Here is a 53,522-nt window from a genome sequence, read left to right on the forward strand (position 1 = left end):
AATACTTTATTCTTATTATTTTATTTGTTCTGTCTTCAAGCCGAATACAAGCACAAAGTCAGTAAATTGAAAAAATTAATACAATATTGCTTATTACTAGATGGAATTTTGAGAAAAAAAAAGAGTGAAAGTGAACTTTTTATATAGCCCATTATTATCATCACCAATTTCAAGTAGATAATATTTAGTATGCCATTTCTTTAGTAGTTATGTATTATTTTGGATTAGAAAATCGTTTTTGGAACAAAGACATATATTGTGTTGGTAGGTTTTTCATTTAAGAAAATCATTATATTTCTTATTGAAAATTAATATGCGAAATAATTGATTTAATAGAATGGTATCCTATTAGAGAACAGCAAAATGAAAATTACATTATATAGTCAAATATATTTAAATTTCAACTTATATCTTTCTAAAACTAATTAAAATAATTTCAATTTTTACACATATATCTTTCACTTTAAATCCTTATAATAGTTACAACTTTTTATAATCAATAAGTGTACTTAGTTTTTAATAATTGTTTAGATAGACAATAATTTTTTTTTATTTTTTTTATATTGTGCAGTAGTAATGGACATAGTATCGGATGAGTAGTTATTTTATTTTACAATCAAATCCAAATTTTATATCTTGAAATAATTTTATTTTTTATAATTTATTGTCTTTTAATTTTTACGAAGATTTTATTTTTTATTTTTGTAAAAATAAATCAAATAGATTTCATTTAAGAAGTATGTTAAGATAATGTGTGATATTCTAATCTTTTAACATATGATGTGGGTGGGAATTAAGTACTAAAAGAGGGATTATAATATAAAAATGATTGTATGCTACTAAGTACCAAGAAATTTTACTTTTAACATGAAAGGATCATTCAATTAATAATTTATTTAAGTTGTATAGAGTATTGAATTGTAGGAGATAATTTATTTTTTGAGTATGATGTTATGTTTTAAATACGAATTTAAATTTTATTATTCTTCTATTGCTAACCTTCAATTTGGATTTATGAACTTTATTGTCTGTTTTAATTAGAAATAAAAGTATAGAAAAAAGGAATTTAATTACTTTTATATTTTCAAATATATTATTCTTTATGTAGATATATTAGTGATTATAAAATTTTTTATTTAGTATTTATTTATGATACGAATTTTATTCAAAAATTGAAATTAATTTTTTTTAATTTTGTAATTATTGAATATATATATATATATATATATATATATATATATATATATATATATTCATTTTTAAAGGCAATTTAGTTTAGCACTGAAAGTTAGGTGTAGTAGTAGATTGGAGTGGTAAAAATTAAAAATTAAGAGGGTCTTTATTATTATTTTCTAAGGGTGAACGCGGATCGAGTTGGATCGGATATGGCCAAAATCTCGATTCGATCCGCACTAAAATCATCGGATCGGATCCAATATCCGCAGTTTTTTAGCTTGGATCTGACCGATTTGCACATTTGCAGATCGGATCAGATATCGGATATATTCACAAAACATAAAAACACTTTTTAAAATCTTATTTTATTTTAAAAAATCAATAAAATCTCTTTTTTTACTCTTTTAAACATATTTACTTTTAAAATAATATTAAACATATTTTTCTTAAATAATAAAATAAAATAATGTGACATATATGATAACTATTAGTTGAAATAAAATATAAAAATAACATTTACTTATTTATTTATTATTTTTGCAGATAAGCGGATATGCGGATGCCTACATAAAATCTGCAATCCGATCCTATTAGTATGTGGGTCTGATCCGATAGCCTTGCGCATCGGATCCATATCCGTAATTTTCAGATCAGATTCGGATAAATGCCGCAGATATGCAGATCGGATCCGATCCATGAACACCCCTACAGTATTTTCTATGAAAATAAAAACAATATAAAAGCACAATCAAATATAAAGATATTTCATCATATTTTTAGACCATTATACTATACATTCTATTATTTTAATTTTAGGATTTTATTTATCAATGTTTTTATAATTTAAATTTTGGAGTATTTATTTGTGATCTTAGACTCTTAGTATAAATTATGATCACTTTTTGCAAATAATATCTATTTTAATAGTTTGCTTACTTTGTAAAGTATAATATTACCCTTAAAGCTAAGTTGAAGAGAAGGTTAATTATTTAGAAAGTTTAGTTGATACATTTAAAGATCTAAAATTTTATATTGATGATAGTTATATTATTGTATTGTCTCTAAAATTTATACAAACCGAATGCTTATATATTCAATAATTACTATTTTAAAAAAATTTATAGATGCTACAAATTTTAAAAAGTTATCTTTCAAAAGTATTTCTAACTTTTAAAAGTCACAAGTATAAGCACATGACCTTTTGATTTATCAAACGTAAAACGAGGTGCTTATACTTTTGAAAATCAGAAGCATCTCTTCGAAAAGTTATACCAAACTAAGCCTAACTCCATTCAAAATGATATCTTCAAAAATTTCACAAATACAAAATCAAATTATTAAAATAAGTATTACGTTACATTATCATATGTTCAAATTCTTTCCGTGATAACAAATGGATCTAGACAAGAGATTGTTAATGCATCAATTGATTTCTTTTATCTATGGTATAAATATAAGTTATTAACTTTAATTCAGAATATGAGATTAAGGTATTCAATATAAGATGAAAGAGTGATAGAACAAAAAAATGTGTATAATGAATTCTTGATTTGGAAGATAGAAAACTTGCACATTTAAAAATGAATATAATGTAGTACCTATATTACCTGAACTCTCAATTACAAATTTTGATGACTCAATTCATACAATTGTTGAATTAAGCATGTTTAATCAATACATGATTTAGAATTATTAGTTACATCATTGTGATCATATTTCTAAACTCAATAAATATATACAAAAAAAAATATATCATTATCCAATTTCTATGTATTCTTTTTATATTTTTGTTATTAATTTTACAAACTCAATCACCCACCCGCGCGTATGCGCGGGCCTCGTGCTAGTATAAAATAATGAGTGACAAGTTATATAAAAATAATTTTGAAAATAAGAGACTAAGAAACTTACAATTTACACCATAAACAAATAAGATTAACTTGTCTAATTTCTCTTAAGTGAATGCATATGAATAGTGATATGTAATTAATTATGCCTTTATATGTGATTTATATGACTTGAATATTTGAGTTTGATGTGCTAGAATATTACTTGACGATTGATGATCTTTATTGCTTGTTAGAGATTAGGCTGTAAACTCATATCTCACTTAGGGTAATATAAAAACAGTAAATTGCGTAGTCAATTTCTCATTCTATACATTACCTTTTTAAGTAGGGTAAGATTTGGGTGAAAACTTTGATAAGTCTAGTTTGTTGCCTCTAAAATTTAGGACTATTCAAGATCTTTAAAAAATGTATAATTTTTGGAAGTAAGGATACCTAAAAGCTTTTAAAATAGGAAGATTTCATCATAGAGTAGTCAGTTTCGGAACCAAATAATCTATTTAACAAAGTTTAGATCAGTGTAGTGTAAAACTCCGATAAATGATAAATAATTAATTAATAAATTAGTTATAAGAAAAAAGGTTTATGAATTTAATATTTATAATTTGAAAAATTGCTGGTGAGAATTTAATTTAGAACATAAGCTCGAGCACTTATCTTAAAGGTTTTGACCCTAAGTTGGGCTAACGGACCAAAAAAAATACCAAACTGGCCTATTTTGAACCCAAGCCTAAACATATATAAGCTCATAACTTAGTGAATTCAGCTCATTTTTCTCACTCCAAGAGAGGGGCAAGGTTGGGAAGAGAAGAGAGAAAGGGGAAGAAGGAAACCCTAACTTCTTCAACTTCAAATCACCATAACTTTTGCTACGGAGCTCCGATCGTCGCCCCGTTTACGGCCACGTGAAACTTATCTCATCCTCTTCAATTTTATCCAATTAATTTGGTAAGTAACTTGAAATTCCAGCTCCATTTTCTCATTCAAAGCTAATTTTGTGTTTTGAACTTGTGTATTGAAGATTTTTGGCGATTTTGATGTTATAGGAGTTCTCTAACTTGTGTTCTTAGTGGTTTTCATCACTAAATTTAGTGAGTTAAGGTAAGAAAGCCTAATCTCTTCATTATTCCTAATTATGTATGAAACCTTAGCTTGAAAAACATGTAATGTTGGTTTAATTATATTTGGGTAGAGTTGCTCGGTAATTTTGGTGCAAGTTGGATTGCTTGATTTGAGTTGCTGTAGAATTTTGAGTTGGGCTTGTCCTTGGAGCACTCGATGGTGTCGATTAAGGCTTCGGTCCATTCCTTTTTTGGTGAGGAAAGTCAAGTGTTGAGAAGCCGCCGTCATTAAGGTACTTGTCTTAATTTCGGATAGACATTGTGTAACTCTATGTGAAAACTTAGGTTAATTGTCCTAGGATAGTGTTAAATGTTGTGTGTTGATGATGAAGTATGATTTAGTATGATTATATGAATTGGGTGTTTGGTGAGTGCTATATGATGGTAAGATTGAAATTGGATATGAATATTGTGGTATAGTTGTTATTATATTGATTAGTGTGAATTTGGGCTGGAGGCTTAATATGGTGAGGATCCCCTATTTGGTAAGTTGCGGTAAGTTAGAAAATTTGGAATGTTGAGAATGATTATGAATGATGTGGTTTGGTTGAGTGATTAACATGTTGTGATTGATTTGTTGATAAAAGTTTGGGAAGTTGGATTGTCATGTTAAAACTTGTTTAATTGGGTGTTGAATGGATAAAGATTGATGAATGAATGTTAAAATGCTTAGAAATAGCTTTGGAATGGTTTGAGATTGAATTGGGTTGAGAATTGGTAAAAATTTACAATTTAGTAATTTTGGTAAAAATAAAATTTTGACCAATTTCGACGGATCATAACTTGGTATTTGGAGCTTGGATTTGTATGAACTTTATCTTAAATTGTAGCTAGTGATGAGAGCTTTAAATCAGATTAAGAATGAAGGAAAACAAAAGTCTTTTAGAGAAAATTATGAATGATTGAAAGCTGGGTTCTAAATCTAAAATATGAGAGTTTGCAGAAAAATAAAAAATTCTTGTATGTGTGCGCACGCACATGGTTGTGCGCATGCACAAGTCAAAACAGGTGAAGGGACTCATGTGTCTGCACAAGGATTGTGCACACGCATGAGAAGAATTTTACAAGTTGTGCGTACATACAACTGGTCACGCGTACACACAAGCTGGGGAACGCTTCTGATTTGTGCGTATGCACAAGTCCTATTTTCTCAATTAAACTCTGTTTTTGACTGTTTGACTTTCTCGGCAAACTTGTAACCTTCCGTAACCCCCAATTAAGGTCCGATACTTAGTTTTTGGGCTCTGAAATGAGTGTGAGTATATGGAATGAATTAAATTGATTATTCTCGGATAAACGCTTGGTTAAACCGGATGACATGACTGTTGGAATGGTGGTTCATTTTGCCCGTGGTTAGGACGGTGGTATTATCCCGCTCACCAGAGTATAGAATGGATAAACTGACAGAGAGTTTGGGTTGATGAGTCTAAACTTGAGAAATTGAACAAAAGGTTAAGATTGATGAATCTATTGGTTATGAATTTGAGTTAAAGACATTAATGTTGACTGATTGTGGTCCGAATGATCGAAATGGCAAGGACGGTGGTGAATCCCACTTGCATATTGATGTGGCACTGCCTCCAGGGGAAGGTGGTAGGCACTCTCCCTCAAAATTATTCCACCTGGTGATGCGGTTGCGATATGAGAGTGGGAAAGGTGGTAGGGCACTCTCCATCAGAATGTTTTCCCCCACATCTTCCTTTAATTGTGTATGTTGAAGGTGGAGAAGGTGGTAGGGCACTCTTCCTCGAAATTTTTCCTCCACGTCTCTCTTTAGTTGCAAGGTGATAGGGCACTATCCCACAAAATTGTACAGCATCTAGGAAAAGGTGGTAAGGCACTTTTTCTAGGAATATTTTCCTCTGAGTATACCTCCAAGAGAAGGTGGTAGGGCACTCTCTCTTAGAATATTTTTCTACTGGAGATGTGCAACAGAGAGACTGATTCGGGAGATGCCAACTGGACTTGTGTCTGGTTTGGCAGAATAACCGACACGTGAGCTCATGGCCAATAAGACAGACATGCATCATTTGTATTTGTGTGTATTGATTGGGTGTGCATCTTGTTTTTGGCTTGCCTTGTTGAATAATTGTATCTATATACTAATTGAGCTAATTGCCTTATCTATTTTCTCTATTTGTATATTCTTTGTATTGTTTTGTATGTGTTTGAACAACTGAGAGATCCCTTATGCTGACGTTGGTGACGCTGAGAGTTGTTCTTGATGCGATATATTGATATAATTGGATGATGGAAATAAATTTCATTGATATTTGAGCTCCCTAGGTAGATGTAAGTGTGGTTTATCCCACTTGCTCCGAGTTGAGATTGGAACTCCCTTGGATAGATGCAAGGGTTGTGGTTTGTCCCACTTGCTCCGGGTTGAGATTTGAGATCACTAGTATAACTTATGACTTTTATTGAGTAGAGTTGAGAATCTAAAATCACTAGTTTTGCTTAGATTTTGTTTGATTACTCTTTTTGGATTTATGAAGGACCCTAGGCTTGAATTTAGTGCATTTTGGAGTTTAGGATTGCTTAGCGGGTTCATATCTTTTTACATAGTCTCTATTTGGAATTATTACCTATTGGAACCTTCGGATTCTCATCCACTATCGAATTTTGTTATTTTCAAATGCAGGACGTGACATACCTCGTTGAACGTGCCAGACTCTCTATGAAAAGTGAAGACTCCTTTACATTTTGTATTTTGTGCTTAGTGTTGTTTATTTCTCCACTTTTGTATATGTATATGTATATCCCTTTTAGAGGTTGATCTTTAGAGAAACATGATTATGTTTCGTTTAACTTCTGGTTTGTATTATACATTCTAATCGGCCTCGTCTTCGTAGGTCGAGACTAGTATTTGCTATGTATTTCCTTTGAACTCTGATATATATATATTTCTATCACTATATATATATTTCTATCGTTTCTATATACCGACACTTTATATCTTTGGCATTTCGAGTGCGATGCAATTTTCGTTCTGTCATCTTTTCTTCACAGGCTCCTAGATATATCATTATTCTTTAATTACTATGTATGTACTTTTAAGTTTTAGAGGTCGTAATATCTCACCACCTTTAATTTATGACTATAGCATAAAGCTTTATGTGGTAGGGTGTTGCATGTAGGACCAAGATCAACTATCTTATATATATATACCCCAGTAAAATTTCAAAAATTACTTAGTAGTTCTTAGTGAAATGTCTTAATTGCCCCCACTATATAATTAATTTTGACCCCACCCCAAATCAAATCCCGAACCCTTCTTTTTCTCCCCTAATCTTCTTTATCTGCTCGACTACTCTAGCCTCCGCAGTCCGCCCTCCTGTCTCTAGAGACCAAAGCCATTGCTGGCTTGTTGCTGCATGCTGCCACTCTGCATTTTAGCCAGTGTCATCTCCGCCCTCCTATCTCCAGAGTCACTGTCGCGTCTCCGCCAGTGTCACTGGCTCACTGGCTCTGTCGATATCTCCTTGCATCGCCGCGTGGCTCTGTCGATTTCTCCTTGTAACGCCGCCGCGCCGTGTCTGGTGGAGTGGTGGTTCTGCCTTCTTCTGCGTAAGCGTAACTGCGTCTGCATTCCCTGATGAGCCACTATTTTATGGTTTATTTTGTACTAAATTGAGTGGATTTTGTCAACTATTCTCACACTTATTCATATAAATCGCATATTTTACATTATCCTTCCTAATTTTGTGCTATGATTGAAAACATGCTTCTTTGGCCTTAAATTTGCAAATTTTAATTCTCTCTCTCTTATTACCATTGGATGTCGTGATATGTTTGTTAAGTATTTTCAGGGTTTATATGGCAGGAATGGCTTAGAGGATGGAAAAGAAGCATGCAAAAGTGGAATGAACACAAGAAATTGAAGTTTTGAGAATCTGGTAGCGACGCGCATACGTGGACGACGCGTACGCGTGACTGAGCCAATGTCCAAATGACGCGCACGCGTGGCTGACGCCTACGCGTGGCCAGCGAAAAGTCCAGCGACGTGTACGCGTGACGAGCGTCACGTGCTGCAATTTACAAAAAATGCTGGGGGCGATTTCTGGGCTGCTTTTGACCCAGTTTCAGGCCCGAAAACACAGATTAGAGGCTGCAGAGTGGAGCTGGAACCTGGAAAGGAGAATGATTCGACTAACTTTCATTCACACAATTTTAGGTTTTAGATGTAGTTTTCTAGAGGGAGAGGCTTTCTCCTCTCTCTAGGTTTTAGGGTTTTTAGTTTTGCTTCTTCTCAAATTCAGATTTCTACCTTGCTTTAATTTAGTTTTCTTCTACTTTTATTTGTTCTAGTACTTTAGTTATCTACTTCTATAATTGATTTCTTTATGTTGCCAATTTAGTTTATGAATTCTTCTTATTCCCTTTAATCCATATTAATTCAAGTTATGTTTTCATGTCTATGATTGCTTCTCTCTTCATTTGTTATTATTGATCCCTTGCAATTGTTGGTCTTAGATTTTACATTGTCTTATTACTTTTCTATGCTTTTATTTTGTGCCTTCCAAGTGTTTGATAAAATGCTTGGGTGGATTTTAATTTAGATTTTTGTGTTCTTGACTTGGATTGATTATTTAGAGACTCTTGAGTTATCAAAAGTCTTTTGTTGATTGGTGATTGAAGATTGCCGGTTAGCTTGAACTTCACCAAAGCTAGTCTCTCACTATAAGTTGACTAGGACTTGTGAACTCAAGTTAATTGTATGCACTTGACCTTCCTCCATTGGTTAGAGGTTAACTAAGTGAAGGCAATTCACATTTACCATTACAATTGATGATGATAATAAGGATATGACTTCTAATTCTCAATCCTTGCTAAGAGCTTTCTTAGTTATTAGTTTATTTTTCATGCAATCTATATTTTCTTGTTCCTCATTTCAAAAACCCAAAAAATATACTTTCCCATAACCAATATTAACTACACTTCCCTGCAATTCCTTGAGAGACGACACGTGGTTTAAATACTTCGGTTAAATTTATTGGGTTTGCTTAAGTGACAAACAATCTAAACGTTGACCAAGGATAATTTGTTAGTTTAGAACTATACTTGCAATGCGACATTTTTGTAAAAATCTTTACCGACATTTTTCCTCCGTCAAATTTTTTGCGCCGTTGTTGGGGAATTGCAAATTTGTGCCTTATTATTGGTTATTGTGAATATGTTTGCCTTTTGTTTCTTTGTTAGTTTTTGCTAGTTTTAGGAGTTTATTTTCATTAGTTTTTATTAATAGTTGTTTTTATTTTCTCTTGCTATCATGAATTCTCACCCCTTTGGTTATGAGTGTGATTACAACTATGTTGCAGGAAATAGAAGCTATAATGAGGATATGCAACAAGGATGGAACAATCAAAGGTGGGAGGAGCGTCAAGCTTATGGACAGCCTCCATGGCAACAACCTCCTCCAATGTACTACGAGCAACAACCATTCCATGATGCATACCAAGACAATGGATATGGTGGACCTCCTTGTGACTACAAACAACCACCAACATATGCCTATGAACCCCCTCTTCAACATAGCTTTGAACCACCATACTCACAAGCCCCCTACCACCAAACACTTCCATATGACCCTAATCCATATCCACCATACCAACCACCATATGAACCATACGAATCATACATAGAACCACCCCAATTCCAACACAATTACCCCCAAGAACCACCACTTCAATATACACCATCTCCATACCCTTATCAAGAAGAACTACCTTCATATTATGAGCCCTTTCTCCCAACCAATGAACCCTCCTATCCACCCCAAACTCCCATAGATGATACCTTTAGTGTTATTCTTCAAGGGCAAAGAGAGCTTCAAACTACACTTACCTCTACTCTTACTGGTCCCACCTCTACTCTCCAAGCTCTTATATTCCGTGTGGATCCACCTCCTACCTCCAATACTCAATCCTCAAGCTCTAGTGCACCACCACCCTCCATGGAAGAACACCCATATCCATCAATCCAATAGCAACATGATCCCAATTATGCTATTGACATGGAACAAGAGAGAATGGATCATCTCAGGGACTTAATAGATCGGATCCACGCATCCATACTTCAAGAGAAGCAAGAGGAGACTTGAAAGGTGGAGGAAGTAGAGCCCCTGGAAGATGAAAGAATAGTTGAAGACTTTGAGGAGGTTGAACAAGAGGGACGTTCCATCATTAAAGACAACTCTACACTAAGTGACATTCATGATCTTGTTGAAACTTTTTCCATCGGATGTGAAACCAATGTTGAGGAGGAATGTACACACCCTCCAACACATGACTTGATCAATGAGGAAGAGTTGAAAGAAGTTAACAAGAAAGTGGGAACTGAAGAAAGTTGTCAAGAGGTGGAAGTCATCAAGGAGGAGTTGGATTTTGTACTCGAACGAGTGCATAAAGCCGAAGTTAATGAAGAAGAAGAAGTGGTTGAAGTTGAAGAAGCTTGCCAAGAGGTGGAAGTAGTAAAGGAAGAGCATAAGGGAGTGGATCTTGCAAGATCATTAAAAACACCTCTCCCCAAGCTATTACCATCCAGCACAACATTCAAGTGGGTAAAATTCTTCTCCTTAAACTTTACTTTCCCACTTGAATATGGTTTGCTTGAGACAGATGGTCAACTTAGAGCTCTTTGTGGCTTTAAGAGCAAAAGGGAGATGGTTAGTGGTTGGAGTTGTCATGCAAGGTTCCATATGGTTTCATGCTCAAAGTTGAAGTGGAAGGATTGGAGTAGAGCTCGATTGAATGGGTCTAAGAAGTTGTTTGGATGCCTCAGAGAGAATTTGGATTACTTGCCACCCAGTTAGAATGATGATGATCAACATAAAGACGGGTGTAGCAACAAGATTTGGGATTCTGGCATACAAGAGGATCAACTTTGGGAGCTCAAAGCTTGTGAAGAACTTCATCAAGGCTTGGTGAATTCACTTGGAAATGTTGGAGCTTATTGGAAGTCCAAGCGTTGGTGGAAGTTTCAAGATGAGTTCAAACACAAGCCACCATGACAAGGAGCTCACCAAATGTCCAACTTAAGGATTTTAACTAAAAGTACTAGGTGGGAGACACCCCATCATGGTAAATTCTTCCTATTTTTCCATTTATTTATATTGGTCATAAGTTGAATTTTCAATTTTAGTTAGATTTATTTATTTTAAGTTATAGTTTTTCTTGTTTAATAATCTTTGACATTACTTTGGTAGCTTGTTAGCTTCTCACCCAGCTTAAAAAAAAAGAGCTGTCACGCGTACATGTGCGCGTCGATGCCAATTTTGCTCTCTGGTACAAAAACCCGAGAGTTGTGTTGGAACCATGCGGGTGGGATTCTAGGCGCACAACCCAACCCACGCATGCGCGTCATTTGCGCTTTTTACCACCCACACGTAGGCGTGGACGACGCGTGCGCGTCGACGTCAGAGTTTTGGTGGTCCAATACTAGAACCAGAGACTTACGCGGGAACTGTGCGTGTGTTGTGCGAGAAGCACAATTCACACCCATGCATACGCGTGACTGATGCGTACGTGCCACCTTCCCTTTTCTGCTTTTCACGTGTACATGTGACTGACGCGTACGCGTCACCTCCTCATCCTGCAACCCACGCGTACACGTGGGCGACACTTACGCGTCGCTTCTTCTTTTACTTTCTTCATCTTTCTTCTCTCCTTTCTTCTTCTTTCTTTCTACCTTTCTTCTTCTTTATTCCTTTCCCTTCTCATCTTTATTCTCCCTCATTTATTGCATTATAACTTTGTCACTTGTTCTTATTTTCTTTTCTAAATTTGATATTATACTATTGGTGTTGAATGTTCTTACTCAACTATTGTATATTCCTTGCATTGTTTTTGGTGCTTCTTGACTTGTTTGCTATTTAGTTGATATGCCCTTTTGCTTCTATTGTTTTCTCACTCACATGTTGTAGCTACCATGTAGTTGAGAACCTCATTACTACTTGGCATTAGCCACCCATATTTTATTTGTTTTCATATCTTTGGTTGTGGGTTATTCTTCTTCCTTTTTCTCTTCTTTCAGGATGGCCACCAAGAAGGAAAACGGAAAAGCTTTTAAATGGGGCAACAAACAAGCCCCTCTGCACAATCTTTTGAAGGAGTTCATCAGTTGTAGCAACCCGTCCACTTGCACATCTTTGCATGCACCGAGGACGGTGCAATCTTTAAGTGTGGGGAGGTCGAGACCGATTTTCGTGGGTAACTACCTCCTTTTTCAACACCAACACTTTAACTTGCATGTGTAGTTAGTTGCTTGCATATATGTACTACTTAGTTGAAGTGATGAATTCTCTTCCAAGAAACTATTTTAAATATTTCACTAATTTGAATTAAATTTTTGTTGAACTTGTTTGAAGAAATTTATTTTGGAATATGGTTTAGAGCTCGAACACACAAAACCAGTGAGATTTTGAACCTATTTGATTGGTTGCATCTTATCAACCAATATATTTTGTTTTGGTGTGTGTCGTTCTCTCTAAAATTGTGATCTTTATCTTGCTTGATTCTATATTTCCAATGTTTGATGTATGCATACATGTATATGATTGAGGCCTTTGTTTCACTACAGCTCACATACCCATATGGCCTTACCCTTTCATTATCCTTTGCAAACCAATGTTGAATCTTTTTAACCCCTTTTATTCTTTATTTTAGCTCATCACTAACTCTAAGTAGAAAACAATAATGTCCTTAATTTGAATCCTTTGTTAGCTTAGACTAGTGAGAGTGCTCATAATTTAAGTGTGGAAAAATTGGGTTTAGAAATATTTGGTTTGAAAATTGAGTATGTTAGACTTTTTGTGAAAATGTGAAAAGATAGTTGAGCACATATTCTTACGTTCAATACCTTAATCATATGCATTGAGAAAAACAAAAAGAAAAGAAAAATAAAAAGAAAAAAAAGAGAAAAAGAAAAGAAAAAGAGCAAATAATAAAAAGGGGACAAAATGCCCCAAAATAAATGGTGTTAGCAATGCATATGAGTTATACTCAAATTTGGGATGCATGAATATGTGGAAAACATAGTTAATGGGCAGTTAGGTTTTGTATTTTGATTACATAGATTGTCTTAAGTTAGGTGGAAAGTTTAGGTTAATCAAGGATTCAGATTTTAGTCCACTTAACTAAATATATTCATACCTTGACCCTAACCCCATTACAACCCTTGAAAAGACCTCTTGATTTGTGTACTCATGCATTAATTTTTTGTTGATTAGTAGAAGAAGAGCAAGTCTTAGAAAGCAAGATTAGTAGAGAATTGAGAGAATCAAACCTTAAACACCTGAGCGATTAGAGTGTATACACTTCTAGTGAGGGTTCGATGCTCGATTCTTTGTTCCTAACTTTCACGAGCTTTCTTCTTGCAGGTCTATTTATACTTCATTTTATGATTTGAATTAGTGGAACCCCGTTCATATTTGTTCTTGGAGAATTTGATTTACTTTTAACCAAGTAGGTAGAAGCATTTAGCATGTAGTTGCATTCATATAGATAGGTTGCATTGCATAAGTCATACCATCCCTCTTCACTCTTTTAGTTCTCTTGAGTTTAGCATGAGGACATGCTAATGTTTAAGTGTGGAGAGATTTGATGAGCCACTATTTTATGGTTTATTTTGTACTAAATTGAGTGGATTTTGTCAACTATTTTCACACTTATTCATATAAATCGCATGTTTTACATTTTCCTTCCTAATTTTGTGCTATGATTGAAAACATATTTTTTTGGCCTTAAATTTGCTAATTTTAATTCTCTCTTATTACCATTCGATGCCGTGATATGTTTGTTAAGTGTTTTCAGGGTTTATAGGGCAGGAATGGCTTAGAGGATGGAAAAGAAGCATGCAAAAGTGGAAGGAACACAAGAAATTGAAGTTTTGAGAATCTGGTAGCGATGTGCACGCATGGACGACGCGTACGTGTGACTGAGCCAATGTCCAAATGACGCGCACGCGTGGCTGATGCCTACGCGCGGCCAGCGAAAAGTCCAGCGACGCGAACGCGTGACGAGCGTCACATGCTGCAATTTACAGAAAACGCTAAGGGCAATTTCTGAGCTGCTTTTGACCCAGTTTCAGGCCCGAAAACACAGATTAAAGACTGCAGAGTGGAGCTAGAAGGGGGAATGATTCAACTAACTTTCATTCGCACAATTTTAGGTTTTAGATGTAGTTTTCTAGAGGGAGAGGCTCTCTCCTCTCTCTAGGTTTTAGGGTTTTTAGTTTTTCTTCTTCTCAAATTCAAATTTCTACCTTGCTTTAATTTAGGTTTCTTCTACTTTTATTTGTTCTAGTACTTTAGTTATCTACTTCTATAATTGATTTCTTTATGTTGCCAATTTAGTTTATGAATTCTTCTTGTTCCCTTTAATCCATATTAATGCAAGTTATGTTTTTATGTTTATGATTGCTTCTCTCTTCATTTGTTATTATTGATTCATTGCAATTGTTGGTCTTAGATTTTACATTCTCTTATTACTTTTCTATGCTTTTATTTTGTGCCTTCTAAATGTTTGATAAAATGATTGGGTGGATTTTAATTTAGATTTTTATGTTCTTGACTTGGATTGATTATTTAGAGACTCTTGAGTTATCAAAAGTCTTTTGTTGATTGGTGATTGAAAATTGCCGGTTAGCTTGAACTTCACCAAAGCTAGTCTCTCACTATGAGTTGACTAGAACTTGTGAACTCAAATTAATTGTATGCACTTGACCTTACTCCATTGGTTAGAGGTTAACTAAGTGAAGGCAATTCACATTTACCATCACAATTGATGATGATAATAAAGATAGGACTTCTAATTCTCAATTCTTGCTAAGAGCTTTCTTAGTTATTAGTATATTTTTTTTGCAATCTATATTTTCTTGTTCCTCATTTCAAAAACCCAAAAATATACTTTTTCATAACCAATATTAACTACACTTCTCTGCAATTCCTTGAGAGACGACACGAGGTTTAAATACTTCGGTTAATTTTATTGGGTTTGCTTAAGTGACAAACAATCTAAACGTTGACCAAGGATAATTTGTTGGTTTAGAACTATACTTGCAACACGACATTTTTGTGAAAATCTGTACCGATATTTTTCCTCCCTCATTCCCCTTTTACCTTCTTCTTCAGTGATCGGTTCTTCCTTCTTCTTCTTCTTCTTCGAAGACTTCGAATCTGCGATCCTCCTCTATCTTCGGTCTTCACTCTTCAGGCTTCAACAGAGAACGCATGCCCTTCGTCCTGCTGCCTGCTGCCGCTGGGCGCTGCACCGCTACTGCCTACTGGGTTCTGCACTTCTGCTTTCTAGTTCCTAGAGTTCAGCTGTTCAGATTCAATCTTGGATTATTCTCGGTACATTCATGAATCATGATTCACTGAAACCGATATCTGCTTGCTTCATTGCTTATTCACTTATTTGCTTTATTGTTGTTTGATAATTGATATAGTTGGTTTGTTAATTGTGATTGAATTTGTTCTGATAATGTAATTACAAATTTAGTTTTATTAATTTGTTTGTTGGTTGTTTTTGTGTATTGACTTATTTTGAATTAGGAATTTGGGATATTATTAGTTGTTGTTGTTGTTGGAAATTTATTTGAATGGCATATGTTTATCAATTTTGTATTTATAATTTTATATTGTGATTTTTGAATTGTGAATTTTTTTATTAATTAATTAACTTAGATTTATAATTTTATCCTAGCTATTAGTAAGGGAGAAATATTTCAAAAGCACCTCATCATTGGAGATTGGATACCAAAACAATTCATCGACCTCTTCTAATAAAAGGAGGTTTTTAGAATTCGTAGTAGAGAGTCTTATAGCAGATCCAGGACAACGATCAAAGATTCCAAGTTATCACTCGAATGACAGAGATAAAGTTAGATGTGCATATTTGTAAAAAGGTCTTTGTCAACCAAGAACTCATGATTTTTCGCAAACTGCTTGTGATTCTTCTTTTCGAAAATTTAATCCTAATTGGTTTGATGACTATGGCAACTAGTTAGAGTATAGTATATCAAAAGATGCTATTTTTTTTGTCTTTGTTGTTATCTTATGAAACCCGAGACAAGGTGGTGATGCTTTTGTAACTATTGGCTTTTTAAATTGAAAAAAAAAGGAGAGACTACAAATTTATGTTGGAATTTATTGGGATTCATGATAGCGCTCATAATAAAGCTTGGAGAAAATGTGAAGCATTTATGAGACAAAAACAACACATCACTGCTGCTATTGAAAAACAATCTGAACAAGTTAAAAAGAATTATTTTAAATAATTGTTTAGTGACATACATATAAAAAGAGACATTTGATTGTATTGATAATGAAAAGATTATTCAATCTTTTCAAAATATGAAACCTAGAAGAATAAAATTTTAAATTATTTGTTATTATTTTGAATTATTATTTTACTATTTTAATTTATTGATTAAATAATTTAAAAAATAATCATATTTTATAACATCATAGTATAATTATAAAAATTATTATTATATTATATATATTTTTCTTCTACTGATAAATTTTTTTGGATCCATCACTTTCTCTATATATATAACTAGAGAATGATATCTCATATAGGATCCTATTGTCATATTAGCTTTTTTTTCAAGTTGTAATATATTTTTGAATTTTTCTCTTTTACTTCTCTTTGTCTGATAACTTTTTTCAGTATCAGCTCTTAATTAATAATAAATTTAATATCATTATTAAGCTATCTTAAAAAAAATTCTATTATTTAATTGTCATTAACTCTATTTTCATTAATTCTATTTATTAAGATATTATTCAATTTTTATATATCATATTTTGATAGATTTTGAATTTTTGAGATGGAATTAAAATCTGTGAAATCAATTGGTATTCAATGATATTAACGTAAATTATTGTAAAAATATTTAAATTTATGTTAATTCTTTATAAATTTATTTTTTTAATTTATTTAAATGATTGTAGAATTTTATTTGACAATAATAAATATTTTCAATCAAGTAAAAATTTATGAGTCAAGATTTATTTGAGTGTCAATAAATATACCATTTTTTTATTAATTAGTAGTTTAAATGTAATTCATTTATCAAAATTAAATAATAATAATTTTTTTTAACAAAATTAGTTTTATTATACTATTAATATTATATTGTACTATTGAATTTATTATAATATAATTATTTCTTTTTACAGTTATATAGATGTTTTATAACTAACTATAAAACCAAAAAAAAAATTTCTATTAGTTTTCTAAAGGACTATGTACAAAATGTTTTCATGCAGTGCGCATATCTTAATCTAGTTAAACTTAATAAAAAAAAAAATATTGCTATGTAATTTATTTTCAAAAATTTTAACTCAATTATTAGGCCTATAGAATTTACATTTAATTTTTAGATGGTTGAAACTGATCTTTTTAAAAATATTATAAATATGCGACTAATTTTTAAATTTATAATTAATTCCATAGCATTCAAAATGACGTATGACAAAAACCAAAATGAAGTTAAGTGATTCTAAAATATTCCTATCAAAAAACAAGTTAATGTAGAGTCACAAAAAAGTAAGACATGGGATTGTTGTGAGAACAGTAACTCTTGATTTTTTTTTTATTTTATGGAGTAGATATACTCAAAAAACTATTATTTACAAATCATAAAAAATTTCATTTTGAAACAGGAATCATGTGGTACAAAGTTTGCAACTTGAGGTTATTAAGAGATAAAATTCTAAATATCTAACTTGTCTAGTGACAAATTTAGAAAATTGGGTTAGAATGTAAACTAAAATTATTCTTAGACATAAAAGACGGAACTTAAAAGAAATATTTGGATAAAATTAAATTGATATTGGAATTTAATATCTATAAAATATTTAATTATTAAGTTAAGAGACCTAGATGAAAGACACACTATAGACTAATTGAAAAGTTAGAATAAAGTGAGAATGCATTAGGTATGAGGCATTGAGAAGTAAAGGTTTAAATATGATTGGCTATAAGATGTTTTTTAAGCTATCTTATTATGTTTTACTGCTTATTTAAATTATTATGTTATATTTTGTGATTTATATCTAATACACGGAGACTAATAACGCAAGATAAAAGAAATGAATGATATTATTTATTATGTGAATCTATCTTATATAATTATATTAATACTTGAATGTCCAAGTCATATTTAATGTACTTAGTTCATGATGGGAATAAAATTGTTTTGTAATTTTACTTATTTTACTTGAATATGTGGATTGATTGAACTTATTTATGTTAGAACTATCATATATTTTTATAAAAAAAAATGTAGACAAAATCTACTAGGGTACGATGAGGTTGAATTAGTATCTTTTAAAAGATACAAATTTTGAGGACAAAATTTTTTAAGTGAGTGAGAATATAACATCTCAATTTTTTTAATCATATTCATTATTCAATAGTTAATTAATTAATTAAAATTGTAATGATTTAAAATTTGAATTCATAATAAAGAATTAGAAAATAATACATTTAAAAAACTAACATATCTAATTTAAAATTTGAAAATATAAAACACTACCTATAGTAAATTTTTAACCGGCAATAAACCACCTTTCAAGATATAGTCATAACAAATTTCATGCTTATTGAATTTGAATGATCTTAAGTTACATAAAACTAGTTTTATTCTTTAATAAGTTTAGTGCAAAAATTCAAATTAAATTATGTAGATAAATTTGTTACAAGTTTATAGTAAAAAATTACGCTCTAACCAACCAGCCTAATATATTAATAGTATTTCGTGAATATCTCAAGCTGAGAGAATTTTAAAATTTATATAACCATAATCACATATATAACATAAATTTAGGTAAAAATTTAAATATGATATAATATTATTAATCAATTTACTAATTATTTGACATATATTACATATATCATATATATTATATATTAAAATTATATATATTATATATATATTGGAGCGGGTATTACCTAAACTGACTTCGACCAAAATTTGCTTCGCAGAAAATTTGTCCTGTATTGGAACGAGCAATTACCCACTCTAAACGGAGCGGAGTAAATATCTATGAATTTGAGTAGTGTTACTACCTCTACTCGTTGGAATAAGAGATATCGTAGACAATAAAAGAAATATAGAATATAGTTTTAATAATCCTAGATTAATAAAAACTTATGTCCCTGTCCCAAAATAAAACTTATGTTAACAAAGAAAAAATTAATAAAAATCCATAAATTATGATATTTGTATGAAGTTTTAATTTTCTCAAACAAGCAAAATCATTTCTATAGTCAGGTTGTATATTAAAAGTACATTTGAATAAAGTATTTAAAATGTTTATTTGAGAATTTTAAGCGCAAGAAAATTTAAATATTGTTTTTCAATTTAAAATATTTGTTTAAATAAGGTAATTATGTTGGTTGCACCTCTAAAATATTTTATTTGAATAAAATAATTAATTATTCTAACATATTATTTTACTAAAAATTATTTTAAATATTTTTATAAATTATATTTTCTCTTTAAAACACTACTCTAAACATATTTTGAAAATACTATAAATTTAGTTTGTATTTTTATTTTTTATTTTTTGAATTTTATAAAAAAAGTAAAAATAATACATTTTTTTGTTTTTAACTTTTATTTTCCTCAAATCTGAGAAATTATTTTTCTGATATTTTCTTTTGGGATTATTTTCTAAAAATAAAAAATTATAAAAAACAATAACCGCAAAAGTTGTAAATACGTGTAAGTTAAAGGACGGCAAAGCAAAAAAGAGGAAATGTTGTGTGAAAGATGATTGTATAGTAGTGGTGTGTGTTACTCTCTCGTCATCCTTAGCTGAAATTCTTCACCGCAATAATAAATTAATAATAGAATCAGAAGTAAACCTAAATCCGTTCTGATTTCTGAACACCGCACAAAGCCTCCGCGCCTTTTCTTTTTCTCTCTTCTCTCCGAAGCTTCTCGAACAACGTAACTCTCAAACCCTAACTCCTCCTCGTTCTTCTTCTTCTCTCTCTAGGGTTTCTACATTCTCTTTTTAGCTCTTACTTCATCGTTGTTATTCACTTTGTTATCACTCTTTTAAATTTTTCAGTTACTTGTTCTTCATTGAAGTATCGCATTTACTTTCTTCACGCCTCTTTCAATTTTTTAATCTTTGTTTTTCTTTTCTTCTTCTTCTGCCTTCGGAGTAGGCAGTTTCGAGAATTCGGTTGGTGACTGTTACTTTTTTTTTTTTTTTTCATTTTTTCTTTCTCTCTCGTTTCTTAAATATGTATGTATGTATGTTTGTATTTGGTGGGTTTGTATGACTGTATACATGCTATATTTTATGTTTTTATATACATGCTCATTGTTTTAATCTTTTTCTGTATGTTTATTTTGTTGAAACTTTAGGAGTTTTGTAGTTCAGTTTTTTAAGGCTCTAGATGTTTATTATACCATGCAGTTAATTGATTTTGGAGCTTGTTTTAGTGTACACTTGAAATTTTTCTTGTTTTCTTTTTGGCATGTGAGGTATTGTTTGTTTGTTTGTTTGTTCATTTTAGTTGTTGAAAATGGTGTTGACGAGTTGTTTCAATTGGTTTTTCCTCCTTCAGATATTGTGATGTCTGGGGAAGAATATGATGCACAAGATGCAGGCTATGTGCCTGAAAACCCTGAATTTCCGCAAAACCATTCCGATGAACATGATGAAGGAAATGTGATTGATGATGCGGGGTTTCCTCAACTGCAGCCTGATGAACATGACGATGCCAATTTGGATGAGGGAGCTAATCCTCCTGAAAATCAGTTTGATGGCCACGAAATTGAAGGTTTGCCCGAAGATACCGATGCTCCTCCACAAGAGAATGCTGAGGAGGAGGAGGAACATCATGATATTGGGGATGTTACTGGGAATTTCAATTCTCAGGAGAAACAGGGAGCACAGGATAATTCGAAAGGAAATGAAATAAAGAAGTGGCCTGGTTGGCCTGGAGAGAATGTTTTCCGGATGTTGATTCCTGTACAAAAGGTTGGCAGTATCATCGGCCGCAAGGGAGAGTTTATTAAGAAAATGACGGAAGAGACCAAAGCTCGCATTAAAATTCTTGATGGTCCGCCAGGAACCATGGAAAGAGCAGTGAGTTTACTTTTCGTGTTCTTGTTAGTTATGCCTTGTGGGATAATCCTGCATATTTTGTTTGAAATATCATATACTTTTATATTGTATAAAATTTTGAAATTACAAAACATTTGGTGTTTCTGGACGGGCTATTCCATTAATCCATTGCTGTTTGTTTGAATACTCTTGTTTGTTTCTTGCATTATTATATCTTCTACATTCCAATGGCAGTATATAGTGCATTTCATATTTTTCAATTATTACATACATAGGTAATATGTAAAATTACAAACATTTGTGCTGTGGGGCATGACATTTGTGAATACTTGCTTACTTGGCAATGAAATTGCAACAGCCGCCACTATATCTTGATCTATTTCAATTGTGTGAATATCATTGTTGCACTATTATGTTTGTTACATTCTGGATTCTGATGGCAGTTTATATTGAATTTAATATTTATGTATGTATTATTGTATCGACCGTTGAATTGTGAATCAGCTTTCTGCTGTTTTAATAGCTGGTCATGTTTTCAAAAAAATGTTATTACCTATACTACAAATTGATAATCAATTGTGTGACTTGGTTGGTATTATTATCTATTAATTTAGTGTGTTATGTGGATTTCTGCCTCATTTCATTATTGTATATTAATGAAATTCTATCATGGGGAGGGCGGGGAACATCTATAAGTCACATCCATGTACTTTAACTAACATCATAGTTATTAATGACTTAAAGTGCTATCATTTGGTAGCTACTATAGTCTTTTAAATAACTATCATTTAAATTGATAGTGGGTAGTGAAGTGAAATTAAAAATGTCTGAACACATGGCAAAATAGTATAATGGATAATATAAATTATGACCACAAAGCAGTTTATCTTGCCCAATACTCTTATTACATAACAATATTGCATTTAAATTGATAATCATTACTGATTAGTGAAGCGAAATTAAAAATGTTTGAACACATGTTAATAGTATAATGGATAATATAAATTATGACCACAAAACAGTTTTTCTTGCCCTATACTCTTATTACATAACAATATTGCATTTAAATTGATAATCATTACTGATTAGTGAAGCGAAAATAAAAATGTTTGAACACATGTTAATAGTTAAGGGTATAGCGGGTGTAATATAAATTGTAACGAAGAGATATCATTAATTTGAAAATGAAACTAAATCGTTTATTCGTGATAAAAACATGTTAACAATATTAACTCTGTTTGAAGAACAGTGTTGTTAAATTTAGGTGAACTGAAAGTATACATAATCTATCAGAGCACAACAATTACTAAATAAACAAACAGATTAATTATATAGATAAGAAGAGATTCTTTTGTCAGGATAACCAAATGGGTGTATGCAGGTTGTCAGCATATATGAATGACCAAAGTGGCTTCAAATTGAAGAGCCAAAGTTCCAGTTGGCAGGAAACAGCAATGAGCATATACAACTGCTGAAATGTTTGTCTTAAGAATCAGAAATAATTTGTGCAGACTTTGGTGGCAAGAAGCATTCATTTTACCTGGTAAATTCAGAACTTGGTCGGTTGGTGTCTTGCCACACTTCCTAAAACTCTCACCCAGAAAAGAATATAAAAGTTACTATGAAAATTAAAAAAATAATAAGCTTCTGAAATTTTATAAGCATCACAAATTTTTGATACGGTAAGTAGAACAATCCTGTAAAATTTAAATGTATCATGACCATTTAATTAAACCAGTGGCATATATCATTATTAAATTAAATTATTACCAAGCTATAAGAATTATTAATAAAGATTTAATTATTTATGCCCCCTAGAAATTTGACATAGTGGAACTAATTGCTAATTCATTGAAGAAACATAATGGAAATAAACATAAAACAAAAGTTAGTTTCACATGGAGAAATCAAATTGCTATCAACAAACATTGACCTAAAGTTAGCAACCAGATTTTATATATTTATGTCAGTGTTACATATTGATGAATAAGGCAACAATCATGTTTCTGGAACGTGCAGATTAATCAATGAGTCAAATTCATTAATTTGGCTTATTTTGAAGTTTGTGTTTTGAGGTTTATTATAAGATTCTGTTGTTTCTTGCGTGTTTCTGATTTCTTTTTGTTTGATGCTTAAAAAGGTAATGGTTTCTGCAAAAGAAGAGCCAGATCGCGCCATACCGCCTGCTGTGGAGGGTTTGTTAAGGGTTCATAAACAAGTTGTCAATGTGGACCACAATCCTCCAGATGCATCGGCCGCATCAAACCAAGTTGTTACGAGGCTTCTGGTGGCAGATACTCAAGCAGGAAGCTTGATCGGGAAGCAGGGTTCCACAGTAAAGTCCTTTCAAGATAACACTGGTTGCAATATACGTGTTCTTGGATCAGGTGTGCACACAGATATTGTTAATTTTGTTTGCATGTTTACCACTAGATCTATTATTTGGAACCCCAATCCATATCAACCAGATTTCTGAGACCTGTGCCTGAATAATGCATTATTTTTAGCTGAATACCTGCCTGTATTTGCTCTACGGGATGATAGTGTTGTTGAAATACAAGGGGAGTCTGCTGGGGTTCACAAGGCAGTTGAACTTATTGCACTTCATCTCCGTAAATTCCTGGTTGACCGCGGCATAGTTGGAGTGTTTGAAACACAGGTATGTCCATTTATATATTTTAGTAGTTTGTCAATCTGAAGGCTGGAATGGTCAGACTATGTATGCGGATGAGTTATGTCATGAGATACGACTTGTGAAGAAGAATCATCAAGCTGATATGAATATTCTTGGCCCTTTATCAATTACATCTTTTAAGTGTAAACTGTATTTCGGAATGATGAATTGGTGTTGCTACTGACAGCTTGGGGTGGAATGCATAATAAGCTATATCTTAATTATTGCACATTAGTGTGCCTGACTTCCATCATTCACAGTTAGCATGATGATTTTTTTCAATATGGTTTCCATTGAAACCTAGTGTTTATGAAAAGAATTAAGTTATATGGATCATCTTTGTGCATGTGGCTGATTATTCCTTTTGTTGTTCTTGATAAAAAATCATTATCCTTGATTTCATTTACTCTTCTTTGTCCCAAACTTCAGATGCAAAGGCCAGATGCTCGAGTTAACCAGAATGTGCCCCCACCTCAAGCTTGGGGTCCTCCACATCCACAAGGGTTCCCCACTCCTGGCAGCGGCGGACCTGCTTTTGCACCCAATCCTCAATATATGCCTCCTTCACATAACTACGATAATTACTACCCACCTCCTGATCTGCCTCCCGTAGATAAGCTCATTCCTCCACCTGCCTATGCAAGGGATACTTCTCAATCACAGCAGTCTGTTGCAAATAAGGTGTCTTCTTTTGCCCAACCTGAGGACTTCAGACTGCCATGCCAGTTTTAAATTATTTGTTGTCTTGATATGTGATTTCCTTTGTACCCTACAGGTCACACAGCACATGCAAATTCCTCTAACCTATGCAGATGCAGTTATTGGAGCATCAGGATCAAATATCAGCTACATTCGCCGTGCTAGTGGCGCAAGTATTACAATTCAGGAGACCAGGGGTATTCCAGGGGAAATGACTGTTGAGATAAGTGGCACCGCGTCACAAATACAGGCAGCTCAACAACTGGTGCAGGTAATTGATTTTGAAGGGATAGTGGATTCTTCAGCCTTGTTGAGAAATTCTTGAACCTGTATTGGAGCTCGTGTACTGCGTTCATAACTAATTAAAGAACTGTCTTTTCAAGAGTTTAAACTAGTGATGGGCTATATCTTAAAATGATATTCATTTTATTCTCTCATTGGATTGTGACCATAACCTCAGCGGTGCTCCATGAACTCCAAAGAATTTCTATGGGTTTCCCTGTACTTGGATTTTGTTGTTTTTGTGCATGCATCTGAATTGACAACAATAAATCTTATCTGATGCAGAATTTCATGGCTGAAGCGGCGAGTGCGGCACAAGATCATATGGGGGGGTCAATTAACCAAGGTTACAATTCCTATCCTACCAATGCTTCTGTTTATGCATCTCCACCTTCAAGTGCTGGAGCACATACAGGTCATGCACCTGCTGCTGATTATGGTTCGGTGTATGGAACCAATTATGGTTACTAAGAGTTAAAAATTCCCCAAAACACCCAAATCCCCCGCGCACGGGGCGGGGATAGAGGAAAAGAAAGAGGATTACATTCAATTTTAGTGGAGGAGCAGTGTTTCTGTAAACTTTATGTTCAATTCTAGCTAGTTCTCGTGGGTATTGTAACCAGGATTGTACCCTTTAGATTTTTACCTTGTTTTACATTGGATATAACTGGACATGGTTTAGTATACATTTTTCTGTCGAAGTGTTGCCTCGCTCATCTTTTATCTGTTTGGTCTTTTACCGAAGCATCTTTAGATTAGATTTTCAACAAAACAAATATGTTTGATAATTGTAACAAACTTATTTTTTAACTAGTTAGGGTGTGTTTGGCAAATGCGTTACAAGAGAAGAAGTACGTTTATACTTCTTGAAAAGTTTTAATTTTTGGTTTGGCAAATTTTTTATTAAGTATTAATTTTTGGTTTGGCAAATTTTTGATTCATGAATGCAGAAGTGATTTTGCTTTCAAAACCATGATTTTCAAGAAGCGTTTCATTAACGGGCTTCTAGACATCAATATTTCATTTTTATTTACCTTTCATTAACTTTATCCTTTATGTATGTTATTATATTATTTATGGAATTCTTATTATTTTTGTTTACATGAATTCTCTTTTTTTATTATTTATTATTTTTATTTTTTATTAATTATTTATTTGATATTATACACTTTTATAATTGTAATTTTGTATTATTTTTATTATTTTTTATAATATGATTTATTGATTCTATTAAGTAAAGTAAATTAAACAAAAAATTAATAATAATAATAATAAATTATAGCATACTAAAAAAGAGTACTAAGAATACTAAAAATATACTATATAAAAAATATCATAAAAATTTTTTTAATTTATTTTAATTACTACCAAGATAAATATTTAATTTTTTTATTATTCTTAGTACTCTCTAAAATTTATATTTTGTTAGTTTTAATTAAAAATATATTTTGCCAATTTTTATATATTATTTTTATTTTAGTGTATAAATATTAATTTTATTATAGAATTAATTAATAAAATCTATTCAATTATCTAAATTAAAATGATAAGATAATATACAAAAATTATTTAAGTTGGTGTCTATTTTAGTAATTTTTTATCTAAAAGTGATTTTGAGTAGTATAATCCAAACAACATTTATTTTACTATAATTTATTTTGATGCAAAGATTGCCAAACATAAATCACTTTAACATAAATTTACTTTTCATCAAAATCAAATTTACAAAATCAATTTTATTAAACTCCTGTTTGTAAACTGTAATCCAAACACACACTTAGTTAAAATTAGCTTCACCCCTAGTTAATTTCTTAACAGAAGACGGTTGGTTACACTTTCTGCAAGCAGTCAAGTGCGAACAAAGTTCTGACTTCTGAGTAATCGCAACATAGCAGTGTGTTATTCACAACGCTAATTTATCACCGTTGTCCTCTTTATTTGACACTGCAAAATGTAAAATTCTTCTACTCATATTTCTTGATTTTATGGGTGAACGCAGATCGGATCTTCTGCAGTTTTTAAGGTTGGATTTGCAAAACACAAATATTTTTAGAAGCTCATTTTTATTAAAAAAATATTAATAAAATTTATTTTTTTTATTCTTTTAAATATGTTTACTCTTAAATATTAAACATACTTTTCTTGAATAATAAATTAAAATAATACAACATATATGATAATTATTAGTTGAAATAAAACATAAAAAGAATATTTACCTATTTATTTTCTTTATTTTTGCGGATATACAGATACTAACACAAAATCCACAATCCAATCCGACTAGTGTGCAGATCCAATCCGATCCAAAAGCCTTGCAGATCAAATCCATATCCGCAATTTTCGGATCGGATTCGGATAAACACCGTAGAAATGCAGATCGTTCCGATCCATGAACACCCCTACTTAATTTCTTTGTATCTAACATTAATTTCTGTTGTTACTTTATACTTGTTATCAATTTCTGTTGTTACTTTATACTTGTTATCTAATGAAACCTCGTAGAATTGAAAACTTTAGGTTTTACTCATGAGAGTGTATTTGGAATTCGATTTGAGGGATTAGCTTTGCCCATTTTGATATTTTTCTTTCTAGAGATCAAAGTCAATTGCTAAATTTTGATTGGAAGCAGGGAACATGATAAACCAATGTCCATAATCCCCACTCAAAATCTAATAGTGAGTGATACAAAAACAAACTATGATCAGAGGATAAAAGCTACTGCCCTCTACCATCGATAAACTATCAATATAAACAATAACATATCACTGCTTAAGAAGCATTCATACAAAAATGAAGCCAAAAAATTGGTACCTATCAGGGGAAAAATAAAAAGCTCTGACTCACTGGTGCTTGGTGTATAGGTGCCTTTGACACCAAAGAAATATTGTTTGTGACAGGAATCGTAACAATTCAGTTAAAATGCTTTATGAGCAGCTACCTCTCACGTGGCCATGTACTTTGCTCAAACAAATGCATTTAGATTAGTTATTGCAGTGTAACTTGGAGATTTACTCTGCTATATGATTTAGAAGGATGATGGAAAAGAATTACTTCACTAGGATGGATACACCGTATGATGTAACATATTATCTGGAATTTATCATGCCGTCACATTATCGGGTATCTGTGGATGTTCAAGCTTAGGCAAGAGCTCGGAGGCGACCTTGTCATATGGGACATGGTTGAGATTGTCTGGATTGCCGATACCGTTCATCATGTGTGACAAACATGTTATTTCCTGAGCTATCGCATTCTTCCCAAGTACATTGGTCCAGAATTTGGTATCTTTGCTGATGTTTGATGATTTTAATAAATCTTTCACATTTTCCAGTTTTGCTACATTCCTACCAGCACCACACCCCATGGCTGTGGCAGCACCCACTGCGTTTGCAATTGTTAATGTATTAACCAACGGCATATTATGTATATAACCATATGCAACAGCAGCAACAAAACTGTCTCCGCACCCAACAGTATCAATGACATCCACCTGATAAGAATTACGAATCTAGTCTGTTTGAATCAAGAGTAAGATGGAGAATAATAACAAATTATCACAAAACTTAAAATGCAAGACTGACAAACATTATAACTTGATAACAGAAGATGTAATAACAAACTAAATAGCAATGATGGAAGAAATCATGATTTCCCAAAATGCTAGAATTTGAACAAAACAATTGAACACAAAATCAGAAGCTAATACCTTGAATGCAGGAGCACATGCTATATTTGATGCAGTTATTAGAATTGAACCATGAGAACCCATTTTTATAATCACCCATTTTGTGCGGATCCCTCTTTTGAGAAACTCCTGTCCTGCTAATATTGGATCTCCTAGGCCAGTTAAAGACTCGGCCTGTTGGGCAAACCAATCACGTGGAGACATTAGCAAATTATATTTTTAAACAGAAGTTTGAAAAATAATTAAACAAGTTCTCAAGGAGATATCCACTTATTGAAATTATCTTCAATTTAGAATGCAATGCAAAAATGATATCACAATAACTTGCAAAGTTGCAATTGATAATTATACAAGCATTGCAAATTGCAATAGACTTGAATGAAGTAAACTATAACAAGGCAAAACTAGACAACACTTTTTAAGATTACAGAATGACACTTTGGCATGCACAACAGAAAATTGAGCTGTCAATGAGGGAACAAAGGAATCCATCAATATATAAGTAGCGATACACAAGATGTACCCAAAAATAGGAGGGAAAAGAAAAAGATATTAGATATACAAACAACGCAGGCCCATGTTAACAAGGAATGGATTTGGTAGAACATTTGCATAATGTAAAGCAGTTCCTGATTAACATAATATGAATATTAATTTTTTTAATTTCAGAATAAGAAACTGAAGATAATGATAATATGGAGTCTTTGTCAGCATCCAAAAGAAAAGTGTAAAACATGATATAGCTCAGAAGATAGATATACAAGCAGAAGTAGAGTTCCCACAATTTATAAAGCAAAGAAAATAATGTTATACAACATCATACCCAAAACTGCAGAGCACGAGCTAAAGGCAATAACTAGAGTCAATCATAACAATATTAAGGATATATGTTTTCTATATATGAGGAAAGTTATAATTGAAACCTCATCAGAAGTTAGAAGAAGAACATCACTCATTCTGAGAAACTGGTCAAGAGCTCTTTGTTCTTCTGAAGTCCCAGTGGAGAGACTCTTTCCACGTGGTCCAGGATCAAAGAATATCGATGTGCCGACATCAACAGCATAGTCCACTGCTGAGAGCAGTAAACTAGGAGAGAGCTCATCAAAGCCATATCCATTACAGAACAAAACCTTTGAATTTCTGATAGCTAGTTTTACTTCTCTGCTCAGTGTGCTCATCCAATGAAATGCAGGTTCCTTGCTAAAATCTGCTCGACTAATAGATAAAAGATATTGACTTAGGCCCTTTGAAAACGAATGTTTAAGAAAAAATAAAAGCATTAGAAGTAATTAAAGTTTACCTGCAAAAACCATGTCTTTGTAACGGATCAACAAGAACCCAGCATAGAAGTGTTTCGATAGATGCACTGGAGCTGTTCACAACATCAGTACTATTACTCATCTCAACCATACCAATGCCCTCATCATGAAGCACATCTAACAGAAACTTCCCATAGATTTCATTACCCACATGACCAATTGATACACAACTAAGTCCTAGCCTTGCAGCTGCTATTGCCATATTGCAGTTCCCACCAGCTTCCCAATATTTCTACACAAAAATCCATAGGAAATATGTTAAATGAATGACAAAAACCAATTCCAGGAATGAAACATATGCATTCCTTGTTCAGATTATTAATTGATACTTGAGTCTTCAGAATTAGATGTGCATATTCTTGTACTACGATGGCTAGATAAAGGAATTCAAATCAAAATCAAAACAAAACCCTCTTTCTCTTCTTGGGGTTCATTGATCAGCTACCTGTGCAAATCCAAATAAGTTGCAGTGGTTATGTAAATCCCATAATGTTGACTCTAGCATTCTTGACATTACAAGTGGAATATGCCAGCAAACAGTTACTGATATTTTAATACCAGAAAGGAAACCAGCAGCTAATGCAACAAGTTAAGCAATTTCGGCATGGTATGATGGTTAGGTAAATTCCTTCTCAAAGTCGTGAGTAAAAAAATCTACAATTCAGATATTACACGTTGCAGGTAAAAGGTTTGCCACAGTCGCAACCCACTTCTATTTTGTACAATTGATGTTTGTTTTGCTCTAAGACAAGAAGTTTGCAAGTTAACTATTCCAACATTAGGTCTTAGACTTTATTGCTTTACTTGTTTCTAAGAGGCATGCTGTTAGTTCCAACCAATGCGCTATCCTCAAAATTTCTTCTCCTTTTTATTATTTCACTTTCTTCTAAATTTTAATCGCAGCAACTCTATTTCTTTCACATAACAAAATCATGTACCTTCCCTAACCATAAAGCTACAAACTCCCCGCCCCCTCCCCCCCCCCCCCCTTCTTCTAAAATAAAAAAAGTTTCCCATGCATATAGAGCATAACAATTTGTGTCACAACACAGACCCAAAATTTCGACGGTGTAAAATTACATGGCATGGCAGATTTTTAAAAAATAAAATAAAATAACATCACATGCAGTTTAGTCCCTAAAGCATCAAAAGATTGAACAGAAAAGACATTAATACAGAAAAGCAGAGACTCTAGACGCACACACACATAAGAAATGAAATGAGAATCCACTGAAGTAAAGAAGAAATATTCTGAGGGACTAAAATGTAATTTTCCAGTAGTAAGAGATAGAGATAGAGAGAACCTTGTTGGGTGGAGAAGAGGCCAAGCGGTCCATGAAGGCCTTGCGTTCGTGAAAGGAAGGCGGGGGCAATTGGGGAACATTGAGAACTATATCAACGCAGAGGTTCCCAAGCGTGGAAACGTCGACGTTTTTGGCACTCCGAAACGTTCGGTAATCGTAGGATGGTGAAGGAGGAACGACAATAGGATGATTGTTTGCGACGGCGATTTGTACGGCACCCCTGTTTTTGGTGGCGAATAGCACGGAACGGCGTCGTTTTGCGGGAGAGAGAAGGTTTAGCGGTAGAGTCAACAACCCAGGGTTTGGGGTGGGATTGGAATTGAAGGAATGTGAAGGTCCATGAGAATGGTAGTTAGGGTTTGGGAAATTGAGGGCTTTGTGTGTGAGATGCATTCAGATTTTAGAGAGAGAGAGAGAGAGAGAGAGAGAGAGAGAGAGAGAAATGGTTTCTGGTGTGTTTCGTTTGGGGAAAGCTTTGCGAGTGTGTGAAGGGGTTCAACTGCTACTACAAAGTACATACAAGAATAACGATTCTATGTTTGAAATGGTGGGTTCTTAATTTCTTATGCCGGACAGAGTAATCTTGGTTTTTTTACTTTTTGTTAGATTTGGAGTTTTAAATTTTAAAATTTATTTTAAAAATAAAATATAATTTATTTTTTTTATTATTTATTTTATAATATGAACAAAAAAATATATAAAAGAATATTTAAAAATAAAAATTATATTTTATTTTTTAAATAAAAATTTAAAATTTAAAGAGATTCAAATTCTTATACTTGAGTAAATTAATGAAACAGCACAATATTTTTTTTTATGATTTTATTTTAAAATTTTATTTTGATGCAAAGACTTTTTAAGTGAATTATCAACTTCACTAATTCTAAATTCACTCTTATTTTATTTTTGTTATACTTTAAAAGTAAGTACTTAATTTTGTTATCAATAACAAAATACCACCTGAACTAAAATAATTATATTTATATTAACTATATAAATAATCATCTAAAAACTAAATGTATAAATTATTTTTTATAATCAATACATTAAAATTAAATTTTAAAATCATTAATATTGCAATATAGTTCTTATGAGATTAGTCAAGAATCAAGATAGTAAGGTCTTTGTTGTTCAAATATATATATAATTTACAATAATACTAAATGAGACTCAAGTAGTCAAGTGTTTTAATGCTAAGTTCAACTAATTTTTTAATTACGCAGTTTTTTTTTATACTCTCCAACTTCTTTCTTCTACTTTCTTCAAATCTTCTTTTCTTCGTCTTTCCTCTTCTTTTACATCATCATTGCTATCATTTTCTTTCTTTTTTTTTTTTTTTTGGTAATTCTCGACCTCTAAAAAAAGAACAAGAAGATGAAAAACAAAAAAAATTGCATAACAAAAAGATGTAAAAAAAAATAAAAAAATAATAAAAAAATTACTGCATTAAAAAAGACATTTCTATATTTTTAAAACAGAATTTGTGTATTTTTCAATTTTTTTTTTAGTTTTATACATAACTTAGAGATTTTTTATTTCATTTTTTAGTTTATCTTTTTTAACAATAAATACAAATTTTTTTTTAAAAAAAATACATAACTTTATAAATAATAAAAAAATTTTGCCTGAAAAAACAAAAAAAAGAATAATAAGGGGGAAAAATGGTAACATTAATGAAGATATTTTTGTATTTTTATTACAAAATTTTTGTATTTTTAGTTTTATTCATAATTTTATAACTTTTGTTTTTATTTTTTATTTATTTCTTTTGACATTAAATGCAAAAAATTTCGTAAAAATATGTAATTTTATAAACAATAAGAAAGAAGAAATAAGAAGAATAAAAAGCCAAATAATTTTTAATTGTTAAAAAATTTCATTGGAACGGTTAAGAAATTTAGATGCTATTTATTTTTAATAACTTTTAATTAGTTATGAAATTTTTGTGTCACAATTAAAAAAATTTATGTTACAGTTAAAAAAATTTGGTATTATTTCTTTGATAAATTCTACACAATTTAAAAATCTCGCTCTTTTTCTCTTTCTCGTTCTACTTTCTCATAATTCTTCTTATTTCACCCTCCTAAAAAAAGACAAAAAAAAAAAAAGAGGAGAAAAAATCAAATGAAGAAAAAGAAATAAAAAAGGGTGCAACAATTTTGTTAGATTTTACATTTTTTTTGCAATGATTTTAATATTTCTTTCAGTTAGATTTTGAATGTTCCATTTTATTATGTATTTTATATTTTTTTTGCAATAATTTTAGATAATCCTTTTTGTTATATTTTGAATTTTTTGTTGTTATTTGTATTTTTTTTTTCAATAAAGGACGCTATTGTGGTAGCTGCCACGAAATCCACCTCTATCAGAAGGAGGGACGGTGATCGGGAGGCACACAATGCTGCAGAATTAATGGTGATAGGAAAGACGCATAAAATATTACAGAAATGACTATGGCAAGAGGTGCATGACGCTGCAAAATTGATGATCAGTGGCGCACAATGGCGTAATGCAGTAGAATTTACGGCGACAAGAAAAGTGCACAAAATACTATAGAATTGACAACAACAAAGAGGTGCACGACACTGTAGAATTGATGGTCAGTGAAAAAACATAACATGGAAGAAGAGTAGCGCATTAAATCAGCGTTGTGTTAATATAAATAAAAAGATTTTGTTATAAATTAGTTGATTTGTTAAATTGTTAACAAGAAGACATGTTGGTTACCTAAATTTTTTCATATTATATATATATATATATATATATATATATATATATATATATATAATTTAATTTTTATATATTAGCGATATAAAATAATTTTTTACAAATATTTAATCTCACATCATCAAATCTAACTAATTTTTAGATCTAGTACATAAAATATTTTTAAAAAATGAATGTAAATACTAAATAGACGATTATATCAAGCGATCTTTACATTATAATACATTAAAATTAATAAAAAATACTTGGGAGATAAGAAACAATAAGCTAAAAAAGCAACCCAAAGTTACATTGTTTTGTATTCCTTAATTATTGTTTAATAATTGAATAATATTAGATGTAATAAATGTGTAATTTTGAATAAATATTACATGCATAAAATTAGAGTTAAGCTTCAAAGTGGTACCTGAAGTTACACACGTGCTTCATAGTAGTTCCTGAATTTAATAGTTACCCATATTGGTCCTTGAAGTTGCACTCCGAGACTCAGTGTCGTCCTTCCGGCACATTTCCTCCAGCTGGCGTGATCGGAAAGCTGATTTGGATAACTTGCTGACACGCTGGCGACGCTAAAACGACGTAGTATTGTTGGTGGCGCGTAAATGCCCAAAAACGACATCGTTTCACTCCAAAATTGCTTTTGAAGAATCCCCCATCAAACGTTAACATAACGTATTGTCTCCCCCCTCTCAAAATACAATACAAACAGAGTCTTTCCTCCTCCCTTATACTCATCAATGGCGGTGGTGTGATTGCTGTAACTGTTGCGATTTCGTTGAAACACGACTGCTTTAGAGGATCGGATTTCGTCATCTGCATCAAATGAAGACAGTACTGAAGGCTGGTTTCTCTGAAAGAGGTAACGAAAAAAAAATAATGTGATAATAGGAGTGCTCTATTTTTTGTTATTGTTGTTAGTTTAATGTCTTCAGTAGTTAGAAATAATTTTTTGGAGTGTAATGTGTGGGTATGCATGTTTGTGTTTCACAATGTTTGCTAGGGTTTGATCGTAACTAGCTTTTTGAGTGGTTAGGCTAATGAAATTGTTGACTGGATAAAGGTTGTTTGTCATGGTGAAAAGCTGTTTCTTATTTGTTAGGGTTTGCTACATTTACAGTTGATGTGGTTTCTAACTTGTTAATGTGGTTGAAGATGATGAGGTTGATCATGAAATTTTGTTTTTAAATTGTAGATGGGTGATTCTTTGATTACCATCATATTTCACTATGGAGGGTCATCTGTTACAGAGCGTGATGGAAGTGTGAATTACAGTTGTGGACAGATTTCTGAGTTGCTGAGAATTGACGTAGACACACTGGATGTATTTTTTGTCCGAGACTACTATAAGAGAATTGGGTATGATAATGTGACTCACTGTTGGTGGCTGGTGCCTAATAGGCCATTGCAAAGTAGTCTTAGAGCTGTGACACATGACAAAGAGCTCATGGAGATATGTTACCTTGCTCAGAAAAACAAAAAAATTGTCCATGTGTACTATGAACATGGAGTCTCTGAACTTGTGTTTGATGAGAAAACAGAACTAGCATCATCCAAAGGCAAGGAATTAATAGTGATACAAGACCCTATTCCACATTCATACCCCACCATCAATGCCACAGCCAATATAATTTTTACCACATCACTATCAACTCCAATTCCAGAGCCAACTCACACCACTAGCCCCAAAACAATTCCCACCACATCACCACCAATTCCAATTTTAGAATCAATACACACCACCATTCCTACTCCAACAACAATCTCCACAACTAAGCCTGCTGGTAAAGGTATTTCAGGACTAAAGCATAAGACTCAACCTACTGCAACTTCTATTAGTAATTCCAAATCACCACAAAAAAGAATGGCAGCACCCACTGCTGCTGCTCCCACTATTAAGCCCACCCCACCACCAAAAATAATGGCCCAATCCACTACTGCTCCTACTACCAAGCCCAACCCACCACCAAAATTAACAGCCCAGCCCACTTCAAAACCTCTAACAAGATCAGCATCACAAAAATAAAAAGGTCTGATATACCAAAGAAAGGCCCTCAAAAAGTCAAAAATGCAGCATCACATGCAAGGAGGCCCTTAACAAGATCAGCTGCAACTGGAACTTTTGAAAGAGCATCTATTAAGGAAAAGGAGCCTAAAACTGTGTTTGTGAGCTTGTCTAGTGAGGAAGAATCTTCAGACAGCCATGACAGTTATGACAGTGTAGAGAACGAACCGTATAGGCTTGCCGGTGATGATGTCTCTAGTGAGGAAGAAGAAGTGATTGTGGTTTCTGTTAAGGGAAAGGAGCCTGAAACTGTGTTTGTTATTGTTTATTGCTAGATATCTTAACTAATGGTAGTGATTCTTAGATATAACTGCTGAGTAGTAAATCCCTTTACTTTTATTTATTGTTAGATATCTTAGTTATTGTTGTTTAGTGTTTTATATGTGTGCTGAGTAGTAAATCTATTTACTGCTATTTAGAACAATTGAGTAGTTGTTGTATAAACTGGATGCTGCATAGTTGATGGTTGTTTTATAGGGGTAGTATCTGTTTACTCTGTTGAGGGGCTAATGTGATATCACTTACACAAATTTAGAGACCACTCTGAGTTCATTAATAGAACATTAGGGACCTTTTTTAGGCTTGATTTGAAATTTTTGTACTGACTTTTTGGTTATGCAGGGTCTTATCCATGCAGTTGAGGATGTGTTCTCAAATGTCCATCACAGATTCTGTGTATGGAATTTATGGAGGAACTTCAACAAACAGTGGAAGGATAATCAGCTTAGAGGTTTGCTTTGGGAGTGTGCAAGGTCTACGACTCAAGAAGGATTCGTCGAAGGGATGAAAAAATTGGAGAAGCTAAATAAGGATGCATGGACTTATCTATGCAAATGGCCAAATAACTCATGGAGCAGGGCATTCTTCAGCAGTGCACCTAAAATAGACAATATCTACAATAATGCATGTGAGATTTTCAACTCACAGATCAAAGAACCTAGAGCCAAGCCTATTATCACACTGTTGGAGGAGGTTAGGATGTATGCCATGAGATCTATAGCCAGAAACAATGTGAAGTTGAGGAATAACGTCGGGATCCTACCTCCAATACAGCGAAGCAAGTAGGAAAAGATAAGAAAACAATAAAAAAATTAGGTTCCCATGTGGTCTGGTGATGCAGATTATGAAATATTTAAAGTTCATGAATGGCCTACCAATATGGCTGTGGACTTGGACAAGAGATCATGCACATGTGATTTTTGGCAACTAAGTAGTATAGTCTTTTATGCATATTTTTTAATTTTTTATTCTTGATTTGCAGTTGGAATTTTGTTTATGTATGGCTGTGATGTTCTCTGTAGGGATGCCATGTATGCATGCATGTGCCGCTTTGGCCAGGGTTGGTAAAAAGCCAGATAAATTCTGTCATTACTGGTTGACCATGGAAGCATACAACAACACCTATGCCTTCCATATAAATCCAATTCCTGGTCAGGCACTGTGGGAGAAATCATCACATAATAGACCTCAAGCACCAAAGTTCAAGAAGAAGCCAAGGCCAATTAAGAAGAATAGAAGAAAGGATGCTGATGAGGAGCCAAGTAGAGGCAAGAAGCAGAAGACCTCAATGAAAAGAGTTTATAAAAAAAGGACATTGTTGCTATTGTGGTGAAATAGGTCACACCAAGAGGAATTGTCGTAAGAGGGCCGTTGACGAAGAATCAGCTATTGTGGCTGTTGCAGCTGCTGTAAATGGTGGTGATGCCCCACCTGTGCCACAGGATTAAGTCGATATTCAGCTTGATCTTAGTCAACTTGTTTTGTCAGAAACTGATGACTTGCAACAGGTTCGTAATATTACTTACCATATATATATATATATATATTACTCATTTAAATTTTCTTAGTTACTTTAAATATTTCGTGTTTTATACATAGGTGCAACTCCCTTCTGTTCGGCCAACTAAACTGCCTCTTAAGAGAAAATTGTCTACACCCAAAAAGAACACTCCATCAATAAGCACACCAACTGCTACCACCTAACCAACCAGCACCCCATCTACAAGAATTCCATCTGCAAGTATTCCATCTGCAAGCACTCTCCCAACAAGCAGTTAGCCTGCAAGTACTCAAACAGCAAGCATAATGAGATTTGTGCTTAATCCTAGATTCAAGCCAACCAGAATTAAGAATTAATGACTTAGATTATTATGTTTAGGGACAGATGGTGTCTTTGTTTGTCTGTTTGGATGAAGTAATCTACTGTGTATACTTTCTTAATTAGAATTTCAGTGTTGGAGATTTTAGTGTTGAAAACTTATGAGACTTATGTTTTGACAACTCTGATATACTTGGTGACTATTGTTCTGGCTTTATAATGCCTTATTTTGGATGTAATCACTATATTATGAAACATGAATTATGACTTTCTTGAAGAGATCTGTGTCAGATTTTTAGTTTCATTTTGTTCTCTTATATACAATTAAGATGCATTCCAAACACTGTCAATTCCCATTTTATTGACAAGAATTATATTTTGGATGAATAAATTGGTAGTTCATATTGTTTCTCCAATTTTCAAAATATGCAAGCATAGTAGTCTCAAACACTTTAATTTGCATTTCTTTCAAACAAACTGACAGGTACAACTACAGGAACAACATATGCATGTCATTTGTTTCTTGTCAGATATAATTGACCAAATTGCCTATCTAATCTTCTAAGTTTCCAAGCAATCTTCATCTTCCATTCTTCATTGTCAATTGAAGGGCTTGTTCTACCATCACATGTGATCACATCTTCTTCAAGAATTTTATCAATCTACAGAAACAACCCACACCACCTCTTACCTACAGCCTGTAGCAAGATAAAAGAATCAACCAAGTTTATATCCAAAATTACAGCAAACAACAACAACAACCGCTTACATTGTAGTTTGAACAACCCACGAATGGTCTCCCTGGATTAGAATCTATCGCTGACCATCGTAGCACTGGTCTCAAACCGCATCCACACCATACTAGCAAACGCGAATCCCTGTTCCTGTTCATTCTTCTCATGATACTTCTAAACGATCGTGGGTTATTTAAGCTCCCAACTACGTTGCTCGCGCCATTGCCGTTTGGCTATCAAGATGCTGAACAGAATCCAAGAGAAGAGACCAGAAGAGAAGAGAAGGGGCACTGGAGATTGATCTTTAAATTTGGGAATTAGGGGTTTTTAACTTCGAATTAGGGACCAAATTGAGTCAAGAAACTTTGTTCATCTATCCTCCTTGCTCCAAAGAAACCTACTCTGTAGGGAGATCAGTTTCTCTGCATCAGACTTTGGCATTTTATATAAACTCAAATAATAGACAGGGAGGCTGTTCAATACAGATTTAATAAGCACCAGCTTACCGGCTCTATTGAGGACCTTGGCTTTCCAACTGCTCAGTTTCTCCTCCAGTTTTTCTATAATGGGCTTCCAAGTCTTCACCAACCTCAGGTTTGCTCCTAATGGGATCCCCAAGTATTTCACCGGAAGAGAGGTTGTCTTGCAGCCTAGCACCCTACACATACGCTGTACCCACTGATAATCACAATTGATAGGAATGAAGCTAGACTTATCAAAGTTAATACTCAACCCCGACATAATCTCAAAACAACAAAGGATTCTCCGGTAATTCTTAATGGTCTCTTCCTCCAGGGGACAGAACAAGATAGTATTATCCGCAAACTGAAGATGTGACAGCTCGACATGATCTCTACCCACCAGTAACGGCGAGATTCGTCCATTTCTCACTGCCTCCCCAAGTATCCTATGTAGAACGTCAACGACTAGGATAAACAGAAAAGGAGACAGTGGATCACCCTGTCGCAAATCCCTCTCCATCTTAAAAGGCTTAGATGGTGATCCGTTTATCAGCACTGACATAGAACTCGTACTTACACACTCCATAGCCCAACTCCTCTATTTTCGTCCAAAGCCCATCTTTTGCAACACAAGGTCTACAAAGCTCCACTTGATTTTATCATATACTTTTTGGAAAGCTAGCTTTATTATCACCGTTTCCTTCTTCCTCTTTTTAATCCATTGAACAGTTTCGCATGCGATAAGAGCCCCGTCATGAATCTTTTGTCCCTTGACAAAAGCACTCTGAGTCTCACCTACTAGTCATTGCATGATTGTTCGCATCCTCCTAACCAACATTTTCGAAATGACTTTATACACACAACCTACCATACTGATCGGTCTCAGGTCTTTGATTTCCTTTGCACCAGTAAACTTAGGGGTCAACGCCACCCAAGTGAGATTCGCATCTGCTGGTAGCTTGGAGGTCAGGAAGAAATCCATCACCGCCGCCGTAAATTCAGAGCAAATTTCAGACCAACACCTCTTTATAAAGTTCATGTTGTATCCATCACTTACTGGAGCCTTGGATGATTCGCAATCCCACACTGCTTCTTTTACTTCCTCCGGAGTCGGTTGCACCTCCAACGCCAAAGCATCCTCATCACCAATCATGTCCACCAAGCCGTCCCTGAACCCCACCAAAGGAGACTCTTCCTTTTACAAATTCTTGTAAAAGTCTCTAATCTCAATCTTGATTCTAGCTTGATTCCTTATCAACCTTCCATTAATGAGCAGTGCGTCAATCCTGTTGTTCCTCCTTCTCGCAGAGGCTAAGTTGTGGAAATACCTCATGTTCTTATCAATGTCCTTCGCATGTCTGGAACACGACATCTATTTCCAATGTTGCTCCTTTCTTACATACAATTTCTCACAGCAAGTCACAAGCGCCTTTCTTCTTGCCTCCACTGTTCCATCATAAACTCCGTCACCCACCGTGTCATCAATCTTTTTTATCTCTTCCTCAAATTTCATGATTTTCTTATCCACGTCACCAAATTTATCTTTATGCCATCTTCCCAGGGGACCTGTCATAGCCTTCAATTTGTCCGTGAATTGCGCCTCACCTAGGCCTTTCCATTCCTCCTTAACCATTCTCAGGAAATCTTCATGTGTAAACCACGAATAAAGGCTTCTGAACGACCTTGGCCCATCTCTTTGCCTCCTATCTTCCACTATAATCGGACAATGGTCAGACAGGCCCCTAGGACCACCACGTAACCGAGTCTCTGGAAACTTTTCCAGCCATTCCAGACTAACCAGGACCCTATCAATATGGCTGCATGAGCGATCTCTAAACCATGTAAATTTGCGGTCAGTAATCGGCAAGTCCACCACACCCATGTCATGTATCCAATTCTTTAAGTCTTCTGCTGACAAGGGTAAGCTATCAGTATCCCGTCTTTCTTCCACTTGTACAATCTCATTAAAGTCCCCCATGAAACAACAGGGGACCTGGCATAACCCTGCTATGTAACTTAACTCCTCCCATACAACAAGCTTTCCATCTCTAGCATGCGCACCATACACCAACATAAAAGCACAATTAAAATTATACTTCACTAGCTCCCCTTCAACACACAACCATCTATCCCTTTTGTGGCTATTTCTTATTTTAAAAAATTCATCATCCTATATTAATAGCAACCCACCAGATGCACCATTAGATTCAACAAAGTCCCACCCTGCACAACTATTTTTCTAAATTTTTGGTATATCAAATTTAGTCACTAACTGTCTTTTCGTCTCCACCAGGCCTAACATGTTTAATCTAAATTTTCTTTTCAGGTCTTTTATCATCCTTAGCTTCCCGTCACCCCTCAACCCCCTAATATTCCAAGAACTAAAAATCATTTCAATAAATTATAGCACACCTTTTTATGAGCTTTGGGTCTGCTCCTCCTCGCTTTTGCCTTTTGTTTCGTCAAGCATTTTTTCAAAATAATTTCTTCGTTCTGCTGTTGAAGAATCGCCATAATGTCATCTTCTTTGTTATACAATACTGCTCCTGACTCTGTTGCTAGTTCCCAAGCTCTTTTCTTTTCTGCAAGCTGCTCTTCCAATGTAACACCCTCATTGTCACTGGCTTCATCATCATTGGCATGTGCTCTGTCCTCCAAGTTGTCCTCGTCTTCGTCATATCCATCTTCGTTAATAGGCACTGGTAAATATTTGTCAATACAAGCTTTCATACCCAATCCAGACTTCCCAATCTCTTCATCATCTTCACCATTGTGTTCATCAACATCACCATGTCCTACCTCAGCATTGTCTTCCACGCCTGTAGCTCCTAGTAGCTCAGCCGCCCTTCTGCCCTGAACTGCTAAGCTACCTCCTTTTGCCTCCACCACGTGTGTCAGTGTTCGAGTCTCATGATGCCCAACAGCTCGTGCTATTACCGGCTCAACACAAGGGGCGACAGGGGCTTCTCCTAGCTGATACACATGCACTCTCGCCGCCGCCGCATGATGAGCGGATAATTTATACGCTTTTTGACATTGTTTTTAGTATGTTTTTAGTAGGATCTAGTTACTTTTAGGGATGTTTTCATTAGTTTTTATGTTAAATTCACATTTCTGGACTTTACTATGATTTTGTGTGTTTTTCTGTGATTTTAGGTATTTTCTGGCTGAAATTGAGGGACTTGAGCAGAAATCAGATTCAGAGGTTGAAGAAGGACTGCTGATGCTGTTGGATTCTGACCTCCCTGCACTCAAAGTGGATTTTCTGGAGCTACAGAACTCGAAATGGCGCGCTTCCAATTGCGTTGGAAATTAGACATCCAGAGCTTTCCAGCAATATATAATAGTCCATACTTTGCCAAAAATAGACGATGTAAACTGGCGTTCAACGCCAGCTTTCTACCCAAATCTGGCGTCCAGCGCCAGAAAAGGAGCCAAAACCAGAGTTGAACGCCCAAACTGGCACAAAAGCTGGCGTTCAACTCCAAGAAGGACCTCTACACGTGCAACACTCAAGCCCAGCCCAAGCACACACCAAGTGGGCCCCGAAAGTGGATTTATGCATCAATTACTTACTCATGTAAACCCTAGTAGCTAGTTTATTATAAATAGGACCTCTTACTATTGTATTAGACATCTTTGGTCTCAGTTTTAATCCATTGTTCATCTTAGGAGACTATTGATCACGTTTTAGGGGGCTGGCCATCTCGGCCATGCCTGGACCTTCACTTATGTATTTTTAACGGTAGAGTTTCTACACTCCATAGATTAAGGTGTGGAGCTCTGCTGTTCCTCAAAGATTAATGCAAAGTACTACTATTTTCTATTCAATTCATCTTATTTCGCTTCTAAGATATCCATTCGCACCCAAGAACGTGATGAAGGTGATGATTATGTGTGACGCTCATCACCATTCTCCCCTATGAACACGTGCCTGACAAACACTTCCGTTCTACATGAAATAAGCTAGAATGAATATCTCTTAGATCTCCTAACCAGAATCTTCGTGGCGTAAGCTAGAATGATGGCGGCATTCAAGAGAATCCGGAAAGTCTAAACCTTGTCTGTGGTATTCCGAGTAGGATTCAATGATTGAATGACTGTGACGAGCTCCAAACTCGCGATTGCAGGGCGTTAGTGACAGACGCAAAAGGATAGTAAATCCTATTCCAGCATGATCGAGAACCGACAGATGAATAGCCGTGCCGTGACAGGGTGCGTGAGCATATTATTCACTGAGAGGATAAGATGAAGCCATTGACAAGGGTGATGCCTCCAGACGATTAGCCGTGCCGTGACAGGGCATTGGATCATTTTCCCGAGAGATGACCGAAAGTAGCCATTGACAGTGGTGATGTATCACATAAAGCCAGCCATGGAAAGGAATAAGACTGATTGGATGAAGATAGCAGGAAAGTAGAGGTTCAGAGGAACGAAAAGCATCTCCATTCGCTTATCTGAAATTCCTACCAATGAATTACATAAGTATCTCTATCCCTATTTTATTATATAATATTCGAAAACACCATTATCACTTTATATCTGCCTGACTGAGATTTACAAGGTGACCATAGCTTGCTTCATACCAACAATCTCCGTGGGATTCGACCCTTACTCACGTAAGGTATTACTTGGACGACCCAGTGCATTTGCTGGTTAGTTGTATCGAAGTTGTGAACTATGGTATTGGCACCATGTTCTTGGCGCCATTGCCAGGGAAAGAAAGAGTCATGAATTTTACATAATCAAAGTGTAATCACGATTACGCGTACCAAGTTGCTCACGTTACCAGGGATTGTTTGAGCCTGGACATCACAATTTCGTGCACCAAGTTTTTGGCGCCGTTGCCGGGGATTGTTTGAGTTTGGACAACTGACGGTTCATCTTGTTGCTCAGATTAGGTAATTTTTTTTTATTTTTTTTTTAAAAATTTTTCAAAAATATCTCTAAAATTTTCTCATCTGTTTTCGAAAATAATATAAAAATGTTTTCAAAAATTTTATTCAAAATTTTTAAGAATGAATTCTAGTGTTTCATGAAGCATGTGAAGCCTGGCTGGCTGTAAAGCCATGTCTATTCCTTTGGGAATGAGTATGTCAGGCATGTCATATCTAAATTACATGCTGAAGCTTGGCTGGCCATTGGCCATGTCTAGTGTTTTGGACCGAAGCTTTCATTGAAAGCTTGGCTGGCTAGTGAGCCATGTCTAATTCCTGGACTAAAGCTTTAGACTAAGAATGCAAGATTCCTGGAATTCATGTTAAAAATTTTGGAATCCTTATTTTTCTTTCTCATATAATTTTCGAAAAAATACAAAAAAATTTAGAAAATCATAAAAATCAAAAATATTTTGTGTTTCTTGTTTGAGTCTTGAGTCATGTCATAAGTTTGGTGTCATTTGCATATGCATCTTGCATTTTTCGAGAATTCATGCATTCATAGTGTTCTTCATGATCTTCAAGTTGTTCTTGGTAAGTCTTCTTGTTTGATCTTGATGTTTTCTTGTTTTGCATCTTTTAGTTGTTTTTCATGTACATTTTTCGTTTGTTAGAGTCTAAACATGAAAGATTTCTAAGTTTGGTGTCTTACATGTTTTCTTTGCATTAAAAATTTTTCAAAAATGTGTTCTTGATGTTCATCATGATCTTCATAATGTTCTTGGTGTTCATCTTGACATTCATAGCATTATTGTATGCATTCATTGTTTTGATCTAAAAATTTCATGCATTGCATAATTTTCATGTTTTTCATAAAAAAATTTCAAAAAAAAAAATATATATCTTTCCCTTTTTCTCTCATCAAATTCGAAAATTGAGTTGACTTTTTCAAAAATTTTTAAAATAAAATTGTTTCTCATGAGTCAAATCAAATTTTCAATTTGAAAATCTTATCTTTTTCAAAATCTTTTTCAAAAATCAATTCTTTTTCAAATTTCTTAGTTATTTTCGAAAATTTCAAAAATATTTTTCAAAAAAATCTTTTTCTTATTTTTATATCAAATTTTCGAAAATAACATAATCAATTAATGTTTTGATTCAAAAATTTGAAGTTTGTTACTTAATTGTTAAGAAAGATTCAAACTTTAAGTTCTAGAATCATATCTTGTGATTTCTTATGAATCAAGTCATTAATTGAGATTTTAAAAATCAAATCTTTTTCAAAACTAATTTCTATCATATCTTTTCAAAAATATCTTCTTACCTTTTTCAAAAATTTGATTTCAAAATATCTTCTCTAACTTCCTAACTTCTTATCTTTTCAAAAATTGGTTTTCAAAATTTGTTTCAACTAACTAACTAACTTTTTGTTTGTTTCTTAACTTTTTCAAAACTACCTAACTAACTCTCTCTCTCTCTCATTTTTCGAAAATATCTTCCCCCTTTTTCAAAATTTCTTTTTAATTTATTAATTAATTTAATTTTTAAATCTTAATTTTCGAAAATTACTAACAATTTTCAAAAACTATTTTCAAAAATCACTAACTCTTTTTCAAAAATATTTTTCAAAAATTCTCTCTCTCCCATCTTATTCTATTTATTCATTCATATCCTAACATCTCATCTCACATCCCTTCTATCCTCACAGTTGTGTTTCTTCCATTATATTACATTCTTTGTCTCCCCCTCTTCTTCCACTCACACAGGGATCCCTATACTGTGGTATAAAGGATCTCCATTATTATTATTACTTGTCTGTGCCTTCTTCTTTGTCATATGAGCAGGAGCAAGGATAAGAACATTCTTGTTGAAGCAGATCCAGAACCTGAAAGGACTCTGAAAAGAAAATTAAGAGAAGTTAAAATACAACAATCCAGAGATAACCTTTCAGAAATTTTCGAACAGGAAGAGGAAATGGCAGCCGAAAATAATAATAATGCAAGGAAGATGCTTGGTGACTTTACTGCACCTAATTCCAATTTACATGGAAGAAGCATCTCCATTCCTGCCATTGGAGCAAACAACTTTGAGCTGAAACCTCAATTAGTTTCTCTGATGCAGCAGAACTGCAAGTTTCATGGACTTCCATCTGAAGATCCTTTTCAGTTCTTAATTGAATTCTTGCAGATATGTGATACTGTTAAGACTAATGGAGTAGATCCTGAAGTCTACAGGCTCATGCTTTTCCCTTTTGCTGTAAGAGACAGAGCTAGATTATGGTTGGATTCTCAACCCAAAGACAGCCTGAACTCTTGGGATAAGCTGGTCACGGCTTTCTTAGCTAAGTACTTTCCTCCTCAAAAGCTGAGCAAGCTTAGAGTTGATGTTCAAACCTTCAGACAGAAAGAAGGTGAATCCCTCTATGAAGCTTGGGAAAGATACAAACAGTTGACCAAAAAGTGTCATTCTGACATGCTTTCAGAATGGACCATCCTAGATATATTCTATGATGGTTTATCTGAGCTATCAAAGATGTCACTGGACACTTCTGCAGGTGGATCCATTCACCTAAAGAAAACGCCTGCAGAAGCTCAAGAACTCATTGACATGGTTGCTAATAACCAGTTCATGTACACTTCTGAAAGGAATCCTGTGAGTAATGGGACGCCTATGAAGAAGGGAGTTCTTGAAGTTGATACTCTGAATGCCATATTGGCTCAGAACAAAATATTGACTCAGCAAGTCAATATGATCTCTCAGAGTCTGCATGGAATGCAAGCTGCATCCAACAGTACTGAAGAGGCTTCTTATGAAGAAGAAGCTTATGATCCTGAGAACCCTGCAATAGCAGAGGTGAATTACTTAGGTGAACCTTATGGAAACACCTATAACTCATCATGGAGAAATCATCCAAATTTCTCATGGAAGGATCAAAAGCGTCAACAAGGCTTTAATAATGGTGGAAGGAACAGGTTTAGCAATAATAAACCTTTTCCATCATCCACTCAACAACAGACAGAGAACTCTGAACAAAATGCTTCTAATTTAGCAAATCTAGTCTCTGTTCTATCTAAGGCCACTGTGAGTTTCATGAATGAAACCAGGTCTTCCATTAGAAATTTGGAAGCACAAGTGGGCCAGCTGAGTAAAAGGATCACTGAAATCCCTCCCAGTACTCTCCCAAGCAATACAGAAGAGAACCCAAAAGGAGAGTGCAAGGCCATTGACATAAGCAAAATGGCCGAACCCAATGAGGGAGAGGAGGACGTGAATCCCAAGGAGGAAGACCTCCTGGGACGTCCAGTGATCAATAAGGAGCTTTCCTCTGAGGAACCAAAGGAATCTGAGACTCATCTAGAGACCATAGAGATTCCATTGAACCCCCTTATGCCCTTCATGAGCTCTGATGAGTATTCCTCTTCTGAAGAGAATGAGGATGTTACTGAAAAGCAAACTGCCAAGTTTCTTGGTGCAATCATGAAGCTGAATGCCAAATTATTTGGTATTGAAACTTGGGAAGATGAACCTCCCTTGTTCACTAATGAACTAAGTGATCTGGATCAACTGACATTGCCTCAGAAGAGACAGGATCCTGGAAAGTTCATAATACCTTGTACCATAGGCACCATGATCTTTAAGGCTCTGTGTGACCTTGGTTCAGGAATAAACCTCATGCCCCTCTCTGTAATAGAGAAACTGGGAATCTATGGGGTGCAAGATGCTAAAATCTCATTAGAGATGGCAGACAATTCAAGAAAACAGGCATATGGACAAGTAGAGGACGTATTAGTAAAGGTTGAGGGCCTTTACATCCCTGCTGATTTCATAGTCCTGGATACTGGAAAGGAAGAGGATGAATCCATCATCCTAGGAAGACCTTTCCTGGCCACAACAAGAGCTGTGATTGATGTTGACAGAGGTGAAATAGTCCTTCAATGGAATGAGGACTCCCTTGTGTTTAAAACTCAAGGATCTCCCTCTGCAACCATGGAGAGGAAGCATGAAAAGCTTCTCTCAAAGCAGAGTCAACCTGAGCCCCCACAGTCAAACTCTAAGTTTGGTGTTGGGAGGCCACAACTAAACTCTAAGTTTGGTGTTGAACTCCCATATCCAAACTCTAAGTTTGGTGTTGGAGAGTTTCAAAGCTCTGCACATCTGTGAGGCTCCATGAGAGCCCACTGTCAAGCTATTGACATTAAAGAAGCGCTTGTTGGGAGGCAACCCAATTTTTATTTATCTAACTATATTTTTCTTAGTTATATGTCTTTGTAGGTTCATGATCATGTGGAGTCACAAAATAAATATAAAAATTGAAAACGGAATCAAAAACAGCAGAAGAAAAATCACACCCTGGAGGAGCATCTGTCTGGCATTCAGCGCCAGAACAGAGCATGGTTCTGGCGCTGAACGCCCAAAATGGGCAGCTTCTGGGCGCTGAACGCCAGAACAGGCATGGTTCTGGCGTTCAACGCCAGAAATGGCACACAAATGGGCGTTGAATGCCCAAAATGGCCACCAACCTGGCGCTGAACGCCCAGAGTTGGGTGCAAAAGCATTTTTACATGCCTAATGGGTGCAGGGATGTAAATCCTTGAACACCTCAGGATCTGTGGACCCCACAGGATCCCCACCTACCTCCACTCACTTCTTCTCACCACTCTCTTTCACACAACCCCATAAACACTCCTCCCCAAAAACCCTTCACCAATCACCTCAAACTCTCTTCCCCATCACCTCTTCACCACTCACATCCATCCACTCTTCCCCATAAACCTACCTCATAAACTCCACCTACCTTCAAAATTCAAAACCAATTTCCCACCCAAACCCACCCATATGGCCGAACCTTAACCCCCCTCCCTTCCCTATATAAAGACCTCTATTCTTCATCAAATTCACACAACACATCCCTCTACACTCCTCGTGGCCGAAACCACATCTCCCTCTCCCTCTCCATATTTCTTCTTCTTCTTCTTCTATTCTTTTGTTTATTGCTCGAGGGCGAGCAATATTCTAAGTTTGGTGTGGTAAAAGCATAGATTTTTTGTTTTTCCATTACCATTGATGGCATCTAATACCGGAGAATCCTCTAGAAGAGGGAAAGGGAAGACAAAAGCTTCCACCTCCGAGTCATGGGAGATGGAAAGGTTCATCTCCAAAGCCCATCAAGACCACTTCTATGAAGTTGTGGCCAAGAAGAAGGTGATCCCTGAGGTCCCTTTCAAACTCAAAAGAAATGAGTATCCAGAGATCCGACATGAAATTCAAAGAAGAGGTTGGGAAGTTCTAACAAATCCCATCCAACAAGTCGGCATCCTAATGGTTCAAGAGTTCTATGCCAATGCATGGATCACCAAGAACCATGATCAAAGTAAGAACCCGGATCCAAAGAACTATGTTACAATGGTTCGGGGGAAATACTTAGATTTTAGTCCGGAGAATGTGAGGTTGGCGTTTAACTTGCCCATGATGCAAGGAGATGAACGCCCCTACACTAGGAGGGTCAACTTTGATCAAAGGTTGGACCAAGTCCTTATGGACATATGTGTAGAAGGAGCTCAATGGAAAGTTGACTCCAAAGGCAAGCCGGTTCAACTAAGAAGATTGGACCTCAAGCCTGTAGCTAGAGGATGGTTGGAGTTCATTCAATGCTCAATCATTCCCACTAGCAACCGATCTGAAGTTACTATAGACCGGGCCATCATGATCCATAGCATCATGATTGGAGAAGAGGTGGAAGTTCATGAGATTATACCTCAAGAACTCTACAAGGTGGCTGACAAGTCCTCCACTATGGCAAGGTTAGCCTTTCCTCACCTCATTTGCCACCTATGCAATTCGGCTGGGATTGACATAGAGGGAGATATCCTCATTAAAGAGGACAAGCCCATCACTAAGAAGAAGATGGAGCAAGTGAGAGAGCCCATTCATGGAGCTCAAGAGGCGTATGAAGCTCATCACCATGAGATCCCGGAAAATGCCTCAAATGCACTTTCCTCCACAAAACTATTGGGAGAAAATCAACACCTCCCTAGGAGAATTGAGTTCCAATATGGGACAACTAAGGGTGGAACATCAAGAGCACTCCATCATGCTTCATGAAATAAGAGAAGATCAAAAAGCAATGAGGGAGGAGCAACAAAGACAAGGAAGAGACATAGAAGAGCTCAAGGACATCATTGGTTCCTCAAGAAGGAAACGCCACCATCACTAAGGTGGATTCATTCCTTGTTCTTACTTTCTCTGTTTTTCGTTTTCTATGTTATGTGCTTATATATGTTTGTGTCTTCATTACATGATCATTAGTAGTTAGTAACTTTGTCTTAAAGTTATGAATGTCCTATGAATCCATCACCTCTCTTAAATAAAAACTGTTTTTATTCAAAAGAACAAGAAGTACATGAGTTTCGAATTTATCCTTGAACTTAGTTTAATTATATTGATGTGGTGACAATGCTTCTTGTTTTCTGAATGAATGCTTGAACAGTGCATATGTCTTTTGAAGTTGTTGTTTAAGAATGTTAAATATGTTGGCTCTTGAAAGAATGATGACTAGGAGACATGTTATTTGATAATCTGAAAAATCATAAAAATGATTCTTGAAGCAAGAAAAAGCAGCAAAGAACAAAGCTTGCAGAAAAAAAAATAGGCGAAAAAAAATATAGAAAGAAAAGAAGAAGCAAGCAGAAAAAGCCAAAAGCTCTTAAAACCAAGAGGCAAGAGCAAAAAGCCAATAACCCTTAAAACCAAAAGGCAAGGGCAAATAAAAAGGATCCCAAGGCTTTGAGCATCAGTGGATAGGAGGGCCTAAAGGAATAAAATCCTGGTCTAAGCGGCTAAACCAAGCTGTCCCTAACCATGCGCTTGTGGCGTATAGGTGTCAAGTGAAAACTTGAGACTGAGCGGTTAAAGTCAAGGTCCAAAGCAAAAAAAAAAAAGAGTGTGCTTAAGAACCCTGGACACCTCTAATTGGGGACTTTAGCAAAGCTGAGTCACAATCTGAAAAGGTTCACCCAATTATGTGTCTGTGGCATTTATGTATCCGGTGGTAATACTGGAAAACAAAGTGCTTAGGGCCACGGCCAAGACTCATAAAGAAGCTGTGTTCAAGAATCATCATACTGAACTAGGAGAATCAATAACACTATTCGAAATCTGAAGTTCCTATAGATGCCAATCATTCTGAACCTCAATGGATAAAGTGAGATGCCAAAACTATTCAAGAGGCAAAAAGCTATAAGTCCCGCTCATATGATTGCAGCTATGTTTCATTGATAGTTTGGAATTTATAGTATATTCTCTTCTTTATATCCTATTTGATTTTCAGTTGCTTGAGGACAAGCAACAATTTAATTTTGGTGTTGTGATGAGCGGATAATTTATACGCTTTTTGACATTGTTTTTAGTATGTTTTTAGTAGGATCTAGTTACTTTTAGGGATGTTTTCATTAGTTTTTATGTTAAATTCACATTTCTGGACTTTACTATGAGTTTGTGTGTTTTTCTGTGATTTCAGGTATTTTCTGGCTGAAATTGAGGGACTTGAGCAGAAATCAGATTCAGAGGTTGAAGAAGGACTGCTGATGCTGTTGGATTCTGACCTCCCTGCACTCAAAGTGGATTTTCTGGAGCTACAGAACTCAAAATGGCGCGCTTCCAATTGAGTTGGAAAGTAGACATCCAGGGCTTTCCAGAAATATATAATAGTCCATACTTTGGCCAAGAATAGATGACGTAAACTGGCGTTCAACACCAGCTTTCTACCCAAATCTGGCGTCCAGCGCCAGAAAAGGAGCCAAAACCAGAGTTGAACGCCCAAACTGGCACAAAAGCTGGCGTTCAACTCCAAGAAGGACCTCTACACGTGCAACACTCAAGCCCAGCCCAAGCACACACCAAGTGGGCCACGGAAATGGATTTATGCATCAATTACTTACTCATGTAAACCCTAGTAGCTAGTTTATTATAAATAGGACCTCTTACTATTGTATTAGACATCTTTGGTCTCAGTTTTAATCCATTGTTCATCTTAGGAGACTATTGATCACATTTTAGGGGGCTGGCCATCTCGGCCATGCCTGGACCTTCACTTATGTATTTTTAACGGTAGAGTTTCTACACTCCATAGATTAAGGTGTGGAGCTCTGCTGTTCCTCAAAGATTAATGCAAAGTACTACTGTTTTCTATTCAATTCATCTTATTTCGCTTCTAAGATATCCATTCGCACCCAAGAACGTGATGAAGGTGATGATTATGTGTGACGCTCATCACCATTCTCCCCTATGAACACGTGCCTGACAAACACTTCCGTTCTACATGAAATAAGCTAGAATGAATATCTCTTAGATCTCCTAACCAGAATCTTCGTGGCGTAAGCTAGAATGATGGCGGCATTCAAGAGAATCCGGAAAGTCTAAACCTTGTCTGTGGTATTCCGAGTAGGATTCAATGATTGAATGACTGTGACGAGCTCCAAACTCGTGATTGCAGGGCGTTAGTGACAGACGCAAAAGGATAGTAAATCCTATTCCAACATGATCGAGAACCGACAGATGAATAGCCGTGCCGTGACAGGGTGCGTGAGCATATTATTCACTGAGAGGATAAGATGAAGCCATTGACAAGGGTGATGCCTCCAGACGATTAGCCGTGCCGTGACAGGGCATTGGATCATTTTCCCGAGAGATGACCGAAAGTAGCCATTGACAGTGGTGATGTATCACATAAAGCCAGCCATGGAAAGGAGTAAGACTGATTGGATGAAGATAGCAGGAAAGTAGAGGTTCAGAGGAACGAAAAGCATCTCCATTCACTTATCTGAAATTCCTACCAATGAATTACATAAGTATCTCTATCCCTATTTTATTATATAATATTCGAAAACACCATTATCACTTTATATCTGCCTGACTGAGATTTACAAGGTGACCATAGCTTGCTTCATACCAACAATCTCCGTGGGATTCGACCTTTACTCACGTAAGGTATTACTTGGACGACCCAGTGCACTTGCTGGTTAGTTGTATCGAAGTTGTGAACCATGGTATTGGCACCATGTTCTTGGCGCCATTGCCAGGGAAAGAAAGAGTCATGAATTTTACATAATCAAAGTGTAATCACGATTACGCGTACCAAGTTGCTCACGTTGCCAGGGATTGTTTGAGCCTGGACATCACAATTTCGTGCACCACCACACTTCCTTGGCCAGTTCGTCGTTCTTTTCTCTGGTTTACTCCAACCCCGGTCGCCCAGCAACCGTCCCCATCTTGTGATCTGGTCATCGCACAGCTTGTGAGCCAGCCGCCGTTACTCGTTCTTCATCAGGGGAGGTTTGTGCTTCTTCAGCCCTAGAGACCGTAG

At 34.7% G+C, this 53,522-nt stretch overlaps 2 protein-coding genes and 1 non-coding gene across 4 annotated transcripts; 1 reads left to right on the forward strand and 2 right to left on the reverse strand.

Moving 5' to 3' along the window:
• The first annotated feature begins 19,877 nt into the window (after window positions 1-19,877).
• On the forward strand, window positions 19,878-25,592 carry LOC107624992 (flowering locus K homology domain). 2 transcript variants are annotated; one of them, XM_088504877.1, is made up of 8 exons: window positions 19,919-20,107; window positions 20,737-21,260; window positions 22,621-22,782; window positions 23,380-23,626; window positions 23,747-23,898; window positions 24,343-24,594; window positions 24,689-24,883; window positions 25,180-25,592. In XM_088504877.1, the coding sequence occupies exons 4-8, from the start codon at window positions 23,383-23,385 to the stop codon at window positions 25,363-25,365; spliced, it is 1,029 nt and encodes a 342-aa protein (XP_088361003.1). In that variant the 5' UTR covers window positions 19,919-20,107; window positions 20,737-21,260; window positions 22,621-22,782; window positions 23,380-23,382; the 3' UTR covers window positions 25,366-25,592. The 2 variants fall into 2 exon arrangements, with proteins under 2 accessions (XP_016182984.1, XP_088361003.1); XM_016327498.3 differs by lacking the exon at window positions 22,621-22,782 and having other exon boundaries at window positions 19,878-20,107.
• Window positions 25,593-27,474: 1,882 nt separating this feature from the next.
• Window positions 27,475-31,776, reverse strand: LOC107624991 (pfkB-like carbohydrate kinase family protein). The gene is made up of 5 exons (XM_016327497.3): window positions 31,203-31,776; window positions 29,880-30,130; window positions 29,503-29,794; window positions 28,601-28,753; window positions 27,475-28,384 (listed from the first exon to the last, which is right to left on the reverse strand). Exons 1-5 carry the CDS (start codon window positions 31,593-31,595, stop codon window positions 27,995-27,997), a joined length of 1,479 nt encoding a protein of 492 aa, XP_016182983.1. The 5' UTR covers window positions 31,596-31,776; the 3' UTR covers window positions 27,475-27,994.
• Window positions 31,777-46,531: 14,755 nt separating this feature from the next.
• LOC148573104 (small nucleolar RNA R71) lies at window positions 46,532-46,635 on the reverse strand. The gene has a single exon (XR_015906007.1). It is a non-coding gene; the product is annotated as a small nucleolar RNA R71 (small nucleolar RNA).
• Between the last annotated feature and the right edge of the window lie 6,887 nt (window positions 46,636-53,522).

The sequence above is a fragment of the Arachis ipaensis genome, chromosome B2 (assembly GCF_059453495.1).
Source record: "Arachis ipaensis isolate K30076 ecotype BB chromosome B2, ASM5945349v1, whole genome shotgun sequence".
Taxonomy (NCBI): Eukaryota; Viridiplantae; Streptophyta; class Magnoliopsida; order Fabales; family Fabaceae; genus Arachis; species Arachis ipaensis.

Bases quoted from the DNA above. Each gene is read 5' to 3' on its own strand.
- LOC107624991 (XM_016327497.3), bottom strand. From the start codon at position 31,595: ATGCATCTCACACACAAAGCCCTCAATTTCCCAAACCCTAACTACCAT. The intron at 28,754-29,502 runs GTTTCAATTATA...TTTGCCCAACAG, and splicing joins TTCTTCTAACTTCTGATGAG to GCCGAGTCTTTAACTGGCCT. The intron at 28,385-28,600 runs GTATTAGCTTCT...AATTCTTATCAG, and splicing joins CATGTGCTCCTGCATTCAAG to GTGGATGTCATTGATACTGT.
- LOC107624992 (XM_016327498.3), top strand. From the start codon at position 20,745: ATGTCTGGGGAAGAATATGATGCACAAGATGCAGGCTATGTGCCTGAA. The intron at 21,261-23,379 runs GTGAGTTTACTT...ATGCTTAAAAAG, and splicing joins CAGGAACCATGGAAAGAGCA to GTAATGGTTTCTGCAAAAGA. The intron at 24,884-25,179 runs GTAATTGATTTT...TATCTGATGCAG, and splicing joins CAGCTCAACAACTGGTGCAG to AATTTCATGGCTGAAGCGGC.